General features: G+C 40.3%; 5 protein-coding genes and 1 long non-coding RNA gene across 10 annotated transcripts in view; 2 read left to right on the plus strand and 4 right to left on the minus strand.

Annotated features, from left to right (window-relative positions):
• The first annotated feature begins 21,717 nt into the window (after positions 1–21,717).
• On the plus strand, positions 21,718–40,365 carry LOC130570123 (zinc finger and BTB domain-containing protein 7C). 2 transcript variants are annotated; one of them, XM_057360272.1, is made up of 3 exons: positions 21,718–21,874; positions 35,871–37,182; positions 38,008–40,365. In XM_057360272.1, exons 2-3 carry the CDS (start codon positions 35,885–35,887, stop codon positions 38,579–38,581), a joined length of 1,872 nt encoding a protein of 623 aa, XP_057216255.1. In that variant the 5' UTR covers positions 21,718–21,874; positions 35,871–35,884; the 3' UTR covers positions 38,582–40,365. The 2 variants fall into 2 exon arrangements, with proteins under 2 accessions (XP_057216255.1, XP_057216256.1); XM_057360273.1 differs by lacking the exon at positions 21,718–21,874 and adding an exon at positions 30,527–30,992.
• A 1,964-nt stretch (positions 40,366–42,329) lies between these two features.
• Positions 42,330–45,863, minus strand: hnrnpabb (heterogeneous nuclear ribonucleoprotein A/Bb). 4 transcript variants are annotated; one of them, XM_057360277.1, is made up of 9 exons: positions 45,779–45,863; positions 45,175–45,351; positions 44,484–44,652; positions 44,245–44,403; positions 44,037–44,168; positions 43,828–43,921; positions 43,518–43,682; positions 43,352–43,437; positions 42,330–43,266 (listed from the first exon to the last, which is right to left on the minus strand). In XM_057360277.1, exons 2-8 carry the CDS (start codon positions 45,330–45,332, stop codon positions 43,367–43,369), a joined length of 948 nt encoding a protein of 315 aa, XP_057216260.1. In that variant the 5' UTR covers positions 45,333–45,351; positions 45,779–45,863; the 3' UTR covers positions 42,330–43,266; positions 43,352–43,366. The 4 variants fall into 4 exon arrangements, with proteins under 4 accessions (XP_057216260.1, XP_057216263.1, XP_057216259.1 ...); XM_057360280.1 differs by having other exon boundaries at positions 43,518–43,675; positions 43,827–43,921; XM_057360276.1 differs by having other exon boundaries at positions 44,034–44,168.
• Positions 45,864–47,165: 1,302 nt separating this feature from the next.
• LOC130570126 (guanine nucleotide-binding protein subunit beta-2-like 1) lies at positions 47,166–51,057 on the minus strand. Its single transcript, XM_057360275.1, has 8 exons — positions 50,832–51,057; positions 48,757–48,928; positions 48,519–48,666; positions 48,340–48,435; positions 48,133–48,243; positions 47,894–48,034; positions 47,480–47,590; positions 47,166–47,305 (listed from the first exon to the last, which is right to left on the minus strand). The coding sequence occupies exons 1-8, from the start codon at positions 50,938–50,940 to the stop codon at positions 47,240–47,242; spliced, it is 954 nt and encodes a 317-aa protein (XP_057216258.1). The 5' UTR covers positions 50,941–51,057; the 3' UTR covers positions 47,166–47,239.
• Positions 51,058–55,595: 4,538 nt separating this feature from the next.
• On the minus strand, positions 55,596–60,361 carry LOC130570129 (uncharacterized). Its single transcript, XR_008964928.1, has 4 exons — positions 60,250–60,361; positions 59,577–59,665; positions 57,258–57,362; positions 55,596–56,900 (listed from the first exon to the last, which is right to left on the minus strand). It is a non-coding gene; the product is annotated as an uncharacterized LOC130570129 (long non-coding RNA).
• LOC130570124 (sphingosine 1-phosphate receptor 3) lies at positions 60,205–64,195 on the plus strand. The gene is made up of 2 exons (XM_057360274.1): positions 60,205–60,556; positions 61,483–64,195. The coding sequence occupies exon 2, from the start codon at positions 61,631–61,633 to the stop codon at positions 62,675–62,677; it is 1,047 nt and encodes a 348-aa protein (XP_057216257.1). The 5' UTR covers positions 60,205–60,556; positions 61,483–61,630; the 3' UTR covers positions 62,678–64,195.
• A 760-nt stretch (positions 64,196–64,955) lies between these two features.
• shc3 (SHC (Src homology 2 domain containing) transforming protein 3) overlaps positions 64,956–71,627 on the minus strand; it is a 16,676-nt gene continuing 10,004 nt past the window's right edge. The window contains 9 exon segments of the mRNA XM_057360271.1: positions 64,956–66,059; positions 66,183–66,493; positions 67,110–67,304; positions 67,393–67,447; positions 68,056–68,203; positions 68,326–68,455; positions 69,950–70,001; positions 70,817–70,870; positions 70,960–71,079. Coding sequence (XP_057216254.1) covers positions 65,931–66,059; positions 66,183–66,493; positions 67,110–67,304; positions 67,393–67,447; positions 68,056–68,203; positions 68,326–68,455; positions 69,950–70,001; positions 70,817–70,870; positions 70,960–71,079 — 1,194 coding nt within the window. The 3' untranslated portion in view covers positions 64,956–65,930.

Raw genomic sequence — 71,627 nt, forward strand, 5'->3', positions numbered from 1 at the left:
AATATGCAGATGCTCCCACTGCGTGTGTGAACACGTCCCTCCAATGTCACGTGTCTTTTGGTTATGAGATCGCTTCGAAATGTTGCTCAAGTCCTGACACCGGCGTGTGGCGCACTTAAAAACACGCTCGTTTTATCAAGTGAGGAAGAGACATTTGCCGATAAATGTTATTTGGCTTTTTGGATGAGAGAGGAATATGAGCGAGATTATAGTGTTTGAGCGAGGTGATTCAGAATGGACAACCACACCGGCCACGCTGACTCATACAACACAAACACACACGGACATGACCCACATCATTCACAAATAAAAACTTGAATATCTCAAGTGTTTCTCCTATATGGAAGTGAGAGTAAACGGAGAGCAAACTTTAGCCAAAATCTCCAATTTATATGGAGACTTATATTTTGTGAAGCAATGTGTCTGATTTTTTATCAGACTCTCCGAAAACCCCTGATCTGTAAATGAGCAACCTCAGAGCAACACGATATTTGTTTGAGTATTTGTAAAACACAATGCTGTGGGCACTCAGGACCACTCAAAATCTTCTTAAAGTGACGGTTCACCCAAAAATGATAATTGTTTCCTCATTTACTCACTCTTTTGTCATTTCAACCCTGTTTGACTTTCTTTCTTCTGCAGAACACAAAAGAAGATATTTTGAAAAATGTTGTCAACTGGCCCCCGTTAAATTTTACAGACACAAAACCAATGCAAGTTCATCCAGTTAACAACACTGTTAGACTTTGCTGTAATTTTTACAGTTACTTACTACAAAATGCCCAGTAAAAATACTATAATATTTTACTGTTAATTACTGTAATATGCATTGCATTATGGGTATTTTATGAGGTAACATTGTAATTTACAGTGACATACTGTATTGTATTTGGGAATTTTAGTGTAAAAACCGCGGAGCTGGCAATCCTGGCCTGAGAACTGCTAAAGAACGTGTTTTCTGTAAAATACCTAGCGAAACGTTAATACCCCTTTTAACTGTTTCTCTTAAATAGAAATTACTTGCAATATCTGATAGGCTTTACTTTTTGGGTTTGCAGCCAACATCCACCAAGATGCCTGAAGTGAGAACACAGACCAAGTTATCATGCTAGGTATGAAAAAAAGTTAGTGACTACTGGTAATGTGATAGCATGTTCATTTTCATGGTGTATTTTGATGTCTGCAACCTACAGGATGGTCAGCGTTGAGGGCTAGGTCTTCTATGAAGCTATCCATCTGTATGTCTTCGTCAGTGCTTTTGCTGTCGTTTTGTCTCCTTTTGTGTTACTCGTATCAGCATGCACTATGCGGGTGATGGTACAGAGGTGAGTAATTCAACGCATAATATATTTTATAGGTAATGGTACATATAAAATATACACACATTGACTAATAAAGAGACAACATTTTGAGTAAAGTGTATTGCACAAGTCTCCTATGGCGTCCATATCAAGTGTCACATGCAAAACCTGCCGTTAACATTTTGGCACTTCTGGTTCCATGGCCCCAAATTCAAGGTTTTTTTAATGGGGTAAATGAAATAAGGTATGTGGTTAACAAAACCTGTAAATATTTTCACATCTTACTATACGGCATACAACACACCAGCTCGCAATTGTTTAAAGCTTTACCTTACTTACTTATCAGGGAACAGGTTATTTTTGGTATAGTCTGTTTATGGGTAGTTGGCAAATTAATATGCAAATGTGTCCTATGGAGTGATGGCAAAAATTAAGAAAAATTTAGAATTTATTAAATCTAACAGTATTCATGTAAAACTAATCATAGAGATTTTGTACTGCTAGTGGCACATATTGTAAAATAATATGAAATACAATTATTGTAAAATTATTTTAAAGGAATGCATTTTACAATACTATTTAGCAAGTTATAATTGCAGTAAAGTTACTGTAGAGTTATGAAGATAAAAAAGTGGTAAGGGTTTCATACTGTACAATGACATTACAGTATGGATATTATACTGTAAAAAGAAGTTGCAGTACAGTCATATTACTGTAAGGTACATTTACAGTTAAGCTGCTGTAAGGGGGAACTTACAGTAAGTCACCGGCAATAGTGCTGCCAGTGACTTACCGCAAAAATACAATGAAGTCTAACAGCGCACATTTTTCAAAATATCTTCTTTTGTGTTGTGCGGAAGAAAGTCATATAGGTTTGAAATGACAAAAGGGTGAGTAAATTATGAAATAATTTTCATCACTTCAAAGCCTCCCGCTACCAGGCCGAAGGATTTCCAATGAAGAATATGCTTGACGGTGCACTGAATGAAGGATTTAACAAACGTCTGGGAATGTTCCAGACGGTCACATCTCAAAGACGCTGTGAGGAATGAATAAATAAATAAATGAATTAATGACAACAAACACGCACACACCCTTCCCGTCACTCTTTCTAATCGCAATCTATTTATTACATATGCATTGTGTTGTCGTACAAAGAAACTGAATCCATCTCCGTCACCTCTTCCACAACTATGTATGTCAGGGAAGATTTGCGTTTACCTCAACACAAGTGACACAGAGTCACAATACGCTGCCATAGTGTCGCCGGTGAGTATTAGTCCAGAACAATAGCGAGAGATTCAAAACAGGGAGGGTGTCTCACTCCGCCCTGGCTGAAATATGCAAGTGTCTCTTCATGGCTCATCTTTCTCGTTGGGTGACCGGGCCCTTGAGATGTCTGTTGTCTGTCGTCCCCCCACACCCTCCCTTTCTCTGGGGATGAAGGAAAGGAGGCGCGAGACGCCTCCCACCTTCTTTAATTTTCACCTCGGTTACTGCGACGACACCATGGCAACTGAAGGGTGGTGACCTCGTGTATCCGGACGCAGCCGTTACCCTTCGATGCCCGCGTCCTGAGAACCCATGACCACTCTGGGCCGACGGGGGGCCCAGGCGCTATCGAGACCCCAAAGTTGTGCCAAATATAGTTCTTGTAAAAGCTTAAGGAGAAGTACGAGAATGACGACGGTTATATATATTTGCAGTGTTTTGAAGATCAGGCAGTATGTTTAATATTCGCATAATCAGTATGCTCATTTTCTGAATTCATAGGATACTTTGAAATACACATTACAGATCTAAAAAGACTTACAATTCATCATACACATCGGACAAGTCTTTAATCTTGGCTTCACAAACGTTTACATTCTCTTGGTTCCTCTACACAGTACTCACACCTAACAAATCTGGTGGCACTTGTCCAGCGTATTTTATGTATGCTAGTTAGTGTACGAGTGCTGGCTATCATGCCACAACATGAACGGGTCCTGTTTCTATGACAATGTCTCTGTGTGAGTGTGTGTGTGTGTTAACTGAGACTGGCTAATCAGCTGATGAGCTGTTTACAGACCCCCGTCGCCTGGAGGGGCCCTAGTGAGCATTCAGACATGTCTTACACACACACACGCAACTATACACAAGACATGCATGACATCGTGCACACACACAGACAGAAAGTATGGAGGTCTCATTACCCTGACAGTCATTTGCGACGCCGCATGCAGAATTAGGCTCTAGTAGTTGGTGAATCTGCTCTGTAATGGCTGCTGCCGGCTGGATGGGCCACTTTTCAGATAAAAGAATTCTGGGTCAAATCAGGTCCCCTTACAGTATGCAGAAATCCATGCCATGAATATCTAATGAAGCAAGTATGAAGAATCTAGAGAAGCAGACCATTGTCTGCACTGTAAAAAAATCCAACTTAAAGATGTTCTCCTAACAAAATCAATTAAGTATTGTGAACAAAGATTTTTTTAGTAGGAGTCAATTGATTATTTTATGTACTGTATACTGCACAAATTTAGACTAAAATGGTTACTGGACTTAGATAACCTAAAAAACTGTGTAATCTGAACAAACAGAAAGTTCCCAGAATGCATTGTGGCATGTTTAATTCGTTTTTTAATCAGTCTCTTAAAAATATTACTGTTTTATTGTTTGCAAACATTATTTATGCTGCTGTTGTTGCCTGATGTATATAGATTTCTTTTTAATAAATGGTGTTTTTTTTATGGTCACCATGATCGAGGTTTGTGTGTTCAGTGTTGAGGGATAAGTGCTGCTACCGCTAAAAGTGGCTTCAACACAACAGTTTGAGCAGTTACTTGACTGATGTTCTGGTCTGTTTTGAGTAAAGTGTTAACATAATGTACTAAAATAATAAAAGAAAGTTAAATGAAAACTTAATCTTCTGAGATGGGTTGACTTAAAGTTGTATAGTTGAGAGAACTTAAAAAACTGCTTGTTGCCTAATTAATTTGGATCAACTATTTTTTTCTTTTTTGTAGTTACTCAGTAAATTTAGGTCACATAAACTGCTTGCCATAAAGTAAACACAATTTTTTTAGCGGAAATTAGTACTAAGATTTTTGTTGTTGTGAAGGCTTCATAAAAACAAATGAATTTCTGCGTGTGTTTGAATTCTGCAGAACAATCAAAATATGGATAGCTGATAAGTAGCCAAAAACCTTTTTATAACATCAAGAATTGATGTGTTTTAAAATCTTGTGTATAGTGAATGCGATTAGTCTACTGTAAATATGTGGCTAACGAAGATTTTGTTAACTGCTTGCCCAACTTGACAAACTGTAACCTAAAAAAATTACATTCAATAATTGATTTAAATTTTCTAATTTAAGTTAAATAAACACTTTTTGAGTGTATTATGATGCTAATAATCAGTGACTGGTGCTAAAAGAATCTCTATGATCATCCTTGACATGACTTGGGTCCAACTTTTAATAAATGTCTACAGTATTTACTTTTACTTTTAGTTGCCTTTTGCCATGCTTGCCTAAGCACACCTCACTTAAACCTTTTCAAAAATGATAAAATGCTAAATAAAATAGTTTAGAAGTCACACTAAAGGATACTGGTGTCACATGACCCACTGACTGTGTGTTTGGAGTGATCATATATTAGTGTGAGTTAACACCTGAGTCTATTTCCAGCTGTAGTCAGACAAAGACACAGCGCTATAAATAACTGTAGTTTTCTCCCTGAGGTCATCTGGAAGGTCACATGGCAGGCCCTGATTCCCACACCATCAGAATGAGAGGATGGAAAGAGGACACATGAGAGCGGATCGGCCACCGCGTGCCCAGCAAACTTATCGTCCAGCTCTCTGAAGTTCAACCAGGAAGTCAAAGAGGAAGTGAGTCACCGCGGCGATAACCTCAATTCCTGCTGCTATCAAACTCTGAATCAATAACACACACACACACGCACGCACACACACGGTTTAGTGAAGAAGAAAAAGTATAGTTTTCTCAAAATAGGAATGATACAACAAGAGACACAAAAGATAAAAGTGAAAATATCTAAATAGTATGTTCGTGTATTTTGTGTGTGTTTTCTAAGAGTGAATATGTGAGACTTTAAGTGTTGTGATTCAAAATGTTGAATCTCACGTATGCTGAACTCCTCAAATGAAACAAACAAATCACAAATAATGTCAAATAAACATTTGCTGAGAAAAGCACAAAGGACAGCTCAATTTGATTATCACTAAAAAATACATTTGTCAAACTGTTTACATTACAGTGTTTTGTACAGTCTGCAATTATTTTTTTTATATTTTTCACCTTTTTTACTATACACATGCAGATTGACGTCTTTGGCCATTTTGTATACAATTTGATCAAACTGAGGATCATTACAATCATTTACGTTTTTCTTTAAAATTCTGTTACCGCCAAATGAATCATATTCATGTGATTTTAACCCCATGTTATGAAAAAAACAGACCATTTGTTTTGCAGAAACAAAAAAGCACAATAAACAAAGCACGTATGTGTTACAATTTTGCTATAGTCACACAATGTTTTCTGTTCCAAGAAACAGAAGTTTGGAAAGACTGTACATGCACAGATTTGTTCTGTAATTTACGTGTTGTTTACGTTTTCAAACACAACCTCGTTACTGAGAAAACACTACTTACACTGTTTGTAAATGTGGATTCGCAGAAGTGAGGTGGCAGAAAGTCTTTATATTTATATTTGTCATGTATGTTGCATATGAGCAAAAGCAAATTGGTTGCAAAGGTCTCCATCTGAGACCACAAATTACAATCCCGCCGCTCACAAAAACCAAAGCTGAAAACAAAAATGTAGAAGAGTGCTCACGTTTGAACATTAAGACCTGTTAAAATAAAACTGACCGCAGTGGTTGCAAAGAAAGCCTGAAAAACCAAAGTGATTAAATACAGGACCCCCCACAACAATCAAATAAAATATAGAAACAAAGAAAAGAAAAGAAAAGAAAAGAACGGTATTTCAAACTCCAGCCCAGACTTCGGTATTATAAATTATTCGGTTTCAATATCAGAGAGAAATTTATTTTTGGTCATCGGCTCCATAATATAGTATATGGACACTTAAATTCCAAATATATACATAAAAAAGGTTTATAAATATCTGAATGTCATTGTATGAAATAAAATCTTTGCTAATACTTTTTCTCTTAATTTTAAACAGTTTTACTACTAAATTATTTTTACATAATTAAAATGTAATGCAAAGATATTCAGACATTGATAAGTAAAGCTTTGACACATTTGGAACATTCACATAAATATGTGTGCAGTAAGATTATCTAAAGAGGTCATCACCCCATGTTTCTCTTGTATCAGGACAGGAGGAAGTTTTAGGGGTCAGAAAGAGATATAACAGTGAAACATCCCACGGTCGTTTCTCATCACAGACCGAACTCACAAACCGACTCCTCTTGTCAGGAGTTGAACATGCAGGAAATTCCAGCATTAAGCGCTACTATATCATTTCTCTTAGGCGAGTAAATTTGACTAACTTTCCAAATTTGAGGGTTTTATCTTTCCACAACAGACTGATTCAAAAAATTGATAGACAAACTGCTTGAGGCAAACACATTCGTTTTATCAGCGTTCACCTTCCTGTCTGTGGTAAATGCTCTGAGAAATACGTGAAAAAAGCTCAGGGAATCTGACACTAATCTATAGGGTTCAGGTCATGTCTGAAGAGTTAGCCCGTGTTCCCCTGACTGATAAAATCTGACCTGGTTGCCGTGCCGACAGTGATGTCTGAGTCAAACGGCCGGTGATGAAGGGTTAGATGTAATGACAGCGTTAAGACTTAAACCGTCACACTTACTGTGCACAAAACAACAACATCAAATCAACCTCTTCCTCTGTCCTTCATCTCAGATGTGTCACTTTTTGACAGATTAGAAATCTATTAAACATTCTCTTTACACGGTGACATTTGTGACTGCAATATGAATGTTCCAGCTAGAACCAAAGAGAGAAACCAGCGTCAGCGTCAAATACATATGTGAGATTACACATTGATGGGCTGTCCATCCCTCAGTGATCGCAGGTAAACAGGCCGAGGCATTGGTCATTATTGTCTTAAAAATGAGAGAAAAAAGCCAGACAGACTGAAAGACAAGTAAAATTATGTTGGTGGTCCCAGAGCATGCTTTTCGCCTTTGGGCAGAGCAGAAATGCCCTCGAACCCGAGATGATCACTGTCACCTCAGCAGCCAATACATTAAATACACTGTTCTATTCAACATTAACTGGAACCAGTGAAAACACACACACACTATAGTGCTAAAGACAATTTGGTGAATTTTATTTTCTATACGTCTGTTGTGCACATCAGCTCGATATAAATGCATAAAGATTATACAACTGAATATAAATTGCATGTATTAATTACAGCTGTTGGGATTTAACGAAGCGGTATTGTTTTTATTGTTGTATACAGGCTGATATGTGCACATTAGCAGCTCATTAAAGACGGAGGATCATCAGGCGTCTCACCTCTACAGGCTAATGAGAGAAAACTTCACGTCAAACCTCCGGGCACTCGGACCCTCCTCCACAATCCTCCTCACTGGAACCCTGGAGCTGTGCTGCGATCAATTCAATGATATCAATGCACATGTGCAGCTCTGTTCTTCAGCAGGGAGATGAACGCTAATGACATCCTGACCCATCAAGGGTCAAAAACCCTCCTACTCTTGACAAACACACACACAGCATGAACATTTTTTTTATATTATAGAAAAAACACAGTTTTCTATACCATGGCAAATTATACTGGTAATCAAAAGTCAATATTTCATATAAAGAAAAAAAAAATTCAGATAACTTTACAGTATCTCTAAAATCAATATTCATTTTACATGTCCACTCTTCATGTATCTTTTATTTTAATTTTCCCTATGTTTAGGATAAGCATGTAACGCTTAAAATGATAATACTTTAATGAAACATAACCGAGAACTCTATCAAATCTCCTAAACCATAATAGAGCAACCTCTGAGAAATATAGCCTAACATTATTTCATTGGGAGTGAACATAAACATAAAAAACGCAAAAATTCCTGTGACAGTCTATTTAGTAAAATAAGCATTTACTGTCTTATTTGTTTTAACGAGTATAAAAAAGTAAAGCTTTTTTAGCTTTGGCTTATCAAATTCGGTTCATAAACACTATCGTCGAATCAAACTTTTTTTGCGCTTGATGACCACACGCAAAGCAGTCAAACGCAGCGCGAAACGTCACTGCTGCGCAGCGTCGATGCTTTGTGGGAGTTGTAGTTCATTTTTCGGTCTCGCCGTTAAGTGCTGTTGCAAATACTGTCTGTGTACGAATAACCAAGGCCAAGACACTTTTTAGATAACAGGTGTAGCCATAGCGATTGTGATTAAAGTAAATATAAATATGAGTTTCATGATATATGACACAAAGTTATTTATGAAACTAGTCAAATTCAGACGCCAGTTTATTAGTCAATCCTTAACAGCTCGACTGAAACACGGATCGCGACCAGACCACCAAACTGACTGGATCTAAAACCACACACAAACACACAGCTTGTGTAAGTTACCAAAACATAACAACACACACAGTTATGTTTATTTGACAGCCAGCTGTTAGGTTCATAGGGCTGTTTTTTTAGGTTTGCAGGTAAATTGTGAGGTGTCAGTAACGTACAACCGTATTTTGTTGTTGTTGTTGTTGTTGTTGTGTAAACGTACGTCTTCAGATACCCAACTCTATTTGGTCTGCTTCGTAAAAGGAACAATTTTCATTTTTGTACAAATAAAATACTCACCGTCGTTTCGTTTCAAACTCGCGTGGTTTTCTACGTCATTCTCTTTATGACTCACGTGTCTCCTTTGTAACAAAAACTTTATTAAAGAAAGAAATCGATTTTTGTGTAAATTGCATGTTTATTTCAGGTTTTTAGGAATTTTAAAAAGCAGCAAAAACTAAATAGAGCAGCCAGAGTGAGAACGTTTTCAGGATTTGATTTAATGAAACATTGATATAACAAAGGGGTAAACTTTGAAGTCTGTTTGAATAAACAGTGTTCATTGTTAATGAATTATAGAATATATTCAATTATTATCTTAAAGCAAAGAGCACAAAAATAACTGAGGATATAAGAGGTAGCGAGAGAGAGAGGTGGTTTCTGTAAGGTCATCTGTAGTGGGTGTATGTGGTGTGGGCAGACAGCCGTTAGCTAACTCACCAACACTAACTACACTCACTAATGTTCGATTAAAAACATTCATCAAGATCACAAGCCCTCGGTTCACTCAAGCTCTCAACACAAGTGTGAAAACACTTCTATCTGGCCAATATATCTCTTCAGATGAATTAAAGGTAACCTCTCATCTGCTTCCTTATCAGGCTTTTTTTACCCGATTCCAATAAAAGATCCCCACCAGCTGCAAAATTCTTTTCACGACACAAATTCGGTTTACTCCTCATCATGTTCTTTTAGGAACATACTTATGTATTAGATTTAAAATCCCAGAGGAAAGTTTGTTTAGTAGTAGTCAGGAGATTCATGTTCTTACGAAGGCGTTCTTAGGTTTTACTTTACGTTTTAAACTTTATCAACTTTGTCTCGGATGTTTTTAAAAAGACCAAAAACAATTGTTGAAATGCTGGTAAGAGAAATGAGCTAAAAGAAATTGAACGTCCTATTTGAGATCATTTGATTTTGGAATAATTCTTTGAGGAAATATTTGAGTTCATATTAAGATATCTCAGATTTTACTTTATGATTGTGGCAAATCCGAGCACAGTTTAAGACAATGACCACGTTTACATGGACATCAGTAATCAAATTATTTGCCTTATTCTGAGTAAGCTAATATTACGATTAAGGTGTTTACATGAGTTGCTTTAAGAATATACCTTTCATGTTCCCGTTTTACATGTTACACTACATAGCTCGATTAATGGCATGCGTCATTACGTCCCTAAGCGACGCCGTTCGACGTTCCCTCCATCATTTCATGTATCAACAAACAGTTCGTCTTCGCCATGGTACCACATACAGTTTTTGGTGTTTCATTTATTTTCTAGAATTGTTGGCATCTTTCTTGTATCCCGTTCGGACCAAAAATGTGCTTTCTTGCTTGAAGCCATGTTGTTTGCCGTAAAACGAAACGGCTGTCCACTGCCGTGCGTGTGTGTAACCTGTCGCAAAGTGCCGCGAAAGTTCCTACGCGCCGGTAATAGTGCGATTAAGGTGTGTACATGTCTATACCGCACTTCGATAATGCGACTAAAATAGGAGTACTCCACTAGTCTTAATTCCATTTGTGTTTACTACGATTATGAGTTTAGATGGATTCTAATCAAAAAGCTCTGTTTACATGGTCCATTCTTAATCAGAGTATTGTCTTAATCGTGATAATATCGGATTATTGTTATCCATGTAAACGTGGTCATTGACTATGTTTACATGCGCACCAATAATGCGATTATTTCCAATAATCAGAGCAAGGACTTAATCGCAGTAACATGTTTACATGACATGAGAGCACCTCTTTGCTCCCGTTAACATGAGTTTTATTACTCTGATTATTGCTATAATACACAGCACAAACGATGGTCTCAGATACTGTAGGTATTTGTTACTTGCTATAGTTTTAATATATTCGTGTCAAATGCAAAACCGCATTATGTTGACGTATATTATGGTTATTCGGTGCCGTTATGAATATAAAAATATGATGGAAAATGCCTCCGCAACGGTGTACGCTGTCATCGCGTTTGCGCTGTTTCTGTATGAAGGTAAGGAGCAGAGACTGCTGACAGCGAATTGTGTTGACGGTAAAACTTGTTTACCATCAATTTGCGCTTACGATGCATGACAGAAGCACATGCGCACCTTGATTAGAGCAGCATAAATGCGACTAAGGTATTTACATGCCTTCATATTGCGATTAAAACCGGCGTACGCCACATATGTTACTTCGATTATGCTTACTGCGATTATGAGCTTAATCGCATTATTTAGATCAAATTATTGCGTTTATGTGAGTTAATCGCAATATTGCCAAAATCCTATTTTAATCGCATTATGAGGGTGCATGCAAACGTAGTCAGTGACAGACAGACCACGTTTACATGGACAACAATATTCCGATATCAACACGATTAAGACAATACTCTGATTAAGAATGTACAGTACAATGTAAACAGAGCTTTTTGATTACCTTAATCCGTCTAAATTCATAATCTTAGTAAACACAAATCGAATTAAGACGTGTGTAGTATTCCTATTTTAGTCACATTGTCGAAGTGCAGTATAGACATGTACACATCTTAATCGCATTATTACCGGCTTTTCGCGGCACTTTGCAACAGGATACCCACACAGCAGTGGTCCATCGTTTGACGGCAAACAAAAGAGCATGGCTTCAAAGCTTGTTTTCCGATCAGGAAACAAGGATAATGTTAACAATTCTTAAAGAAATTGATATTACGAAGTGCCTTGAATGCCGTAAGAGCAGGAATGGGCTCTGGAGGGAACGTTAGGGACTTAAAATGACGTATGCCGTATAATCAATCTATGTACTATAACATGTAAAACAGGAACATGAAAGGTATATTCTTAAAAGGGTCATATGACACGGCTAAAAGGAATATTATGGTTTGTTTTAGATGTAATGCAATGTGTATTCACGATTTAAGGTTCATAAACGCTGTATTTTCCACACACCGTGCATGTTTGTTTCTCCTCTTTGCTCCGCCTCTCTGAAACGCGCAGATTTTTTACAAAGCTCATGGCTCTGAAAAGTGAGGTGTGCTATGATTGGCCAGTTAACCAGTGCATAGTGATTGGTGGAATACTGCAAGTGTGTGAGGGAAATGTAACGCCTCTGACCATATTTGGAACATCAGGTTCCTCTTCAATTGTACTGACAGGTACGCCCACCTTACTTGTGTATACATTTGGGCGGTCTTAGTCAAATCAGACCACCAACTGACGTAGATTTGTGGGGGTGTGGCTACACGAGGCGTTTCAGGCAGGTCTGGGTGAGCATTCGCTTTTACATAGAATGCATCTTTTGTTCCCACACTTTCATTTCTGCAATTTTATGTGTCTAATACATGCATGGGCTACTTATAACACACCAAAGACACAGAAAAACACGTGTTCGCACCATATGACCCCTTTAAAGCAACTCATGTAAACACCTTAATCATGAAATTGTCTTACTCAGAATAAGGCAAATAATTCGATTACTGATGTCCATGTAACCGTAGTCAGTGACAGACAGAGAGATCGTTCACATACAGTATGTAGTGTATTATTCGTTGCTGTGAGTTGGCTGTGGGATGGCTGGTGTGGGATGGTCCAGTCGTGTGTGTTGTATATTTAGGTGGATTCTGCCCGTGGGTTGGCGTGTTGTGGGAGGGTCTGATGGCGTAGCCCATCTGCAGGCCTGAATTGCAGGTTGCGTCTGAGCGCAGCGACTCAAACTAAGATAAATAATGAGAGTGAAGCCGACTGAAATAGCCTCCCCCGTCGCCTCTGCGGTTCTGTCCTGCTCACAGAGCGTCCAGACCCGACTGCCTCGGTATACTCCTCTCTGGTTAGCATCCTGGCTAAATTTGTTTGCTGTGCTCCTGTAATTAAGCGTATGTGTGAGTGCCAGAGTTTAGATACACGCTGGCAGCTGGCTTCACTTCACCACTAGTTTCTTCCCTCAGGAGACTAAATAGTCCCAATAGCAAGTGCTTTAAGGTGGATGTTTGTATTACTGAACACAGTCAGTTCGGCAGATTGTCGGAGCCGATAGCCTTGTGGTTATCGCTCCGACATATGGCGCTGTTGCGCTCCGGGCGACCCGAGTTCGAGTCCGGCCCGTGGTCCTTTCCCTATCCCACCCCTCTCTCCCCCACTTCGCTTTCTGTCCTCTCACTGTTGCTTTACATATTAAGGCACTCTTAAATTTAAAAAAAAAACTAATTTTGGCAAATTTATGTATCTGTTTCTTTGACACACACAACAGACCAATAAGACAATGATACTGTTTACAAACATGGTCAACCCACAGAAATAAAAATGGACCTAGACAACAGTGAGAATGAAAGAAGAGGAAACTGAGTCTTTCGCTAAAGATTCTAGTCATCAGATTTAAAGGAAATCTCAACGATGTCTTAAACTGCTCTGATTTGCCAAAGTCCACAATCTAAAGTCAGCCGTAAATGACATCTTCATATAAACTCAAACATTTCACAACAATTTCTTCCAATGCCAAGTGCTATGAGGGCCCTGTTTTTTTTATTTATCGTAATACTCTTATTTGCTTTCTAAAGCTCAAGCTTGACTCTTTAATGTGTCTCGAGGAAATCAGAGATCTTTCCGAGAAGAGAATTCTGATCAAACTAGTTTTGTCAATGACTCTTTATTTCCAGCCCGTCCTCTCTCCTGTGTGTGGGGGGCGGCTTTCAAAGATGCAGTGACTTAGTTTCACATATTTAAAGTGAGAGAACAAGCAGTCACCCCCATCTACTCACCCGAGAGAGGGTCAAATCATAGCAACCACCCAAACTCCAGCGGCCCGCTCACACTTCTGAATCATGCATTACATAAGACACACACACACACGACATGGAGATCACACGAGCATTTTCCTAATGTTCTCATCTGATATTCACATGTTTGTGCTTAAGAAAAGAAATCTTCATGTCTGAAATGTTCTTCAATGGTCCCTCTTTAGGGTTCTATGTGGTTCTTTAGACCAGTGGTTCTCAAACTTTTTCGTTGTAAGGCCCCCTTTGTGTTAAGTGCATCGCTTTGCGGCCCCCCATATAAAGACGTATAATCTTAAATTTAGATAATTTTAATTAAACTAAAACATTCAGTTATACAATGCTGGAACCTCAATTATTTTGGTTGGTGGTGTCATTTTTCTGATGTTTGATTGCATAAAATCTATGATAAATTTCTATATTACATAAAATGCCAAAAAATCTGTGGTCCCCCTGGATCCATCTTGGGGCCCCCCCAGGGGGCCACGGTCCCCAGTTTGAGAACCACTGCTTTAGAATAGAAAAGTGCTTCGTTTCAATTTAGGTTCATCAGATAAACGCATTGGCTCTATGTGTGATTTACATTAATTGCTTTTCTAAATAATCATTTTTCCTTTTTTTAAGATCACATTGGTATGATGAACATTGTTGTTTTCTCTCTGTCAGCGTATTTTCTTTTGAGTCACTCTTTCTCTCTTCAAAAGCAAGTAGGTTTTGGTTTGACACATGACAAGATTTGGTTGGTTGGTTAGTTAGTTAGTAATGTATGGGCCTGCTGGTAAATGCCATAACTATTTCACTAATTTCTCTATGGTTGGCTCTTCAAAAGTACCCTATTGCATGCTTACCAAACGTTTTTTGTTTTGTTATTGTAGACGTTTCATTGGATTGAATTATTTTCCCCTGTCTGCTGGCTTTGATGTCACAGATAAGAATGTGACATCGACCAATCAGTGTTGTCATAATGTTGATTTCCTGCGATTAGTCACACGGTACATGTGGACTGCAGTGTGTCCAAACAATGGCAGACGAGTACTGTATACACGATACAGATAAATATAAATACCAGTCGAAGTTTGGACACAGCTGACCTGATTTATATTTTTTATTATTAAACCTTATAAACCTTAAAGCTCGTACACCTGGACGATAATCTCACGCGTTTATCGCCAGCGTTTTTCGAGATGTTTTTCAGCATTCATACCCAAACGATTTTCACTGGCGATGAGCCGAGGGAACGTGCAAATTCACTCCCTGACATAGATGGTGCATAATGAAAAACAGAAATACCCCGGTACATAAGGTGGCGCTGCGCAACTTCATGCTTCTGACATTCGCTTGTCACACAGAAGAAGAATTCATCATGCTTCCTCTTCGTCAATGTGTGCTCGGCAAGACTGTTTTGTGCTTGAGCGCCACCAAGTCGTGTTTTGCTGTAACTTCAGCAGCTCCAGCCACGTGAACAAAAGTGGCGATCTCATTGGTCGGCCAGTTTTTAACACGGCGCGTCAAACAAGCAAAAAATGTTTTTTTAAAATGACGCTTTTACGCCTGCCGTTTTGCGCGTCGGTGTGCACACTCACATTAGCGCCCTTTGTTTAGTCACGAGACGTTAAACGTAGACGATAAACGCGCGCGATTATCGCCCCGATGTGGTCAAGCTTTTACGATGTAATGGTACATGTGTAATATGAAGAAATACTTTGTATATACATTTAAAATTGTAATTAACATTTTTTGTTTACAAAAATAATGAAAATGGATTGCAGCTAACAGCTCTATGTTATTTGTTTTTCTCATACTTCCATTTTTTACTTAATTGTTATTCTAAAATTAGTCAGTTTTCTTAAATATTGTGTCCAACCGTTTGACTAGTGTTCTGCATGTTGCACAGGTAGTATTTTTACGGCACAGATAGTCTTTTAAGAGCACACCACACAGATTCAAAAAGCTTGTAAAGTAGAAGAACAGTTGTGGATTGCGAACATGCAATTTCTCTCTTGAATGACATACACACCCCAACCCAACACGGGTCTCCTGTCCCAACCCCGCCACATTACGGCCGATCTTTCATTGTGGTGATCAGATAAAAGAGTGAAGGCAACTACAGGTCAGCCCTTTCTGTCGGCGGTCGCTTAAACCAGTGTTGCCAGCATCCAGCAGCCGTGCCCGAGTGTCCAGCGAGCAGCCACCCCGCCTCACTGTCTCCCACCACACTGAAACAAGCACGTCTATTTTAACAACTCGCCACTGAGATGGCTTTACCCATAATCCCCTGCTGACCAGCTACGCCTTCCTGCCCCGCTGGGGTTTCGATAGTTAGCTGGAGTGATTACTACTGTAACTGTCTTTAAATTCCACTAAGCAACATGTGGTCACCCTTAGACTAGTCTCAACCTCAGATGCCCACAGTCCGCTCGCTGACCGTCTGATAGATTTCAGTGCTAAGAAACATATTACACATCTTTAAAATTGATTCTTATGTAAAGGAATACTTATTGTTTTTTCAGACAAAAAATTGTCATTACGCTCTCACCTTCTCCATCTCTAAACATTTGAGATTTTGATTATTGTTTTTCTGACAATATTTCACGTTTCTGTTGTGGCCCAAAACAAGGTCACGGAACATGTATAATTTCTCATCACACGGAAAGGTAAAACCATTTTTAAACATATGCGTACTGCTCACAAAACATAGGACATATCAGATTTGCTTTATTTATTTTCTAAATGTCTGCACTGTTTTTTTTGGGGGGGGGGGTAAATCTGCAGAATGAATGTTATAGAGTACTTTTAATTATTATTTTGAACTATTAATTAAAGGGATAGTTCACCCAAAAATAAAAATTCTGTCATCATTGACTCACCTCTGAGTTCCAGTCCAAATCTGCAGAAATGTCTTTGTTCTGATAAACACAGAAAGATATTTGGAAGAATGCTTGTAACCAAACACTTCTTGGACCACATTGACTACCATAGTAGGAAAAAAATACTTTATAATATTATTTGTTCTTTTGAACTCAAAAGAAGATATTTTGAAGAATGTAGGAGAGCAAACAGTTCTGGGGCACTTTTGACTACCATTCAAATGTACCACTACTACTATGATAGTCAATGGGGTCCAAGGACTGTTTGGTTACAAGCATTCGTCCAATCTTTCTCTGTTCAACTAAACAAAAAAATGTATACAGGTTTGGAACAAATAGAGAGTGAGTAATTCATGACAGAATTTTCATGTGTGGCTGTGAACCATCTCTTTAAACAAGACAAATGGTACCCAACTGTATGATGAGAGAACGATTTCATGGATGTTTTCCAGAGTTAATCTAGTTTGATAATATGGTGAACTTCCTGCCTAACAAACCACAAGAAGAAGAGACGGGCTATAAAAGCTTTGTAACCTTTCACGCTTCCTGTCTCTTAAATAACAGAAACTCAAACCAAATCTGAAATGTGAAGTGACGTGATGAATGTTTCACATCTTACAGGAGCAAGTTATGTTGCATTAACACACATTTATATTAAACAGTGTTTTCCTGATGGAAACGTGTGTGTGCAAACTGCTTGACAAGCACGTAAAACTTTATTAATAATTCGTCACATTGTTTAAAATGAAAGTGTGTGATTTGAGGCTTTCAGTCTTAGTGGGGTCCGACATCAATACGAGCTGACGTGGTCCAGGGGAGTTTTTCTGACTTCAGTACTTCTATCAATAAGCAAATTATTGTGTCTGTCTGACATTACGTGTTTATCAGCAACATTGTTTATTATATTGAGGAATGTTCAGACAAGATGCTCAAATGATGCTGAGAGTGGCAAAATGATCTTGGCTGTGTATACAATAAATCTGAATTAAAAATCGTTGGTCTGTAACAAGTGTCTGGTACATGTGACGCCAATGCAAGGTGTGGCATAAAGTTAATTTTGGACCCTGAGTGAGAGAGAAACATACTTCAACAGGCAGGTTTAAACACGAGAGCGAGCGAGTTCACAGTGAGGGGGTTTACCATGGTACAGCTCTACTAAACTAGACCCACTCACCCTGAGAGAGAGAGAGAGAGAGAGAGAGGATGGGATAAAAGTGAGAGGAGAGGGATGTGTGTGTGTGTAAAGTGTGTAGGAGAGGCTAAGAAAAACATTCCGGACTGGCAGCAATATCTCGGGAGAGGGCGAGAGAGAGAGAGAGAGAGGGTGAGGTAATATGTATGAATGTGTGGTTGGATAACATTCCTTTCCTTGTCCTCTCATGCAGTGGGTTGCGAGACCAGAGAGAGAGAGAGAGAGAGAGCGAGCGAGCGAGGGGTGGTTGGCGTGAACCAGTCAGACCACTCCAGGGGTGTAGCTTCCAGTGACAACCACTAACAGAGCATTGTATTTCTCTGACACACACACACACTTTCTTGGAATTACTAGTATTACTCTACTATACCCCTTAAGACTAAATTCGACACATTTACTTAAAAAAATAATTGTAAGAATTTAAAGTCCCCGTGAACCGGAAGTTGCGGTCGGTTCTGTATTCTGACGCATTTTCGAGTGAAAAGGAATTTCATAGGAGAAAATGATTGGCCGTGGCTTGCGTTTTTCACTGCGATTTGATTGTATGTATAAAAACAGCCGTTGCATTTTGTAATGAAACTTGCAGCAGACTGACAGCTGAAGGGGAGGAGTTAACGGATGCTCCGCCCAAGCCGTCTAACTTACATCATTTGAGATGTATCGTCAATTCAGGGCGGAAGTGCATTTTCAGATTTTAACTTAAGATTATGAGGGTACATGAATTTTAAAAAGATAATGACCCACGTTGATAAGCTATTTACTATAAACGCTGCAATATTTCATTAAGAAATAAGAATCGTCATTTTTTATTTCACTGGGACTTTAATCAAAATGTTCCTGCGTTGCATGTTTAAAAAAAAATCCTATCTGTCTCGCACAGCCCTGATCTCACTACATGAACGCAGGACAGGCATTTTAGGCCTCTTAAAAATATAAAGTATACAGTTTAAATATCTGAGAACACTGGTAAAATGTTGTTTTTTATTTTTTTACAATATGCATGACAGTCATTGCATTTTGAGTACTGTTGAGACTGTGCAGTACCTTAAGGTCCATGTTATCTCGGTGTGATCTCACAGCGTTCTAGAGAACTCCTGGTGTGCTTCAATGGCAACGAGAACATGTGACCTTGTGTACAAAGAACTTAACATGTTCAATATATTTATATATATTTTTTAAAGATATGTATTTGGCGTTTTGCCAAATTATTTGTACAGTTTTAGTGAGAGAGAGGACAGGAAGCGAAGTGGAAGAGAGAAGGGGGTGGGATCGGGAAAGGACCACGAGACGGGAATCGAACCCGGGTCGCCCGATGCACAACCACGCCACGTGTCGGAGCACTGCCCACGAGGCTATCGGCTCCAACAAACATGTTCAACATTTTAACAAAAGTCTGATTATAACCGAGAAATACTTCTGTAAATTTTGTGGTGTTTTAAACTTGATCTCCATGTTAAAACACAGTTTTTGAATCTTAGATTTCCAGTGTGATCTCACTCTCCACTGTGCACGCATTCCTTTTTTTAAGCAGAAAGCTTGAATTCGTGGGAAAGTTGGGTGGGTGGGTCTGAGTGCATGTGTGAGTGTGTCAGGGTGTGTCTACACCAGTGGTTCTCAAACTGGGGGGCCCCAAGATGGATCCAGGGGGGCCACAGATGTTGTGGCATTTTATGAAATATAGAAATTTATCATAGATTTTATGCAATCAAACATCAGAAAAATGACACCACCAACCAAAAGAATTGAGGTTCCAGCATTGTATAACTGAATGTTTTTGGTTTAATTAAAATTCTAAGTTTAAGATTACACGTCTTTATATGGGGGCCCGCAAAGCGATGCACTTAAAACAAAGGGGGCCTTACAACGAAAAAGTTTGAGAACCACTGGTCTACACTGTACAGAATCTTTACACATTTGCAGGAGGTTGACCCTTAACCATAACCACACACACACACACACACACACACACACGTGTTTTACCTCAGTGATTTTGAGATATGACTTTGATTATTGTCTCATGAAACGTCCTGTAGTGACCTGCAGTGTGACATTACTTACTTCATCTAAATATAGTTTAAACTTTTTTTTAATAATCTCGTAAAATGGTTATACGTGCCGTTTTGTGACCTCATAGTAACTGAGGTCAATTATTGAGATCTTCTGTAGATGAGCTAAAACAATACATTTGAACTCTAACATCCAATGACATTTGAACCTGAAGTGTGTTTGTGTACTGGTATTCATCACTGAGTGGGGACCTAATGTCCCCACAATGATAGTAAGACCAGTAGATTTTGACAGTGTGTCCCCATAAGGGAAAACAGCTTATAAATCATACAGAATATTACTTATTGAAAATTAAAAAATGCAGAAAGGTTTGTGTGATTATTAGGTTTAGGTGTTGGGATAAGGTTAGGGGGTAGAATATATCATAAGCCTGATATAAAATCAATGCAAGCCTATGGAATGTCCCCATAAAACATGTGTGTGTGTGTGTGTGTGTGTGTGTGTGTGTGTGTGTGTGCGCGCGTGTGCCTGCGTGCGTGTGTGTGTGTGTGTGTGACCAGGATGAAGGTGTTTGCCACATACGTATTGCAGAGGGAAAGACACACACACACACACACACACACACACACTGCAGGAAGTGGTTGGTGTTTGCAGTTTCAGCTGACACCATGAGATCTCATCTATGGCTCGGTCTCATTTCTGACATTCTGTGATCTCAAAGAGAGAACAGACAGAGGAACGACCTCGACTCGTGTGCGTCACTCACTTCTGAAGCATTAGAACCAACATCAGTGAAAGACAGACGGAAATATTTCTTGATCTCATATGAATGAATTATTTCAAACGTATTCAACATAAGTTGCGTACAGCTGTATTTAACAGTGTGTATATATACTGTGTGAAACGAACTTACGTTAGTGTGTTATTTTGACATTCGTGACAATGGATTCCATCAGCCCCTCTTTATCAAACCCACGTAACCGATTTCGATTCGCTTTTATTCAAAAGACCACGACATCTCTTGATTAATGAATCCGTGAATTAAAACCCAGCTATCGAAGTGCATAGGAACGCATTGAGCCGGGCAAACAAGTATTAATCTTGATGTGTAAATGATGGCGATTACACAGCGCCAATGACACGGTAAAGCGCTCGGCTCTGTTTGCCCGATGCATTGTGTCATTATCTGTGCGGCGCACGCCTGCGTTCACAAACACCTTACTCATGAGACTTACAGAAACATGCCCACTCCCTTCTTTAGGTGGGTATTAATGGAGCTCGAACCCCTCCCTGGGTTTAATACGATAGCAGCGCGGATAGTGAATGCTGGGAACTCGGCCACGATAAGAATTAAAAGACTTCTTTCATGTCTCAGTCAAACGCATTAGCTTTATCGACGCTAATTCACGTACAGCATGCATGAACACACACACGGTTTCTAAAGGACTGTGATTAATGATATATTAAATATAGATTTAGCATTGAGAGCTATACAAGAAGCAGGCTACAACGGGAAATGCATGTGTGTGTGTGTGTACAAAACAAGCGTGTGTGATGAGTGTTTTCTGCATATTTAGGATTTACATTGCAAAACAAGTGTTTAAGAGCATGTTGATATAAGTGCATGACATGCCTATACACTCAGGTACGCCGCAAGGGTGTGTGTGTGAGAGAGAGGTGCACGTCAGGTGGACACGTGCGGCCGGCTGCCAAATACTTCTGGTTTGGAGGGAGGGGTGGGTGGGTGTGAACTGTTGTTTAGTCTCTCTCCCTCTTGCTCTCTCTCTGATTCACGACACACCTTGTGTGCAAAACTCCTCTCCTTATCTTTCTCCCCGTCGCTCGCACTCTCTCTCTCGTCTGCGTTCACTTTCACATGTTTGAGCTGGAGGATAGCAGTTTCCTGACTCGACGAGACTTCTGTCTGAGACGCGGCTCCCTCTGCAACACCTAAAGGTCAGAAACCACGACTGTCTCTCTCGCTCTCTGTCACTGTCTGTCTGTCTTACTGCTCCATCACCGCTTGCGTGAGTGGAAACGGTTTCTTTTGGCACGTCTGTGCCTCTGAATACTTCTTGAAAACTGTGGGACCCCCCCACCTCCTCATTCTCAGCGTCTCTTTAATTAGAAAGTCTAATGGAGTAAAATGAGATGACAGGTCAGGGACGGGGGTCTGATGCTATCGCTGCATCGCCCCAGTGTTTCCCTGCAACCCAACACGCATTTAAGAGAAATCGGGCTGCAGGTAAGACCAGCGAATCCTGCGGCCAACTTTATGAATTAGGAAGCTACTTTAGAAAAAAAACGAGTACAATTTTAGGGGAAGAATGTAAAATTAGTTTGCAAAATATATTCGTGCTTGTTTTTAGTTGTCTGTGATGCTCCGGACTAAATAACGTGAATTGACATTTGCTTTTTTTCATAGGTCATGTCGCAAAATAGTTTATAAAAAAGTTTATCGTTCCGTGTCTATGTGCATCAAAAAATCTATTTCTTTACAATAAATCTTACTATATCACAATCTTTTAAAAAATATATATTTGAGATTAAAACTGAATTTGTATTCTGTTAATTGTCATTTGTAAGTCAGTTTTGAGAAAAGCGTCGGCTGAATGAACAGATGTAAATGTTTACACTAAATAAGATTTTTAGATTTTATTATAATACGAAAGACTCTTTATCACTTTATCTGAGTGGAGAATGAATCCAGACGTCATGAATGATAAAATATTAAACTGTGGAAAAAAATTGCGCGTGTAAATACAGTATACACTTTTCATTAAAAGAGAGAGAGAGAGAGAGAGAGAGGTTTGCTCGGAGTGGTCAGGGACACCATATATCAGGTGAATGGGCAGATGACCGTCACCATTAATTATTCATTGGTTTTAATTGCGGCCCTGACATTCCATGAGGCGACCAGATTTCCTTTCAATGCCAAGCAACTTCTTTCAAATCTATGGGATGTGCTTGACCTGTGCGAGATGACACACAAACTCATGTCACTCTTTTACACTTGAAGGAGAACGCAACGAGAGCGAGTGGGGTTATGCTGGGATACGTGCCACGCCTTTGTCTGTTGAGTCACCGGCACAAGGTTTATCAATGTTGAACCTGATCCGAAGCGCTCTTTTGTTACACCGTGGATACTTTTACATTGGCGTGTTCTCAAACATTTGAGAGTGAGCTGCACACCGCGGGCTCTCCGCAGGAGGGTGTGGGAACCGGGTGAAGAGGACAATGATCGGGTTCTCCGTGCAGTTCTAGATCATTGCTGCAGATTTACTGAAAACATACACAATTTCGTGTGTACAAGGAACTTTTATTGCATTTTGTAGTTATGTAGTTGAATGTAGATACGTTTGGTTAGTTGCTACGTACTTTTGTGCAGCAGACGAACGGTAGATGTTTGGCTTGAGGAGGGGTGTTTGCAGTGCTCGGATTGGCTGGATTAATTTTTTACTTTACTTTATTAATGCATTTGGCAGACGATCTTATTCAAAGTGATTTACTGTGCATTCAAGCTACTGTATACATTCGATCAGAATGCACGTTCCCTGGAAATCAAACCCGTGACCTTTTGAGCTACTGTTAAAAATACAACTAGCTGCTCTATTTCATGATTAGACAAAGGTTATAAAATTCTTGTTACTTCAAATTCGGATCCATTTACTTATTTTTTTTGTAAAATAATTTAACCTTAATTTTAAAACAATACATGTGTTTATATTAATTTAACTCATTTATTCAGATATTTTTAAGACGATTTAAAAAAAAAGCTAAATAAAATATAGCACTTTTGTGAGGTATTTTAAGAGAAGTCTTCATTTTTTTTATTCCAAAATGGGCATCAGAAGAAACAATTTAACTCAGTTTCACAGTTGGCAAGACTGTCAGTTGTTTACCAGTTTTAACTTTTTGGTTTTACCTGGACAAACTAAACGATGTTTATTAAAAAATTAAGGGATTAAATATACAGTTTGTACAGTGTAAAAGTCATTATATGTATATCGTGTGTGTGTGTGTGTGTGTGTGTGTGTGTGTGCGTGTGCGATGAAGCAATCATATTTTAAGAGTTGTTCACATCACAAAAAGAAAGTTTAAGGATTCACACACATTGTCCCTCAATGCTCTTCCCGTTCCTCTAATCTTCATAAAAGCATCCGTGGGTTGGTGAAGAAAGTTTGTGTGTGTGTGTATTGGTCTAGGGGTGTGTGTGCTGAAGACAGACGTGTGTGTGTGTGTGTGTGTTGGTCGAGGGGTGTGTGTGATAATTTAGGTAAATCTCATCTGTCAAGCCCCTATAGAATGTCCTTACCTCACCTTCACCGGTAAAGAGAGAAAGTGAACGAGTTTAACTCTCCCTGGTAACCCGTGATTATCTCTCTTCTGCTGAAGACATGAAATGTGTTTTCTGAGGTCAGCATCTCTGAACAAAACACCTTAAACTCTCTCTTAATAGATGAATGCTTAACGCTGTATGTTCACCCAATTACGTGTCTGTGAAGACCATATCACGTGCAAATGTTTAATAGCAATTCACCAGGTCACATGTCATTTAATAAAGTTATAATGTTCATCACTATAGTCACAGCGAGTGAGCTAAACTACTATTTATATCCTCTCCGGTCGAAAGAATTCAACAAGTGTTTTTTTAACCCTCTCCCACTTCTGGTCACATGATTAATCGCCCTCAGAAACAAGAAATTAATCAGTCAAAGCTTTCACTGTTTATTTCATCTAACTTTTGATGTATTTATTTTTGGCTTTTTCTACATCCCAAATCTGTTACACTGAAACTCAACCAAATATGTTTAATCCTTTCTAATGGTCATCTATAATCCAACTTTAACACACTTTAATTAACACACTTAAAGGGACAGTTCACCCAAAAATGACAATTCTTTCATCATTTACTCATCCTCATTTCATGTCGAAACCCTGTATGATTTACTACTAGTGCGGAACACAAAAGTTGATATTTTGGAAAATGTTGATAATCACACAACACTGAACACCGTTGACTTCCATTGTATAAACATAAAACCACTGAGACATTTCTCAAAATATCTTCTTTTTGTGTTCCACAGATTTTAAGCAACATGAGGACAAATAAATGACAGAATTTTATTTTTGGGTGAACTATCCCTGAAAAACTATATTATATACTATTGCAAAACTTTACAAGGTTATTTTAGTCTACAAGCGAATATTACTGGATATTCTCTCGTGAACTATATTATATACCTACAGTACTGTTTATACACCATAACTGTAGTAAACTGTTTTAAACTGTAAACTTTACAAGACTCTGTTGTTGTGTAACTTTACTGTATTACACTATGACTGTGTGTCTTTGTACTGCCTACCACAGAGTTTCTCATTCGACTCTTCTCTGGTTTACTCGTTAAACCCTGAGCTGTGTTAGATTTCAGCCCAACGCTCTGCGGCTCGCTGGTTTGACTTTAAATGATTTTCGCTGGTTTACTGTATGAAAAGTGAGTGTGTTATGAGAGCAGCTGATTGGGGAACATCTAAACTCCTGTAGGTGTTTCCTGTGTGAGAACCGTCACTGTAACCAGTGGCAACTCCCCGACTCTCTCTCTCTCTCTTTATGGGTAAATAACTGAAACTGAAGAACAGACATGTTCAAGAAGAATTGCAACGATCACACACGTTATTGAGGGCGACACCACAACACACGTATAAACATCAATGAAGCACACGTAAGGAAAGCGGCCGTTTTGTAATGTTACTGTAAGATTTTGGTTTTGAAACTGGGTCCACCCACTGATGTGAGAGGAGAGGCACAGGGGGTGTAGGGAGAGAAAGACAGAAAGAGAAACATGAGTGTGTGGGCATTCATTCCCTCACTCTCTCCGTTTTAAATAAGGACACATTGATCCACCCACCCCAGCCCTACATCACACATCCTAAACCCTTCATCACACACACACACACACACACACACACACACACACACGCACACACACACACACACACACACACGCACACACACACACACGCACACACACACACACACATGTCTGGTTTACTATCTCCGTGGGGACAGTCCATAGGCGTAATGTTGTTATACTGTACAAACTGTATATTCTATCCCCTATCCCTAACCCTAAAGATCATAGAACACTTTTTGCATTTTTAGATTTTTTAAAAATATTGTTCTGTACAATTTATTAGCTTTTGTGCCCATGAGGACCTCAATTTTGGTCCCCACAGTGACACAAATCCACATGTGTTGGTGTGCATTCAGGTTTAGGTCCCCACCGGGATATACAAACATGAACACACACACACACACACAGACACCTGAGCCCTTTATCACACACACACACACGAGCCCTACATCACACACACACACCCCGGCCCCAAGTTTGTTCCAATATATTAACGAGGTCATTTCATAGACTTTCACACTTGAGCAGATAAGTGAGGGATAATGCACAAACTACCTGTCATGATTGAAAAACAAACCCGGACAGGTGATCAGGTCTTGCATCACACTGAAGGAATTTTTGAAAGCATGAAGCACACGAGAGCCAGTCAGTGATTTTACCACCGTAAACTGGTGTGTCTGGCCTTAAAATACCCTGGCTTATTACTTCTAAAAAATTGCAATAAAATAAACAATGATCATTAATTAGTTCACTCTCACAATGGTTTTAAGTAGATTTTATCATCACAATGACGTTTTATATCATTTGTGACTGACTGTACAAAAAAAACAACTGTAGAATAATTGTGAGTAAACTTTATCAGACCAATCAGAGTCTGTTATACCAGAGAGGTGTTAATAAGAGTTAAGACAGAATTAAACTCCAGAGAGCCGAGAGGTGCTATTACATGTGTCTTAAAGTTTGACCACACGTGTGTGTATCACAAACATGCACATATACAGTATCACAGTGTGTAAGTGATCAGTAAGATAACCTGTGTGTGTGTGTGTGTTTGACAGACATGTGTCTCCTGTGCCCTGCAGCCTGGTTGGTTTTAATTAGGTAGAGCCAGAGGGCCCGAGGGCAGACAGAGGCTAGTCATAATCACACACACACACACACACACACACACGCACGCACACACACACACACACACACACACACACTCACGCACACACGGCCAGCCTCCCCCTCACAATCCTCCACACACAGGAGCAGCATCTCAAAAACACACACCCTTACACACACACACACACACACTCCATCTGTCACAAACACGTGTGTTTTATGCACCATTAGTTATTTGTATGAATGACATACAAATGAGGGACGTGCATTGTGGTCACTCCTTCACCGATTCGTCGCCTTCATACCGCATCAGAATGATCGATTTTTAAAATAAGTGCAGACTCTATTTGATATTGATTATCACAAGAACTTATCATAAAAGTTCATTCAGAATTCTGTGATGGGTTTTTCTGAAAAACTATTTTTTATTACATTACGATAAATGCGCAAGTTTTTGGCTCTGCATCTTGTGTTTTTAAGTCAGTGCATAGAATAAAAATACTGCAAAACTTTTAAAGTTTCACTCTGTCTTGCTGTCTCGGTCGTCATGCACAGGTCCTCGTCTTCACTGTAACCAGTCGGGCAGCAAAACACCATCCAAACCGCAACAGTCACTAACACTCGATTCAAAACGACGGCCTGTTTTTGGCACATTTACATTTCTCCATCTCTATTAGGGCCGAAGTTGTAGAGATGCTTTCTTCTCGCTGAAAGAATGTGAATCACGTGGGTGAGTTTTGTCGTTTTTAAACTAGTTCAGATTGTTCAAACTTTGAACACACCGTAGCATATTATCTAGAAAGTTATGGCTTTTTTCTTTATTATAGTTCAGCCCTTATCAGTATTAGTATTAGTTTTTCTAGTGCAAATAACTGAAGAAATGTATGCAAAATGAAGTAAGAAAGACGTATACTGTTTGGTTTTAATATAATGTGTTTAGATACGTTCCACTGGAAAACGAGACAAAAGTACTGATCAAGACTGAAATATAGTTGTGTTGAGATGAATTCTCATAATGAATGAATCACATTTGAGACTCCAGAGATCTGGAGCTTCGGTACTGATGGTCGTCCCTCATTTGTATTACACAGACCAAGACAAAAACACAGGTGTGTGTGTGTGTGTGACCTTGTTTTTATCGGTGGGGACATAAACCTGAATGCACACCAACACATGGGGACTCATGTCGTCCAAAAAAGCTTATTTTTTACAAATCTAAAAATGCAAAAAGTGTTCTATGATCTTTAGGGTTAGGGATAGGGTTAGGGGATAGAATATACAGTTTGTACAGTATAAAAACATTACGCCTATGGACTGTCCCCACGGAGATAATAAACCAGACATGTGTGTGTGTGTGTATGAATGTCCTTGGACAACCGATTCCCACCCTAGTCGGTGGGCTTGTCTGCAAGTGGGCAGAGATGACACAATGTTTTCCCACAAGCCCACACCCTGGAGCAGTACATCCCCCACACCCAGAATGCATCTGTGCGGCGCGTCCCAAATCACAGACAAGAGCCCTTTCACAGAGAATGAGATGATTTTACAAAGCAGAGCCTGTAAAACCCCCAGAAATTATTTCATCAAGAACCAGTTTGAGGTCCAGACGTTATTACTCTCTAGTCATTTAAAATCCATCAATGTTCAAGTGTTTTAAAGAAAGCAGAAAACATCAGAAATCTGATCTCAAGAACATCACCGATAAAGATTCTTTACCGATTCAAACATGACATTCAGTGACACAGACTCTGTGTTTAATGTGACTAATATAAGAATCTGTTTTAAGGGACCTGTGGAGTTACCTGTCTGAGGTTTCTATGACAACTGACTGAGAAGAATACCTATAACTAATAAGATGTAAGTGTGTGAGAGAGTGTGTGTGTGTGTGGAAAGGGTAAACCCTACGGTATGGGGACAAAATGTCCCCACAAAGATGGCAATATCCAAAACCCTTGTCCTTGTGGGGACATCTTTTTGTCCCCATGAGGAAACAAGCTTATAAATCATACAGAATGAACTTTTGTGAAAATGTAAAAGAGCAGACAGTTGTGTGTGATTGTTAGGGTTAGGGGTAGGGAATATGAGATACAGTTTGTACAGTATAAAAACCATTGTGTCTATGGAATGTCCCCATAAAACATGGAAACCCAACATGTGTGTGTGTGCGCGTGTGTGTGTGCGCGGGTGTGTGTTAATCTTAACAGTAGACAACTGTGTTCATAATAAATTTTCCCACCTCTCAAACTTTTTGTTTTCACCTTAAAGCTTGTTTAACTGCTGTGAATGGATGTATTTTACCCGTCTTAGTAGAACGGTGCTGTTGGAAAGAAGGTCACCATGAATCTGTGATGAATTACATAACTAGGTGGATTCTTCATGTAATTTAGGAAATCCTGTCCATGTTTGCGGCTCCGTTAAAAGCGTCGAGTCATGATTTAAAGAGACAGACACAGTGGGAAAATGTAACGGAGCCAACAAACACAAACCAGAGAGAGAGTTTGAGTTTGACTTTAACACGACACGTTTAAAGCAAACACGCTCCCTCGCTCTCTTTTTACACACACACAGAGCCCTAAGTAGTGTGTGCTAATATTGCCATCGATCGGTACGCATGTTAAATCATAAAACATGTTCCTTAAAGGCCAACTGATCGTACGTTTAAGCATTTGATCTCTCGGAGGTGATTTTCATTTTTCGCATTCATTATTTTTGTGTACAGCATACAGAAAACTAAACGGCATCTTATGGCTGGAACACACTACAAGACTTTTAAAATATGAACAGATTTTTTTTAACTAGACATCATACACTTGCAGACTTTTTGAAAGTTTCAGATAGAAACACACTAATTGATCTAATCTGCAGACTTGCACAGACTTTCTGCAACAAGACCAGACTGGGCAAAATCTGAGCAGAAGTCTTGTAGTGTATTTCAGCCTTTACTCAACTGATCTTGTGTTTTTCTTATTTGCTCCTGTAAAGCTGCTTTGGAACAATGCACATTGTGAAAATAAATAAATATATTTATATTGTAAGTGAAACTGTAATGCACCGTTTTATCACATTACCTCATTGTGTTGCATGTTTAAGGCATCTTGTTATCATCATGGAAATAAAAATGGTTTCTGCAGCCGTTATTTTTTGATTAAATGTTTTGGTAAAAATGTTTCAACACTGTGATGGAGTAAAATAAAGTCAAGTGCATTGCAATGTTAAGATGTTAACTTGATGTCACACTCATAATGAGGTCGTGTGTCAAATATAATCACAGCTACAATGTTTATACAATGTAACAAAACGCTTGAAACATTTACTTAACGTTTACCATTTAAAGTGTCTGAACATATTGTACACTAAATGTAACATAAACATCAAAATACATTTTCATGAAAAGTTTGCGTTTACATTTTTAGGCCGCATTTATGATAAACATCAACACAGATGTCTTATTGTTAGTATGCTCGTATGTGAACAAAACCGACGTCTCCAACTGGACTTCTGAATTCAGCTGCACACACATAAATAGCGCCGGTACTTTACTCTCTATTTAAATTACCTCTCCGGCCATTTGTCCCTAAGTTGAAGTTGCAAATCCTTCACGAATAAAACTAAAAATTCATTTAGTCTGACCCCAAATCAGAGGGTTTGTGCACCATGGGCTTTATTACATACTGAGCTTAAACTGTGTTGTGGAGGAGGATGGGTATTATTATCCCGAGCTTCCCACCCAGCTATAAAAACTACATCTCTGTACGGTTGCTCTAGAGTAGATCCACCTCCTCTCTCTCTCTCTCTCTCTCTCTCTCTCTCTCTCCCCCTTCCTGTCAGTTTCCACACAAACCTCTCAGTCTCCCCTCGTGTGCCGCTGTTTTGGACTTGTAGTTGGATGCTCGGCTGTGTGTGTGTGTTTTTGTGAATGGAGAGGACAGACTCGGGCAGACAGCATGGACAGACGTCTCAATGTCCCTCAAACTGACGAGACAGACTCGGATTTGAGACGACACTTGGAATAAATCACGCACACACTAACACACACCTGAGGATCCGGACGGGTGAGTGCATTAAAGTGGAACTCATTGAGAAAGTGTGCAGGACGCACGGTTGTCTGCGTGTGTGTATGTTAGAGTCCAGGCGTGAAGTGTAGATCACGTCCGACTGTTTCTAATGTTTATTTGCGGCGGTCTGTGTTTGTTTGTTTGTGTGTCAGGTATAGAACAGCACGTCTGTGGGCAGTCATTTGATGACTCATGTAATTATTTGGGCCGTTCTTTACATGTCGTCTCCAGAAAATGAGTTTTGGCCCAAACTAACACAAACAATTTATGACAATACAAATGAGACTAGATAATAACGTCTCTTCTGTGCGTGAAACCAGAACGTGTAAATGTGGGATTTCAAAACATTGCGAGTTTAAAAAAAAGATTTTTCTTCTTTTACTTTTGTGAACTGTACAGTGACGCTGAAAATCAAAGCACCCAGTTTTCTACTTAAATCCTGTTTTTGGTAATTCTTTTTTTCTGTATACTCCTAAACTAAGTTCTAAACAACAAATATCGCATTATGTATATATATATATTTTAGTATTTATTTACTTATTTAAGCATTTATTTTATTCACAACAGCTTTATGTTGTGTAACGTTGAACTTGCAGTTTTAAAACTATTCATTTACATAAAGCAGTAACATTTTAACCCGACTCGATATAATCGTGTTTTATTTGATTTTGTAAATCTCTATATATTTACAAACGGCTTTGCATCTTTGTGTGATACTTTATATAACGGAAATCACGGAAAAGTTGATGATTCTCACCAAGGTTAATTAAGGTCACAAAGTCAAAAAATCTTGAATTACTGTACGACCCAATTTCACGAAAAAAGAACCGATTTGTAATCGATTTGTTTCCACGTGGAATAAATCATTCAATGTGATTTGTGCGTTCACGTTTTCACAGGCCTACATAATGCACAACTGCGTCACGTGTGAAATGGGAAACAAAACTTGCGTTGCCTACGTGAGTACTAAAAGTTGGGATGAATATTTCATAGAACCGTTTCAGAGAGCAACACGGTAAGAGAGGTGTGGGTTTTAAAACACCGTCATAAAGACAGGTTCGTTGGTGTGTGTTGGTGTGTGTTTAAAGGGGCTGAACGCAGATTAAAAACAGGTGTAAATTACTGTTTGTAACAGGTGAAGCATGCGATGCAGGTGTCTGTACATCTTGCTTCATATATTTAGCAAACAGAGGCATTACGACAGACGTTACACAACCGTGTGTGCGATTCTAACGAGTCTGTTAAAGCAACATTGACGTTTATGGTATTCTGTTGTTGTGTGAATCAGCGTATGAGCGGAAAGCAGCAAATATTTGGGTCAGAATTACTGTAGATGAACTTTAAAATGAACATTTTCCAGACACACTGGTTTTATTTTCCTGTTAACTGACTGCAGACCACAGACTTGGACCAGTGAATTTTTAATTTGTGATTAAGATGCTGTGACTGCTCAGCGTCTCTTAGTCTAAACATTCCCTGTAATCTCAAATCATTTTCTATTAAGTATTATAATTATGAGAAATTGACAAAATGCTGTTTCTACAGTAAATCGTCACTTGTTATGTCTTATAAATAAATCGGCTGTGTCATCTTTTTTCTCCTCCGCTATAAGACAGAAAGGAAGCGTATTGAAATTCAGAGCTTTCTATTGGTGGATGATCAGGCCGTCGCTGAGGGAGGCAGGTCTGACTGTAAACCGTCTCGGCGAAGCACTAATAGAGTAAAACCTACAGGTGCCCCTGCAGGTGAGGCCGCTAAATGATCTCCCTCAGGACCCGCCAACCCACCACTGGATTTAGCCAATTTACCAGCAGTCTGAGTGGCCGTGAGTCGTTTCGCCCTGACGCTCGCTCCTGTCTTGGACTCTAACCCTGCCTCCCTAAAGAGGCCATGATGAAATAACGTTTTAGTGTTTATCGAGAGTTGGTCATCTTTGCATCAGTGCAAGACGGCGGAGAATGAAACGCGTGCGTTCTCTCCTCCTTGGTAGCTTTAGATTTGAGAATAAAGGCCATCGCACATTGAGTCCGAAATTTCCGCACGTTAAAAAATAATCATTCACATTTACACAATGCCTCCGATATTTTCGTCCGTGGTAAAAGATTCGGACCGGGTTCGGTTTCCTGCGTTTTTCGCATCCGTAGCAAGCATTTAGAGAGGCGTTTTGACAATCCAGAGACACCGTACAAACCAGCACCAAATACGAAAAAACGCATACGAAAATTTCGGACTGTATGTGCAAAGACCTTAAGTAATCTTTGTTCCAGTTCTGAGGTTCATCAAAGCGTATCTGTGTGTGTATGGATTTAGGTTAAAGACCATAGGTGTGTGTTATTTGAAAAGATCAAAGAAGCGAGGGGGTAGTTTGGGTTTTTACTTTGTGTCATTTATGTTTTGAAACATGACACATTGTGATTGATGTCGAACTCAGATCTAGCAATGTATGAAGAGGCAGGAAAAATATCAAACAAGGTTATTCTCAAACACATTTAACGGGAGATTTCACCCACTGATTTTTGTTCATTCATTTACGTTTTCCTAGTCTCATACAAATGTACGTTTTTCAAAAGATTTTGTAAAAAGATTCGACTTATTCAGACTCAAGTCCAATGAACGGCAAATGCGTTATTTGTTTGTGACGCAAAGAGCCTGTTGGACTGTTCATTTTGGCAGTCAGTAAGAACAAGTCTCTTAGATTTTATTTCTGTGGTGCTTTGGTTAACGTGCACGTTTTTCAAAGCAACTTCAAGAAAACGAAAATATTGCATGAAATAAATTCTACACGCGTTGGAAATACACGTATCTCTCTGATGAAATGAGTGTCGGGCAAAAGGGCAAAAACTTGTGCGTGGGTATTTCATACGACGGTTAGACGCTTCTTTCCACTAACTGTGTAGATTAGTGCAGACATCAGAACAAAAGCTGAACGCTGTTCTCAGATCCTCCGATTATCTCACAGCATCCTTCAACCTCAAACAGGACATTTGAAACGGCCGTCGGAGAGTTCACACGCAACAACACCCTGCCGATGAACGTCCCTAAAAACACAAATAGATGCTTAAATAATCTAGAAAAATGTCTGTAATTTGTCTAAATGAGGTTTTCTGGTGTCTAGCGTATATGGACACACGCACAATGTAATTATAGGAGTGAGTGTTTGTGGGTGGGTGGGAGATCTCTCCGTCTCTCTCTCTCTTCCTTCTTTTCCTCTCTCTCTCTCCCTCTCTCTCTCTCTCCCTCTGCTGTTGTTTTTAGCTCCAAGCGTCTATTTAACTTGGCTGGCTTTCCCAGGGTGGGGCGCGACCTGTCAGGGAACTTCTGCGGACGAGATCTCATCCTGCGCTCTTCATTTTTCTTTTTTGTCCACACTGTGCTCCAATTTTTCAATTAAACCATTAACCGTTTGTGTGTTAGCAACACGTGGACGACGAATGTTTGATGTTTTCCTCTGGTCAATTTCCTCTCTTTAGGTGATGGAATTATTCGTTATATTTATATAGTTTAGTTCATGCGGTTCTTCATTTAAAGATGCGCTTCACGTTACTAGGCTATACGTTCAGGCGGTAATTATAGCAACCGTCTCCTAGCAACAGCGGACATTAAAATGTTGATTGGTGAGCTCAATATTATAATAGATGAAGAAAGACGACGTACGAAATAAATGATACATTTTAAATGTTTGTGGAAATACCGGTAGTTTTATTTGGACCATTGGAAGCCGGTCAACAGCTCCAGCGGTAGCGAGACATATGAAAGCATCTCTCCACATTTGACCACGAGGATGAGAAACACTGAGATTAAACTCTATTCATAGCCATGAATGAAGGACAGTGCTGCCAAAATGCCTCTTAAAAAGGTCACTGTAAACATTACATTTCAGGGAATCCGCAGGTACATTTCAGTCTCATTCACGTAGGCCTGTAGTTAAAACCCTCTGAATGAAGAGTGGCTGTCCACACCTACAGAAAAATGCAGCTTTTCAAATTTATCATCGTTTTAGGAAGAGAGGAAAGTGAGTCTCAACCACTTCAAACTAAACTTCAAACTACAACCTAAAATGACTCCACGCCATTAAATACAAGTAAACTAATGGTTGAAATCTCTCACGCAGCACTGGAGGCGGTGGGTTACGCTTGCTCAGGCCCTGGTGCTTTTTTCCCCCGCCGAGAGCAGAAACTAGAGCCTGACCCCTTTTGTCTTCCTGTCTTGTCTTCTTTCCGAACGTGACAAAGATAAGCGTCAGCTTTTCTCACAATGCAAAAGATCAGATTTTATTCACTATCTCTCAAAGCCACGACACAAACGGGCTGGCAACGATCGGTGTTTGCCACGGGAAGCAGAAATCAGTGGAGCGGCTGTCTGATAATAATCAGAAAGAGTCACATCGAGAGACCGTCCTTGCATGCTCTGTAGGAGTCATTAATTATCTGATTGACCGCAGAATGCAAACACATATTCGTGTACGTGGAAAAACACTTTCGCAAAACTACATCCTGCGTGAAATGGTAATGAGAAACAGTTCACGAAATATGAAGATTCTCTCATAATTAAACCTCATGCCATCCCAGAACACAAACAAAAATTGGGCTAAAATACTGTAACGGCCTAAAACAACGGCATTTTAAGTTGTTTGTTTGTGTTTGACTGAAGAAACAAAGTCATTTACATTTGAGATGGCATTAGGGGGAATAGATTTTCATATTTGGGTGAACTACTCCTTTAAAACTATTTAATTGTGTTCATGACTTTATAAAAAGTGAAAAAGACAGGAGACTAAAGGGTTAATTTCATCAAAATTCAAACCCACTCTATGCATTTACAGGACTCACTGTCCCGCATCTCTGACAGATTTTTCACCTGTCTTTCTTTCCACAGATTTCTCAGAGAGCATGGCACACACAGACGAGGACCTGATCGGAATCCCTTTCCCAAACCACAGCAATGACGTCCTGTGCAGTCTCAACGAGCAGCGACGAGACGGGTTGCTCTGTGATGTCATCCTAGTCGTCAGAGACCAAGAGTACCGCACCCATCGCTCCGTCCTGGCCGCCTGCAGCCAGTACTTCAAAAAACTCTTTACCGTGGCCACCGGTACCGGCAGGGACTCGAACCAACACGCCGTCTACGAACTGGACTTCGTGGCTCCAGAATCGCTGACGGCCATTTTAGAGTTCGCTTACACGTCCACGCTGACGGTGACGGCTTCGAACGTCAAGGAGATCCTAGGCGCTGCGAGGCTGCTGGAAATCCCCTGCATCATAAACGTCTGTCTGGAAATCATGGACACGGGAGGAGGCGGAGGGGACGCGGCCGCAGAGGGAGAGATGGACGGGGAGGAGTTCGAGGGGGATGATGAGGAAGACGAGGACGAAGAGGAGGAAGTGGAGAATGAGTCGAAAGACGGCGACCACAACAGCGAGAAATCCCCACAGGAGAGCTTGTCCAAAAACCAGGATGGTTGGGAAGAGAGGACAGGAGCCAGCCCACCCTGCAGTTCGCAAAAGGGGGTAAACCTAGATCAGGACGACCACGAACCTCATCACAGGAACACCCCAGAGTCCCAACAGGCTGAAAAACCCAGAGTGCCGGAGGGATTAGAGAGCCGGGCACTGAAGGACTTCTCGATCGAGTCCCTGCTCCAGGAGGGTCTCTACCCGAAAGTGCCAGGCCTTGAGAGAGGGGCTGGCTTCTCACCTCTCCTTCCAGGCTTCTACCCTCCCATGTGGGCCGCAGAATTCCCAAGCTACTCTCAGCTGGTGGAACCACGGAATCCCCCTCACCCGTTCCCTAGTGCCTCGCTGGAAAACGGGCCGTTGGACCTCGCCTTCAAGAAAGAAGTCATCAAGGAAGAGCAGAAGGACGAGCCTCTAAATCCGGCCATTCACAGAGACTTCTTTAAAGACTTCATGAGTCCAGGACTGGGCGTGACCTCTGACCCTGCCCTCGGTCAGATCAAAGACGGCGCAGACCTACGGTCCTACCTGAGTTTTCTCTCTGCCTCCCACTTGGGAACGCTGTTTCCACCGTGGCAGCTGGAGGAGGAGAGAAAGATGAAGCCCAAGGCGTCACAGCAGTGCCCGATCTGTAACAAGGTCATACAAGGAGCGGGAAAGCTACCACGACACATGAGAACGCACACGGGAGAGAAACCCTACATGTGTACCATCTGCGAGGTCCGCTTCACCAGGTGAGTCGGGTTGAGTTGAGTGTCGCAAACTTCATGCTTTAGGGTCAGGGGGTGTACTTCTTACATTTAGGCTAATTTCAATATGACGAGGGTTGCAAGTTTCGCAAAACAAACTCAAATAACACCTGCATGCTTAAAGTGCTGAAGTGGTCATCTCTCATAGAAAAGAAATTGATGAAAGGCTAAGATTGTTTTAATGACAGATTTATGAGGTTGTGTGAAGCATCGGTGTTGTCATAGAAAACGGCAAACTTTCCTCAAGCTTATTTCTAGAATGATTCAACTCTTTGAAGCTGCACAAAAAAATTACAACATTGAAAACTAGAGCAGCATCATAAGGTCGAAGCCGCTGCGAAACACATTCTGCATCACTGCGGTCGAAGCCCGCATGAGGTTACCACACTGTAAGAAAAGCCAACGTGCAGTAATGTTAATATAAGACCTACATTTCGCTTCTGGCCTCCAACGCTCTGTAGAGGAATGAAATTTCAATGAGCGAGAAACAGAACAAAAGGCTTCTGGATAACTCATCTGGATACCACATAACAGAACTGCTCGATCCTGAAAAACTCCCTTTTGTTCGTTTCGATTTTCATTGTTTTTCTTGCTACCGTTCTGTCGTCTACAGTTGAGCAAGCTGCAGCGGTTTGCTTTTCAAGTTCGAAAGCGTGCACCTGTGTGTGTTTCTGCTTGCATGTACGACTGGAGAAGACGTGTGTGTGTGTGTTTTGAGGTTTTACAGGGATTTTCTCGTGTGAGAAATGCTGGCAAGTCTTATCTGTGGACCAACCTCAAACCCCATGTTTAATCTCTTTTCTTTTCCAGGCAAGACAAGCTGAAGATTCACATGCGCAAGCACACGGGCGAGAGGCCTTACATCTGCCTGCACTGTAACTCAAAGTTCGTTCACAACTATGACCTGAAGAACCACCTGCGCATTCATACAGGCGTGCGGCCGTATCAATGCGAGCACTGCTACAAGAGCTTCACGCGCTCCGACCACCTGCACAGACACATCAAACGCCAGAGCTGCCGCGTCTCGCGCCCGCGACGTGGCCGAAAACCCTCCGCCTGGCGCTCCACCAACTTCCTCTTCCCTCCAGACCCCAATGCCCTTCAGGGGGACAGGACCATGCGGGTCCCCCCGTTGCTGGCTGAACGACAGAACCCACCGGGCGGGCAAGCGATGGAGGATGTAGATGGCAGCGGTAACAGCCGGGAGAGTTTGACGGACAGGAAGTTCATCTCAGAGGATGTGGACAGGAAACGGGGGATTTTCGCTTTCGCCGTGGCAACCGAGGACGTTCTGCCTCACCCACCCTTCTACAGCGCCACCTCTGACCCCTGGGCCGTGAGACTGGACCGCCGCGCCCCGCCCATTCCTGAAGCTGCGAAGTGACTTTGTAGAGCTGGCCGTTAACACCCGAGCTCTGATTGGCTCTCGGGTTAAAGGACGGCAGGAACACTGTCTGCCTCACGCGACACAGCTGCCCGCGTTGGATGTTACGAATCTTTACAAACTTTCTCGGACGGAGAAAACGGTGTGATGTTTAAAATAAGAGACTTATTTTTGTTTCGGATGTCAGCTTCCAATGGGATGACAGGGATTTTAAATACTTTTTACGATTTGTTAATATCTTGGATGTGTTTGATGCTTCACCGTTTTGCTAAGAAATGAAAATGAAACCAAGTGTGATGCGCTCATTGACTGTTGCGTGCAAACCGTGCGTGAAACTTAAATGCAAGAATGGACAGGTGTTAAATCAGGTATTGAAGAGAAAAATAAGTCCTGCTGAAATAAGCTACGAGCTCTTAGGTTTGCATCCGAACTACTTTTATTTAAGATCAGAGTAAATCTGTTCCCGCTATTTGATTCTAAAAAAGGAAATTACAACACTTTGTTGATCCTCTATGCAAAATACACGAAAAAGCAAGTTACCATGAACAAAAAAGAATTTGTTAATCTGAAAACAAAATCTCAGGCAAAATGATGTGCATTAAGTTTTTTAAAGCCAAACATGAGATGTCAAATCCACCTGCAGTTGATATTACAACGAAAATAAAATATTTTTATTTTCATGATTTTATTTATATGACATGAAAATACTGCTGTTTAACTTTAAGCATCAGGACCTGAAATTGGCCATTGATTAAAATCAAGCAATGAAAATAAATGGTCTTTTAAAATCCTACGATGGAAGAGTTCATTGTCGTAATTATTCAATCGTAAAACACCCAAAGATGTGTCAAACTTGAAAGACTTTTTGACCCTTTTCATCTTTGTGTCTTTTACACATATAAGATGTCATTTTAAAGAGGTGCTTCATGCTTGTGTACAGGAAGTTGAAACGGGAAAAAATGTTCACCACTTTGATAAAAGCGTTTGTGAATGGCTATTGTAATTCAGCGTTGTTTAAACTGAAACAAGAAAATATTTTCGTGCTATTTATGCATATTTAAATAAGCCTTGGCTATATTTTACTAAGATGTTTTATAAAGACACTAACACATTTGTGTTGTGGTTTATCAGAGAGAGGATGTGTTTTCAAAAGGGAGAATGTGTCAATGCAGTATCGTGTAGAAATCAATCCTATTGCATTTAAAATCATTTCATAATCAAACGGTTTTTGGGAGAGAAATCCCATATTTTCCCCCGAAGAACTGTGACTTACTTTTAAAGCGATCAGCAGTTCTCGTTTTTACTTTTAAAGCACCCACGAGCAAAATATCAGTCTAACAATTTTCTAAGAAAATAAGAGGTGATGTATTGTAAATGTTAGGGGTAAATAAAGATAAACCGATGCTGCACTTGACAAGACATTTTACATTGTTATGTTGGTGTGCAAAATGCAAAGACATGTTTCAATAGCCGTGTACAATAAAGGTGCTTAAAGGTTTGTGTGTACATATATATGAAGCCCTTCTGTGGCTACTGGTTGGAATTTACTTGCACTATTTGTTCGTCGATGTTTTATTGATCAATATTGATTACGATGTATTGATATCTGGTAAAGATTTAAAACACATACTAAAAATTACAGAACATGTCTGAGATATGCACTTTACGCTTTAAGAACAATTTCAGTGAAAAGTCATTTTTATAAATGTGTGTGGTATTTGTATATTACATGAATCCCTGGAAACTGAATCAAATTCATTCAAGGATTGGAATACAATAAAAAAATAAGCTTATTTCTAAAAACATTTGTTGTTTGCTTTTCTGACCTTTCTTTGAGTTTTATTTTGTTTTGTAAATCTAAAAAAAAAGCCAACTGTGATTTACAAAGCTGGGTCACTTATAAGCTTTTATCTTCTACAGTGATCAGTTAAGTTACGTTTTCATGGTGATGACAAATACTGCGAGGTCACGTTCATACACAATCTCTTCAAAATATCTCAAGGTTAGGTGTCATCTCAAGGGTACGGTGATGGTAGAGAAAGATTCGTTCCTCGTGTGTTTTTACATGGATAACAAATGTGCATAGAAAATTTCCAGCTGATCAAACCTGTGCTTTAGGCTTTACTGCGAAATGAAACTCTTAACTGGCTGAGTTAGCCCGTGCTTAACAAAACCAGCTTGTCCTCCCAGCTGTCGTTGCCTATTGAAATCTGGCTTGCAAAGAATCTTTCAGAATGCTCTTGATGACATATAGAGGCGTACCCTGTGCATCCGTGAGTGTGGTGGTGCTCATGGGTTGTCGATGTGAGACGGGTGAGTAGGCTGGGGGGAAATCAGAGTATACTCACTACAAAAAACTAGACTACACCACAGAAGCATGTGGTAGTTTGTTATGACACAAGGCGGTACGGATCCAACAGACAGGCCTCTCTGGTGCTGTGAGTAATCTTAACCCACACATTCAGTACCAGCCAACTAAAGCCTGTCCTGAGTTATAAACAATGTTCAAGAAGGGGAACTATTAAGTTAGCCAGAATTAATTTTCTGAAGTTATTTCATTTATTTATTTCTATAGTGTGTTTAGTGCCTATTTTCTGCCGGATCAGCTTCTCGAATTGACCTTTGGTTAAAATCTAAGGAAGCTCTCTCTAAAAATGCATGCCCTGGTTTCACAGACTAGGCGTAAAACTAGTCCCAGACTAAAATGATTTTTGAGCTATCTAAACTGAAAATAACTGACATATCTTAAAATCTTAAAATATTTCAGTGCCATTGTTTTGTCTCAAGATGCACATCAGTAATGGTTTCTTCTAAGGCATTTTAATAAAAGCGACTTAAATAGCCTAAATTAACTAAGGCATAGTCCTGGTTTAGGCTAAGCCTAGTCTATGAAACCGGGCCTAGATGTTTTGAACATTGCAAAATATCCAAGGATTGTTGTTAAAGAACAAGCACAATTTTAGGCAAATTACATCTTAACTTTTTAACCCTACTGTGTTACATTAGGACCCATTACAAGTTTTAGGCTTTGTCTCAATATTATTCTGAAGGTTATGCAGTACACGTGTGGGTCATTTTGAATTACCACTAAAACAGGCCTAAAATTAAACCCAGGTTTATTTAACCGGTGCTGACTATTGAGATATAATATTGGTGATTAATGTTTGATGTATTTTCACTATGCGCACTTTTTGTTATCTGTCGCCCTCTGCTGACGGTTACGAGATAGAACACAACACGTGAACACATTTGAATCCACACCGACATTTGACGTTTCAGAAACACGTTTGAAAAGGTTTGTCGTACGAAATTTAGAAACAATGACGTTGAATCGTTTCTTTTTTTATTCACCTGAACCAACCCAATAAAATGTTCGTGTTTTTAAGCAACATTACGCATTGTAGTTCAATGCGTGTCATTTTGACGGGCTAAATGTTCGATAAACTCACCTCTTTTTTGATAAAGATGTCCATAATGATCGGTTCATGTTTTTCATTTGTTGTTGTTTTGTAGCCTGAGCGCGTGCATTGCACTCACACGAGTTTAGTTTCTCCACACGTGAAGTGAATCAACATCACGATGCTTTAATGACCCGAACGAACCGATTTGCCGCATCGGTTCATCGAGTCTTAAAGCTACACACGTCTAATAAACCTTTTTTTAGGAAAAACCCTGAACTGAATAATTCGTTTCCACCAAAATGTAATAAAAAGTTGCTTATATTATTAAATAGGAACATTAAGCCACCTTCACACAACACAGAAGTGAAGTTTATTTGCAAAAACAAAAATAAGTTTTTAAAAATCATGTTTTAATTGTGTTTGTTAGCTGTATACTTTGTTATCACTACTTTTAGCAATCCAACGCAGTTTGACATCAATTAGAATGCACAAAACATTTTAAAGTTCCTTTTCTGCAAAATTTGTCTAGTTGGCATTTTAATATCGCCAATACCAACAGACATTTTATCAAAACTACAATTGCAATCCTTTCTGTACTTTAACAAATACAGAGGTACCAAGTTAAAACAGACCTTTAGTGAGTTTTACTGTTGTAAGATGGTATTTTACTGCAGCTATGGTATTTGCTGTCGCGTTGCTAAATCACTTAAATAAAAAGAACAAAATCACTAACAGCCAATAAACAGAACACTTAACTTACAAAAAAACATTTATTTCTACCAAATATCTCTAGTCAACAAAAAGCTTGAGCATCTCTCATTAAGCAAGTTAAAACTAGTTCATTCAAGCAGACATTGAAAATTCAAACATTCACAGGACTCTGATAGATGATCTCTCATTTGCAGGTTTGTTTGGAGCTATACGACAGAAAGCAACATGGGTGTAGTAAACATCTGCAAACACTGGAAGTTACTCAAAATTGTTTTATTTCAAAAGCTCTGGCAGCTCCCGAACCTCATGTGGTAAATCCAGTAGACATGTAAAATACAACCATACAATACATTATTCAAAAAAGGTACCAAAAAGTACAGTAAAAATTACACTTCCATCCCTGGAAATGTGGACAAAGGAAAATAAAATTAAAATAAAAAACGTGGAAGTGTGACTTTGCCTTCCCTATTCATCGGTTCTGTACAAATGGATCATGATCTTGTCTGTAGAAGGGAAGAGTCCTTGAACTGTTGTCGTCGTGTCACGGACTCTTGGTTGGAGAATACTTCAGTCCTGGAACAAGACGGAGAACATGTTTCAGTCAACACGCTAATGTTCATTGTGCAAACTTAACTCAATTTAACACGGCATAGGCTACCTGTTGTACATGTGATCAGTATGGCTTGTAGCTACTCTGGTGACCTCCGCGTCTTGGCGTTTTGCCGTAGCTTGTATTGCCCTGGTCTGAAAAAATTTTAATAAGGTGACTCGCGACAAAAAAGGTCGATTTTAATAACAGGAGCGTTTGAAATGTAGACACTGACCGTATTCATAGCCTGCACCGTAGCCATAGTAGTCATAGTTGCCATAACCACCATAGCCACCATATCCGCCATAACCCTGCTGGCCTCCATATCCGCCATAATCCTGATTCCCGTAACCCTGGTTCCAGTAGCTGTTATATCCCTGGTTCCAGTTCGGGTTCTGGCCTGGAGGACACAATAGGAATCATTACGAGTAACCTTAAAGAGGGCTTATTAAAATCAAACACTGATTTCAAGAAAGCAAGCTGCCATTCGCCATCAGTCGATCGTTAGGTTTCATAAAACACTCTTAAAAACATGGCTGTCTTACCTCCGCGCCCCCTGCCGCGACCTCCATAGCCTCCACGATTCCCATACTGCTGCTGCTGGTAGATTTCCTTGGGCTGGGCAATTTTGATCTCGCACTAAAACAAGTGATGGGAGAGAAGAGAGGCAGGTGAACATCAACAGGCTCAAAAAAAAAACAGATCTTGAAAACAAGACGACGCATATATGGAGCACGGTATACAAACGGACTACCTTGCTTCCGCTAACATTATGATATTTCTTCTCAAGAACTTGTTTGACAGAGGATTCGTCCTTGAACGTGATGAAAACAAATCCCCTTCTTTTGTTTGTTTTTGGATCATTTGGAAGTTCAATCGTTTCCATCTGCAAGCCATAACCGAAGAGTTAACACTGGAAAAACTAGAATAAAACCTGGCAACGTGCACTCGACAAAACTCACCTCGCCAAACGCTCCAAAATATTCGCGGATCTTCTCTTCGGTAGTCTCAGGGTTAAGGCCGCCAACGAAGATCTTCTTGACTGGCTCCTTCTTCATGGCCATGGCTTTCTTGGGATCGATCTGACGCCCGTCTAGTCTGTGTTCCTTTTGCACCAACACCTTTAAGACGACAAGGTCATTATATCACCACCCACCACAAAACAACGCTTCAAGAAAGACGACGAGCAGCGTTTCCATACCTTCTCCACACTTTCTGCCTCTTTAAAGAGAATGAAGCCGAACCCTCGCGACCGGCCGGTGTTCGAATCCATTTTGATGGTGCAGTCAGTCACCTCTCCAAACTTGGAGAAATAGTCCTTTAGGTCTTTCTTACTGGTGTCCCAGCTGAGACCTCCGACAAACATTTTTCTATAGGAGAGAAGAGAGAAAATCAGCACGAAGAAAGCCTTAATACTGCAAAACCGTCCTACATTAAAAAAGACAGTAAAACACACTCGATTGAATGGCATTCTCTTTCAAAACATTTGTACTCTATACATTTTATTTAAGGTAAAGACTTCATAATTGTTGCCTAGAAACCGTAACAGCCAATGGCTACTACTGAAATACATCACATTTCATGACAAAGGCTACTTTCTTATGATGCATATACAACCATTATTTAAAGTATATTAAATACAATTGCTGTTGGTCCCGTTCAATAAAATTAACTTTAAGGCTTCAGGGCGAGACTCAAACCCGAGCCACCCTGATGAAGCCACATCACCCCACAACAATGGGCACAATAACCGGGCAAGATCACCCGAACCGGTGTCCTCGTCCCATCCCCCTCCTATAGCACGGATCACAGGTCGCCAACGACGACCAAAATGAAACAAAATGCTTGCTGCAAAAAGAACAGGAAATAGTTTAAGATCCAAAGATTCTTACCCGGCATCTTCCTCGCCCTTGCTCGCGTCGATCTGGGATCCTTCGCCGGTTCCGTTATCGTCCTCCGCCGCGGCCTCCTCTGCGATCTCCGCACCGTTCAAGTCCTCCTCGTTCCCGTTCTCGGACGTCTCCATGAACTGATTCTCCGCGTCGGCCATTACGGTCGTTTTTGATAACCTTAAAATAATAAATGATGAAAATATAAGCGGTGATGCTAGAACAATAACAGCGGGATGGATTAACCCCCACAGCACCTCAATGCAACCATTTCGTTAAACCATAGCCGTGTGTTCTAATGCTTTAGAAAATAAGTCGCATAAATGCATTTTAAATGTGAAGAAAGTCGTTTTTTAAAGTCGAATATCAATTTGAATAGTTAATTCACTACGTCGATTACCGAAAGCTAAAGCAACGGTAGCAGCACGCAAAGCTAAACTGGCTTACGAGCGTGTTTAACATTTGCGTTATTTCTAAACGCACCGGTAAACTTACACAAACGGGAATTTTAGAGCAAAAAAGACGATCGCGCATATGCGCACGTATTAGAACGGTTCAGACGAAATTAGTAAATAGGCAAAATAAGTTAAAAAATTGACCGGCTTACTGTAAAATATAGGCGCTAAAAAAAAGGCCACACTCCAAAATGGACTCTCGCGTACAGTGCCAACTCGTGGTCACTTTTATAGCGCCGGATGAAGTCAGGGATATAAAACGTGTTCTGATTGGATGAATGCGAGAGACCCCGCATTGATCGCGTCCTGTGATTGGCCGAGGAAGGCAAACGCCCCGCCCTCTTTGCGGTTTCCTGCTGCGCACTTCAAATGCTGCAGCTCTAGCTACTAGTAGCTAGTGCTTTTAAACGCGACCGAGCAGCTTATTACACACATGGTTGAGTCCAACAAATCAAAACACTGCGAAAAATCTTATATGAGCATGTTTAATATCTGTTGTTTTTTTAACCAAGGATAAAACTCTTCTGGACACATTTTAATACATACGGGCCCATTTCATAAATAATACTTAGCCTGAGCCAGGACTATGCCTTAGTTAATTTATGCTATTTACGTCGCTTTTATTAAAACGCAGTAGAAAAAAACAATACTGGTGTGCATCTTGAAACAAAACAATGGCACTGACATATTTTCAGGTCAAGTTATTTTCAGGTATACAGCTCAAAATTCATTTTAAGCCTCGTGTATGAAACCAGGGCAATGCACACACAATATGTCATTTCTACGCACGTGCAAACTTGTATTTCAATGACATTTTTTTAGTGTTAATTACTTTTAATGACTTATAACGGGACAAGAAAGTCCATTACATAGATTCCACTAAATTACTGGAGTGCTGAGTTTTATATTACTGTTAATTTTTGCTGTGTGAGGATGCACTTTAGATACTGAAGTGTGTAGTGAGAATATAATGTTTATTTCTAGATAAACGGGCTTTTTTAAAGCTCTTCACTCCCACAGTGACTCGAACAGTTTACTAAAGATGTATTCATGTGAAGCTCTTAACCTAAATTTATTCCATTATCATTTACAACCAGTTTGCTGCCCAGAAAAAGTTAACTTACTACACAACACTGAAAACGAGACAGTCCAAAACCTCACACGTTGAAACTTTAGGTTTATTTGGTCAAAATGTATATTAATATTGGGGCGTTTAAATGTGAAATCCACATCTGGTGATACTACTGAACAATAGTATATAAACATAGACTTACTCAAATATTTCACCCAAAAGAAAACCGGTGCCATGTTCGTGAGAAATAACTGTCAGAACAGGTATACACACACACAACAGGATTCACAGAATCCAGCCTTGCATTTCTTTCTAACGTCTCACGTTTTTGCTGGTTATAGCCCACATTTGGACATTCGTAAACATCAAATAGATCATTACAAAGTCAAACAAACCTTTAGCTTCACTAGATAAAAATATATATAATGATCAAACCTTCGAAAAGAAAAACACTAACCAGCACAAGATTTGCACATCTTATTTTCAATATTTATTTTTTATTGAACTTTTATTCATTGCGTTCTGCTTTTGAAATCTGACTTTAGCGGGTTCCGATGGTCACCTGCCAAACTCTGATCAGGTTGTCTGTGTAACCAGCAAAGAGAGTCTGAGAAAAACAAATAAATAATTAATACAGATCTTTCTGTATGTCCATTCAGTTTATATTTAACATTATCTACTGTACTAACACACGTCTTCCACCAATCACTCAGACATTTACCATCCAGCGGACAAAAAGCCTCATCACACACAGCTGACATTTGCCCGGGGGGCTTCTTACCTGTCCGTCAGCGGACCAGGCCAGAGACGTGCACTGAGGCGGCTCGGCCTTGCTGTTAGTGGTGATGACTTCCTGTTTGAGCTCATCAACAATGATCTTTCCCTCCAGATCCTGCGGAGAGAGACACGTGTGAGAGGTGCAGTGACAGCAGGGCAGGGTGCAGACAAAACCAAATCTATATATCTGTCTGGAGATTTTTTTTAACCCACACAACTACTATGCATCATAAATAAACAGAACTTTATTCCTGTGTTCGTGTAGTAGATTTAAATCTTAAGTAAACGGCAACAAATATGAAACACTATAAACAACAGAAATACAAACATGAAATGCACAACGCTGTTGAAATGGAATGAAACGCACACACACAGCGTTTAATTCGGATCAGTGATGAAACGTGATGGCAGCTCATACCCAGATCTTGATGCTGGGCCCCGTAGCGGCACACAGCCAGTATCTGTTTGGACTGAAGCAGAGAGCGTTGATGACATCACCACTGTCCAGCGTGTACAAGTGCTTTCCTTCATTCAGATCCCACAGCATGGCCTGTCCATCCTGAACACAGAGACACGGGCAACATCTCACATCCATACCAACCAGAATACAAACCAGAGTCCAAAAACCCAGACCAGAGCTGCAAGTGGGAAACTGACCTTTCCACCAGAAGCACAGAGGGAGCCGTCAGGAGAGACGGTCACAGTGTTCACATAACCCGTGTGTCCGATGTGGTTGGTTTTCAGCTTGCAGTTGGCCAGATTCCACACCTGACAAAACAAAACACGACACACTTGACACTGTAGTATTCACAAATGTCATTAAAATATCAGGTACACGCGACTTCACATCCTGTCGTCTCTCACCTTCACTAGTTTGTCCCAGCCGCAGGAGACGATGATGGGGTTACTGCTGTTTGGGGAGAAACGGACGCAGGAAACCCACTCAGAGTGACTTTCATCCTGAGGAACGATACAAAACACAGACGCATGAACATGACATATAAAACACCAACATGACGCCCGTGTGTCAGAGGTGATCTCACCTGAATGGTGTACTTGCACACGCCCAACGTGTTCCACAGTTTGATGGTTTTATCCCGAGAGCCAGACACGATCTGACGGTTATCAGCAGAGAAGGCCACGCTCAACACGTCTTTGGTGTGACCCACAAAACGACGGGTCGTGGTTCCACTACAAAAAAAACATACGTAACGGTCAAAAAGTGAGTGACACAATGAGTTCAGCTTAAATGATGTTGTTGGTTAAACTCATTTCACTTACGTGGTGAGGTCCCACAGACGCAGGGTGCCGTCCCAGGATCCAGAGAGAGCAAACTGACCATCAGATGAGACGACCACATCGCTCACGAAGTGCGAGTGTCCACGCATAGCTCTCTGAGGAATGCCGTAGTTGGTTTCATCACGGGTCAATTTCCACATGATTATGGTCTTATCTAGAGAAACACAAACACATTTTACTGTTATATGACATAATTATAAGACTACTGATCTTGGGTCTTACACAAACTACTAGCTTGTAGTTTAGATGTTGTCTATGACATTCCTATGTTTAAAAAATATTGGACTTCGCATATACAGACCAAACTAAAAGAAGCATTTTGTAGAATTCTCAAAAGCGGTCAACACTGTTTTGGTGGTCATATCGAGTTGTCAAGTATTGGAACCAATATTATTCTAACGAATATTGGTTTATTTTAGGTGAGTTATGCCAGGTATGTCTACGTCTTTGATCTCAGGTCTTCTTTGCCCAGGGAATTTTCCAAATCCATAGATGCGTCCCAATTCCCCCTAAATAGTATTCAAAAATAGAACTCACAACTCACCGCGAGAGGGCGGAGTTTGGTTGACGCTACATTGCATTAATGAAATGAAATAAAAGATGCTTCGCTAAATGAATAAATGTGAGTATACAGTAAACATTACGTACGAAATAATGAACGAATAAATACTTAAACGCAAGGAAGAGGTGTATTTTGATGTTCGTGACAGTTCATGATAACAGAAACACTTCCGTTTCGCCTTAGTATGTCCCAGTGCGTGCAAGCAGCTTCTTCCCCCAGGCAATCTCCCTCCTAAACAGATAACTGCTCCTTAAGAGCAATATTCCACTTCCACTACTCCTATAGTGTGCACTACNCATAGCTGCGTCCCAATTCCCCCTAAATAGTATTCAAAAATAGAACTCACCGCGAGAGGGCGGAGTTTGGTTGACGCTACATTGCATTAATGAAATGAAATAAAAGATGCTTCGCTAAATGAATAAATGCGAGTATACAGTAAACATTACATACGAAATAATGAACGAATAAATACTTAAACGCAAGGAAGAGGTGTTTTGATGTTCGTGACAGTTCATGATAACAGAAACACTTCCGTTTCACCTTAGTATGTCCCAGTGCGTGCATAAAGTTTTGCTACGCAATGAAATGTATATGATTTTACATAATCGTACATACTTTATAATATAAGTAGGCGAATTGGGACGTAGTAGCACATGACTTCGCTATTATCGGGAAAACAGTGGTATTTTGATTACATATAGACGGTTTCATCTCGACAACAAAAACAAACGGTACTGCGCATGCGCACTTTTGTGACCCCACCTTAACTTCCGGTACACATTCACAAACAATAGAGTGCCTTTTGATTATTTCTGATAACAATCAAAAGAAACCGAGATTAACCGTTACTTGGCTAAACTTGTCTCTCCAACATTTTGAATATAGACTCCGATACCAAGCTCATCCGCTAGATGTCAGTGTACCGTATGGTTTGTTTAAATGCGACCAAACTGCAGGACCCATTCAACAAATTATTTATTTGAATAAAATGAACATAAAAACAAAAATCAAAACAGTTATTGTAAAGTAAAATAATAATACAAATTAATATGAACATAAATGAAAAAAAAAGATTTATATTATTAGCCAAACACAAACCGGAAGTTAACTGGTGGTCAGGCGCGCGCGTGCACGGTCTATACCTGGTACAATGATTACCACATCTACATACTTCTTAAGAGTATACCATGGTATTGTTAGGTATTCCTATTTGACCAAAAACATCGATTTACATTAAAAGGCCACGAAATACTACTTGATTTCTATTCCAAGAGTCCAGTGATAGTAATGGACACGAACCACAGTAACGTTAGTTGTTTAACCAAGTTACCAAGGTTTAGACTTTAGTACAAAAGTACACATCAGTACCATAGTACTATCACTGAACCACGGTACTTCCACAGTACTCGCCACAGACACCCGTGAGCTGTAATATGTGTTCAGAGAGACAGACAGCTGTGTTCTAACAGGCACAAACAGGCAGCCAGTCTGATACCTCTGGACGCGGACAAGATCATGTCCGGAAACTGCGGCGTCGTGGCGATTTGCGTCACCCATCCGCTGTGTCCCTTCAGGGTTCCTCTCACGGTCATCTGCTCGCTCATCTTGGTAGCTTTGATTCGGTCTGGTACCGGTGGATGTTGCTGGATGGAGCTGGATTGAGTCGGACGGACTAAAAACCCGCTTCCTCCAACTTCACAGCACAAGAAAAGGAGGGGCTCTTCTTCGCCTCCGTGCTATGACGGTTCATCCATTGCCTCATATCCGCCACCTACCGGGACGGAGCAGCATAGACGCCGTCATACTGGACCGGGCAAGATTGTCCTAAACGCTTCTAAACCAATGCTCTACCGACTGAGACACAGAAACACTCGGAGATTACTCGTAGATCGTTTAAATTGCTTACAAATTGTACACAATATTGCGTTACTTGGTCACGATGTGTGTCTCTCCCTGTCTAATATGGCGGACTGATTGACGTATCGTAGCAACAGGCAAAAGCGCTCAATGCGAAATGAAGCGAAAGGTTTTATTTCTGGACTTTTTCACTGTCATATGCAATGCAATAGAACACCCCAGTATGGCGCACTTCTACAAGTTTTGTATAAGTTCACATTTAATCTTTTACCAGACGCTTTTATTCAGAACAGAAAAAGTGAGGAAAGCAATGAGGTGATTTATATGGGAAGTGATAACCACTACACTACGGAAACCTGCAGGGGACGCTTCCCAGACTGCGTTGCTTTAAGCTGTGGTCGTGTAGCGTCCTCATGCGGTGGTCATTGTCCACTACATGTCCGGATTTGAGTTTAAAATGTATAGCATTAGATTGGATTACAAAATATAAAACCAAATTACATGTTTTCAAATCACACTTACGATTAAACAATACTATACACGCGAGGTCAAACTTCAACCAAACGTCAATTAGTAAAACATGTCCACAAGAGGGAGCACAGCATCTGTGTTCTACCTCTGTATAAAATACAAGCAGCAAAATTATAGTGCATCTTTACCACAAACACAACCTTTTTAATCTCCCGGGGAAAGTCTTCATGAGCTTGTATTTTACAGATAAACACACTGAGATCTGTTGTCAACAGGCCTACGCTGTTGTGATGGAATCATTTTTTTTAAAACTCACGTTGACTTAACAAGTCACGCAATTCATCCGTAAGTGCAGATCACAAGCCCTAACTTTACTTTTTATATACAGCAGGCCAGGCCCTGACATAAATATACTTGTTTGTGAACGCTTTTGTCTTTCCCACATAACAAAGCAGTCTGCCTTTAAGAGGCAACACATCTGCGTTGCCGTTTAGATGGAGAGTTTGGGTCTCTTTACCCCTGTGCATTCAAACCACATCCCTTTCATGATGAAAGTGCGTCCTCTGACTCCAGGCCTCTGCTCCGGGTGGCTCCTGGTCTGAGACCGACCACATTTCTAATATACAGCGGCCTTCTGCTGACAGAGATGTTACCCGCCTCTTCCTGCCGTTCTATTTTCATTCAGACCAGAAAAACTCAAAGGCGGACTGGGTTTCACCTCAAACTCTAACTGCTCCATCTGGAGACACGCTTAGACGAATTCTTCGCTTATGTTGCCATGAACGCAGTTGTTTGTAAACAGTTGATTCAGTTAAAGTAAACGTGTTAAATGGCGATACGAGCACTGTTATTGTTAGTTGTGCATCTAGAATATAGCCAGAATGTTTTATTAGCACACGAGAGACAAAAAAACGTGTGGAAGTTTCAAGTCTGTGGAAATCTTCGTGTGGGCCCTCTTTATGACCATAGCGAGGGGTTGTGTGTCGGAAGGGATGTACACAAACTAAAAGGAAACCGACAGTACGGTCTTCCAGAGTGCAGGTGACGTTGATGTTCCTGTTGCCTCCACCCATATGAGAGACCACACAGACGAGAGCGTTTGTACCACAGAGAAAAGTGCACACCCTTCAGAGGAGAAATATTTGAGACACAGGAGTCTGAAGTAAAAGTTGAAATTCACCGAGGATTTCATCCTCAGAGGAAACGGAAGAAATAATAGCTCTCTCTGGGCGCAGACCCATTGTGACATCATCACGCTGGGAGGCTGTCGTCCTGGCGATGGTTTAAAGAGCGCCACACAGGAAACTCCATCACAATGACTTTTGTGGTCTTGTCAAATACACTTAGACCTTGAATCGTGAGCTTTTTCAAGTTTGATCCCCGAGTCTTTTGGAGCGGGAACAGGCGGATGTGAAGATCCCTGTGGGGTCAATTATGGGTTCGGATCCGTCCAGAGCCTGACGGCACGTTTCCTGAGGCCACTCAGGATAGAAAAAATTCAACACCCTCTATTGTTTCACAACATGATGATAACAAATCAGTCACGTGGGTCCTCATTCAAGAACACGGAGGTTCACACGGGACCTTGGAGCTCAGGGATGCTGCGGCTGATGTGTCAACCCGGAGTGTGAAAATATACATCAGTCACTACCAAATGAAAACGGTAAGGAAGAAATGAGGTGAAAGAAGCAAGAGATCAGGTGTGCTAATACAGTTTAACAGAAAATCAAACATTGTTTTTGCTTTGGTCTTCCACACACTGAAACATCAGAGGGAATTTGTTTACGTTTGTCTTTTGATTTTGGTGTGAAATGTAATGTGGACATGTATTTGAAAGCTTTCCCTCTGTATCCCAATGTGCTTAACAGCTTAACTCGGCTTCTCGTTTCATAACTTCTCATTTTAACAGTTGAGATCAGCGTTCTCTTAGGGACTTTAAAATGCATTATTGCAGGTCTATATGCAGCAGCACTTAAAGGACCAGCATCATTTTAGACGACTCTGTCTGGGACATATACTGTACAGGCAGTCACCTGCTCTTACATCATCAAACCCATTACATCTGTTTCAGACTTCATGTCTGATGCACTTCTGATGAAAAGATAAAACACACAAATAAACATGTACAGCGCCATAATATTTTTAAGAAATGTGCTTTATTTTAACCTCAAAAAACGATGCGGTCTAATCTGTTAAAGTTAAAAGATAAAGTGAATAAATTGAGCACTTTTAGAAACACCAATCACTTACTGTACAGAGATGCTACTAAGTGAACTAACAAAAAACTATCAAAAAACAAGTATACTTTAAAGTTCCTGTGAACCGGAAGTTGCGATAGTTTTTATTTCCGTGTTTTGATGCATTTCCGAGTGAAATGGGATTTCTAATGAGAAAAATTGTGGGCGTGGCTTTCGTCTTTGTCTGCGATTTGATTGGATGTATAAAAACAGCCGTTGCATTTTGAAATGAAACTAGCAGCAGACTGACAGGTGAAGGGGAGGAGTTAATGGATGCTCCACCCAAGCCGTCAAACATTCGTCATTTAAGATGGATAGTCATTACATTTCAGATTTTAACTAAAGATTATGAGGGCACATGGATTTTGAAAAGAGAATGACCCACATTGATAAACTATTTACAATAAACGCTGCAAAATTTCAGGACAAAATAGGCATTGTCATTTTTTATTTCACTGGGACTTTAAGTTCATTTTTATGCAAAGTAGTAGTGTTAGTATACGAGTGTGTAAGTGTAATTTCAAATCTGCTTGGGACTAAATTGGCTTACTGCATTATTTTAAGTGTGCTTTAAGTGTTACCGTAGTAAACTTTAAAGGAGTAGATGAGATCACTTTGACAGAAAAATTTGACTTTCCGTAGTAGGAATAAAAATTGGAAAGTGAACTACTCCTTTAAGCACACAACTAGATTACAGCACTATTTCTGAGAAGGACATAAAGTGTATTTCTGAGAAGTAGAGTACATAAAAAGTAGACTTTTATATTTTTATATGCGAAGAAATACACTAACAGCACGTTTGAATAAACTTCTTTGTAAGGGTTATTTCTGTCAGAGCAAAGAGAGCTCAACTGTTGCTCAATTTGTGTCAAAGCAAATATGGTTTAGTATAGGGAGTTTCATCGGACATACACGGCACGCCTGGCCTGAAGTTAACTTCCTGTCTGTGTTTGGTTATAATAATACAATTTATTTGATATTTAATTTATATCAACATTATTTTGTATTCATATTTCATTGGATATTACTTGTAATAAATTACACTAAAGTCACTCAACAGTTGTTCATTCTTTGCGGATGGAACTTAAGTTTGGGCCGCATAACGTTTGTTGTTGCTGCTGAAACCGTCTATTGTTCCTTTAGGATGGGACATAGTCTGGTCTAGGATATAGCTTCCTTTAGGAAATAGGATGCAGAAAGCTTTTGAATATGAAATTACTTAGATTTTGGTGTATAGTTTAAATGACAATTGTGACAAAAGTCTACAGGATTTTTTTCACAAGTCTAATTGCTTTAGGAAATGACAAAACATCTCAACGCCACACAGGAAACGTGTCTCTGAAAAAGGTCAACAAAGCATGGAGACGAGTTTGTGATGTGACCTGCTGAGCTGTGCACATCACCTCATGTCTGAAACACAGATGAACACATGTGCATACATCAAGTTTCTTTCAGCATCCCCACAAGGTCGTGTAAATGAACTCTGGCTCCATCTCAAGGACATGCACATTAGAGGGAGAGAGAGACCATTAACCAAAGACCTCTGATGTTACTGCTGGATTTCGACCACAACTCTGTTCTACCTACCGTAAAACACGGACACATTATTCACTGGTATTATGAAGGTGGCCTTTGACATCATAAGGCGTAAAGCACATGACTCATTCACACAGGAAGTTGAGACATGAGAGGATTGATCAATGTGTATTTGCAGGCCATTAAACATCTGCAGATGAGCGATACATACATGTTTAAAAGCTATTTATATATAACCTGCATCAGCACACACATCACTGCATAAACATGATCATCAGCTCATCTTAGGAAGCCCAGATGTATATCCGAAGGAAATGCGGTTGTCAATTATGTGTTAAGGGCCATCTAGGCTGTGTGTTTGTGTTCTAATGTGCAACCCCCAAAAAATGCTTTCTATTTTAAAATGATATCTTTCGTATTGCAAGCACTTGATGAAGCGGAAGACGCCTTCAGAAACTGTTAAGTGTACACAAGGTGCAAGCAGGAAAGGGTTATGATCCTGCAAAACTGTTTAGAATTGAATCTTTTGTGTTTGTTTGTATTGCAATTCTATAATTACATTGAAACATTTTTTAGTTCCTCTTTCTCAATGTTCTGTCCACACATCAAACACAGTTTGTCTGCATTGCAGCTCCAGACGTCTGTGTTCTCAAATTCTTACAAATAGCTCGACCAAAAATAATTTATTCATCCTCATGCCATTCCAAACCCTCAGAACACAAAAGAATATATACCAAACTGCCCCCCATTCCATTGCATGAACACAAAACCATCGAGACATTTCTCAAACTATCTTCTTTTTGTGTTCCTGTTTTGCTTTAGTAAAGGTTCAGTAAAGCATCTTCTCGTTCAAATCAGAACATACAATTTGTATCTTCAGAGAATTAATAAAGTTCCTTGTTTTCGTCAGAAGTGTTTTAGATTCGTGTTTAGGTTTCTCTGACGTTCCTCTGAAGGCTGGAGAAAAGTTCTTTGTGGTATCTAAATGACATCAGTCAGGGAAACCATTTTGGGGTTTTACCGGAACGTCTGCTGAAGAGTCGACTCCTTTCAGACGTTCTTCATCTGCAGCGGGTCAAATCTATACATCCAACTCACACTGTCTGACTGCTCAATAATATCAATAATAGATGTCTTTCAGACAGGAGACGGTCACCGCCACAATCTGATCCATTATCAACCAAAGGGAACAGAAGTTTGGAGACCATGAGACGTTTACAGCATGATGTGTAACAAACTCTCACATGCCCTTGTTAGTCGCCAGTGCTCAGGTTTGTGGCAACAAATAACGAAGAAATAAAAGACCAGCGAGTGGAAAAACGGTCCAGTGTGACGTGGCAGAGTCTGAAGAGCAGAGCATGAAAGAGCCACGCTGCCGTTTCCCTGAGAAAACTCTTTCAGAGCTCAGGAGATTTGATGGAGTTCTCTGTTGGCTTTCATTCGAGTATCAACTTCTAAAACTGCTATAGGAGAAATAAAAGCAGAAACAAATGAGACTGAAATTGTTCAAACACATGAAGACATTTGGTGTAAATTTGATGAGAAATTTTAGAGTTCATATTTGAGATCTTCAGTAATATTGACTTTTGATTGCAGACTTGACAAATCTGAGCTCAGTTTGACACATTGTTGACGTCTCTTCTCAAACTCTAATGACAGACACTTCTGCCTCTCATGTGAAATATCTTAGTCACAGACTTAAGCAAAAGTTCTCACTGATGTCTATATGAGAAATAATTGAGATGTTAAAGAAATGTGTGGGTTTTTTTCAGCAGAGAGAGATATGATCATTATAAATTATTTTTTAGAGTCTTACTGACCTTGACACACAGTTTCACACATGAGGGTCTGCGGGGTCTAGTCTGTGACATCACTTCCTGATGTCTGGATACATGACAAGACGGCTTTTTGCATGCGCTACACCACTGAATCATGGGGAATAAAAGTCAATCAAATATTAATAATAAAAGAAATAATAAGGAAAGATTATGAGACCTTCTTCCTTTCCTATCATAACAGTAGAAAACACTTGCTTGGGGCAACACGCACACACACGCACACGCACACGCACACACGCACGCACACGCGCACGCACGCACGCACGCACGCACACACACACACACACACACACATAAACGAGCACGCATGTTGGGTTTCCATGTTTTATGGGGACATTCCATAGACACAATGGTTTTTATACTGTACAAACTGTGTATCATATTCCCTACCCCTAACCCTAACAATCACACACAACTGTCTGCTCTTTTACATTTTCACAAAAGTTCATTCTGTATGATTTATAAGCTTGTTTCCTCATGGGGACAAAAAAATGTCCCCACAAGGACAAGGGTTTTGGATATTGCCATCTTTGTGGGGACATTTTGTCCCCATACCGTAGGGTTTACCCTTCCAACACACACACACACATGCACGCGCAAACACACACGGTAAATGAAAGGCTGTGGTTTATTGTAATCATGAGTTTTTTCCTCCAGGCGCAGCAGTTACAGTAATAAAGGGTTTCCAGCTAAACTTCTCCAGATCTAGATTTTTTGTCTGCCGTCAAGTGGCCAAAAATGTTTGGCACAGAGACTCAGTCATAAGAAAAAGATTATGTCTGAACATGCATTTCTGCTGTATAAACCCTGAATATCACATCAGAAGAAAAATCGATTTTTCTTTAAAGCTCGGGCGACACGTTTCAATTAGGGTTCAACATTACCAACAAAACTCAACAAGAATTCTTTCAAATATTAAAGTCAGTTGTTGGTAATAGTACAGAACTATAGAATGAATGTGGATCACAGAGGTCAGGTTTGTGATTCAATTCAATATTTTTTGAACATAAGACTTCCTGGACTAGCCTTCTTCAGTAAAATAAAACTGTGAATCATAATTCCTGAAAATACATCTGATATAATTCCTGAAAATACATCTGATATAATTCCTGAAAATACATCTGATATAATTCCTGAAAATACATCTGATATATCTTATATCACAATCTCAATAACTTGGCCGCAGGCTGGTCACACATTTCTCAAGAAACCTAAAGCCATTCTTGCGTGGGCAAGTTAGGACCCATTTAAGAAAAAAGTCAAAAATTTGATTTCTTTAATATTCCAATTTAACAAGCGAAAGAAAGAAATCTTAACTAATTGATGTAAATGTAAGTGAACTTAAACCTTTATCATCAAATCATTCAGGACAAATAATCTGAATGATGTCATGTATTGTACATTACAGTATTTTCTTTGGGTTAGTCTGATGGAGGAGTTTTCATTTGCTGGCAGCACGGTAGAGCCACATCAACAATCCATGATGATTCTGTACAAATACACCTGCTGTCCAGGTGGAAACATACAAACAGAATCAAAGTCCTTGTGCTCACGGTCAGTCCGTGCAACCCGTGTGTGTGTGTCAGTCCTTGTCTCTCTTACACTCTTACACAAACACAAACTTTTACAGTACTGACACACAGCTTCACATTTACACATTTGGCAGACGCTTTTATCCAAAGCGACCTACATTGCATTTTTGTTTCTCACTGTGTGCAATCCCCGGGGATCGAACCCTTGACCTTGCTAGCGCCATGCTCTAACCACTGAGCCACAGGAAAGCCATACTTGCACACTCACATACATCCACACGCACACGCATACACACTCACAGACGTCAGCAGTACAGTAGAACTCTCCGTCAGGCCGTTACCACAGAGCTCAAGCAAAACTTCTCATTTTAATGTCACTTCACTGGATGTTTATTGCTCTTGTCTGCTGGCTAGTCGTGCCAGTGAAACGCCTCATATCTGAGACGGCCTTTTCCTCCACACTGTTCCATTACTCAACTCAAAATCTGCTGCTGAGAGAAAAACTGCTCTTACATCCATCTAAACCAGGGGTTCTCAACCTTTTTGACTCCAAGGCTCCCCATTGTATTCAACAATATTCAGAGGCCTCCCTTCCACTCACAAAACCTTCAAATTTCTACCCAATAAACTATTTTAGAGCTTGACGTCAACTGGAAAAACCATTATTAACTATAAAAATGGCCAAATAATAAAAAATATCTTGGGTTTTTTTTCTCACTTTTGATGTATTTCAATGCTTATTTTGTCTAAATTTTTAAATTTTGGTTACCTTGAGGCCCCCTTGGAAGTCAGCTGGGGCCCCCTTGTTGTCCCCGGCCCCCTGTTGAGAACCGCTGATGTAAACCCGCATCTTACCTTCTTCGAAACAACACAAAATAAATCAGAAAGATTACACAATCTGCAAACAACGAAAGTGAACTGTGATTCTTATATTTCATTCGACAAGGAGAAAACATATATATGCCCTTTATGAAACTTTGTACAAGGATCAGATAAGAAGTTAGAGTCATTCAAATAAGTTGCACACCTTTAATTCAAATCTAATGTGGCTTTGTGATAAGATGGAGATTTGATCTCGCATCATAGCAGCCTGAATGACCACAGTGGTTAAATTCTGTATTGTGGTTCAATAGTAAATCATGTTGTTCCTTTCAGTTTCTGTTTTTTTTACAATGCTGCCAAATATTTAGAAACCACTTCTGTCACCCAGAAACAGCAAAATTTCTCACAGAAAGAGACTCCTTCTGTGTCAAACCCATGTTTACATAACCTGCCAACAGGTTACTTACAGAACAGCTTTTCTAGACCTGCCTGTAATAGCTAACATGAAATAACAACGAATAATAATTAAACAGCATTTCTTCATCTCGTTACAATGTTTAGACAATTAGACGAACAGAATGGAATAAACGCAATGTGGGATGCTAAAGGTAAAGGTTTACCTCTCGTGATGTAGATGGAGTTGTGTTAGAGTTCATGAGGGGGAGGTTCGACTCTGTGAGGAGATGCGCCACTGACTTTCTTCCATTACGCGCCGTCAATGCGCAGCTCTTTTTCACGCGCAAAGCGCACCATCACTTTCCCGTCCTGTATGATCTGACACTGTTCTGTATGTACTGTACTGATGTGTCTGAACGTCTGGACACCAGGACATGCGAGAATAATCATGGAAACGTAGGAGCTCTTGCTTTAAAAACAAGACACGAATGGGGTACTGTGAAGACAGACTGCGGTTCAAGATATCTGATGGTAAGTAACCAAACAAAATCAGACTAAAAACATCACTCACTAAATTAGCAGAAAAGATCGTTTTTTGACTTAATGACAGTGCTTGACAATATTTTAGTTATTTTTTGCGACAGAGTTTGGAGAATGATATAACAATCAAATGTTTTTTATAGTATTACAGTATTATGATTTCAAGTTTCCTCTGCATTGATCATTCAGTGGTGATGTTCATTTCATCGGTTTATTCTTGTGCCGCGTCTGTAAAATAAAAGAATAACAAATGATTTACATCAGACTTTGTGATGCGCATAAAGTTCAAACATGTAGACATGCACAACCAATGTGTTTTTATGTACCATAATATTCTTCGCAACACATTCGAGGATCATAAATGTATTTTACATGAATATGACAATCATGAATTGCATAAGACGAGATGAAATGTAAAAGAGGAAGAATTTTATCCGCCAAGAATTGATTGGATGTGAAATGTGGGCGTATCATAGCAGAGCGAAGCCCGCCGACTGGAGGAGAGAAACGGGTGATGTCAGCTAAAAAGTCAAATATTTTTAAGGCAAGTTATAACATCTTGATGACAGATGATGGAACAACTTTTGTTCTTTGCATGCATTTAGGAACACCAGAAAGTTCCCCTAAAGGCATAATTCACCCCAAAATAAAAAATCTGTGTTTGTAAACCTGTGAGTCTTTCTTCTGTGGAACACAAAAGAAGACATTTTGAGGAATGTCATAGTGGTTTTGTCTTCATACAATGGAAGTCAATGGGATTCAGTGTTAGGTGTTAGATTATCGACATTCTTCAAAATTTCTTCTTTTGTGTTCTGCAGAAGAAAGAAACTCATATACAGTAGGTTTGACAAGACATGAGGATGAATGAATGACGAATGAAAGCAGTTCGTGTTTAATTTGATCGATTGATTCTTCAGGGAGATGTGTGCCACCAGCAAGACCGTCTTGACCAGTGACCGTTAAGACTACCAGTACATCCACTCACCCATCTGAAGTTCACCCACGGCCCTCGACTCACCCGTCCAGCTTCTCTTTCGCATCATCTCCCTCACAAGAGTCGCTAGAATGACAAATTCACACATCTTCACCCATTACAATTACACCGGCAGGCTGAACCATCGCAACACCGCCAAAGACGGGAGTCCTACGGACCCAAAGACGGCTGTGTTTTTGGTCATCTGCAGCCTTATTGTTTTGGAGAACCTGATCGTTTTGGTGGCCATTTGGAAGAACCATAAATTTCATAACCGCATGTATTTTTTCATCGCTAACCTGGCTCTGTGCGACCTGCTGGCCGGTGTGGCCTACATAGTCAATCTTCTGATGTCAGGCCAGTGGACGCTGCACCTGTCGCTGACCAAGTGGTTTATGCGTGAAGGGAGCATGTTCGTAGCTCTGGGCGCCTCCATCTTCAGCCTCTTGGCCATCGCTATCGAGCGACACCTCACCATGATTAAAATGAGGCCGTACGACGCCAACAAACACTACAGGGTGTTTCTGTTGATAGGTACGTGTTGGTTGATCGCCATCACCCTGGGAGCTCTGCCCATTTTGGGCTGGAACTGTCTGGGGAACCTTCCGGAGTGCTCCACCATCTTACCGCTCTACAGCAGAAAGTATGTGGCGTTCTGCATCACCGTTTTCATTTCTCTGCTGTTGGCCATCTCTGTGCTGTACGCCCGGATTTACATCCTGGTCAAGAGCAGCAGCCGCAAAGTCACCAAGCACAGCAACTCGGAGCGCTCCATGGCCCTCCTCCGAACCGTGTGCATCGTGGTGGGCGTCTTCATCGCCTGCTGGACGCCCGTCTTCACGCTCCTCCTCATCGACGTGGCATGCGGACACAAGAGTTGCCCCATCCTCCTGGAAGCCGATTGGTTCATTGCCCTGGCCGCTCTGAATTCCGCCATGAATCCGGTGATTTACACGCTAGCCAGTAGAGAAATGCGTCGGGCGTTTTATAAGCTGGTGTGCGGCTGTGTGGTGGACGACGGGGTGGCGGGGTGTAAACAGAACACGGACCCCAGCCGAAGCAAGACCAGTTCAAACTGCCAAAGAGCGGCTGAACCCGACGAGCCGGAAAACCAACCCGTCAGCGCCAACAAGAGTTAAAGACTCAATAAAGTGCGCACTGCAGCATTAGTGCATTCTATAGTATGCGCTTTAGAAAGTGCACATTAAAAACATTAATGCATGCTAAAGTGAACGGGGCTGTAAGCCGTTTGAGTGATGGACTTGTGATGTGAGAAGATCTTTACGACGTCACATGCCTAACAAAAGTTTATGAGGAGATAAATCAATACCGCATGAGTGTTATAGAAATTCATTTCTCTTTTTAGATCACAATTCACAGGCGAAATGAACCTGGAATGAGCAAATGAGATGAAAACCATTGAAGTTCGTTACCAACCAAACTGTCCAGATGTAAGAATTGTGCAAAAACAGTTTGACTTGTATTTGTGTACTGCTAAGTTTAATATCTCTTTTGCCAAGTGTGGATGCAGTATGCTAGCATGCATTACATTTTAGTCTGTCTGATACGCTGCACAGCAAAATCGCCAGTGTTAAAAAAGGTCAAATTAACTCTCACGGTGTATATATAATCCACACTTTGAGGGTGTGGATTATATATACACGGAGTGTTCATTTGACCTTTTTAACACTGGCGTTTTTACTGTATGTATATAGATTGTTGATTTATGTTAGATATGTAACTTAATTGTAACATATCAAAGGACAGAAAAGAGTTTGGGTATTTAAATGAGATCTATCTGTCTGTACGGAGTCATTATGGGCTGCTGTAGATGTGTTATAAGATTAAATTCCTAATGCTTAATACAAATGCTGTTTACAGGTCCGTTTAAGTGTTTCACTGGCGCCTCCTGCTGGGCACACGTGTGAAACACCATCTTAAATTGAAATATAAGATATTGTTTGATTTGGCTTTGATTTACGCAGAATATATGAAGTGGTGTAGAAGAGAGCAGCAAAAAATAAAAATAATCTAAAAACAAAACCGTTAAAAAAGAGTAGACGGTGTTCTCTGTAAACTTCAGGTTTGAGTAACCAACAATCCATACACACATCTGCTGTTTTATTGCCACTATTTATAAATAATAAGTATAAAACGCATAGAAGCAAACGGTGAATCTGTGAGTGTGGTTTGGAGCGTCTTGTGTCTGGAGGCGTTTGACCTTCATCACATCAGAGGCAGAAGCTCAAAGCTGAACAGCCGTCAGATCAGACGTCCTGTGAGCAGAGAACAACACACCAGCATAAATAAAAACTATTTAAAACATATTTTGGAACGACAGATTTAAACTGTGAATTAATTTCAAACATTATGGGGTGGTTTCTCAGACAGGGACTAAAATAAAGAGAGCCGTCCAAACTGAAAACTTTATCTCTTTATCTGTCGGAGAAAGGGATGAAGATACCATTATTTTTAAATGATCTTTATAGAGTATGATTATAATATGATTGTACAAGTAATATGTTTGGTGGAAACCTGCTATAATTTAACTTTAACTATATAAACTGAAAACAATCCAACTAGAGAAACTAAAATTCTTTGATTTTACAGACTAGACAATCAATCTTGTTCTTGTCAAATTTAGGGTGAAACTTGTTTTAACAAAATGTATTAATGTTGAATATTGAAATATGAAATTGAAAAACAACTCACCAGTATTTAAATAGTTGAAATATCAGATTCTTGTTTATTTTTTTTCTCGTCTGGCGTGATGTTACACCGATGACATGAACACAACACACTTCATGACATAATTTAGATAATATTACAGTAATGTGAAAAAATAAAAGCTCTCATTATTTAATGGGAAAAAACATTGTTGGCTTTTTATGTAATAACAAGATCTTGGTTCTAATTTCTTGGATCTGAATCAGAATCGAATAAAAAACATGAAATAGCTGCGGGAATAATTAAGAGACCATTTAAAAATGATTTTCACTTTTTCTGAATTCTCTATGTAAAATGATCATTTTTGTTTCATTCTGTGAACTACTAACAACATTTCCCCCAAATTTCAAATTAAAGTATTTGCATTTATTTGCAGAAAATGAAAACTGGAGAAACAGGTGAAAATAACAGAAAAGATGCGGCGTATTTTTTTCAGACCTCAAATACAGCAAAGAAAACAAGTTCAGATTCACTTCAAGCAATACAACAGAAATACTTGTACATGTATTTAGAAACATCTCAAAAAGATTTTTTATGTGATAATCTGGATTTTTTTCATGTGTCTTTTCATGCTGTCAGGCTTTCATGTTGCTGTTGGATGACTTTTTCCCAGTAAGAAGCATTCAGTGCGTGTTAATGATGCAATTTCAGAAAACACTGACTCTTATTGATCACACACAAAAGCCTTGCTTGTGCCATTCATGTATAATCCTTTAATGTCAAAGAATAATCCAAAGAATAAGCGTAATAATATCACTGTTTGTTTGTGAAGCCCACAGTCAAACCATGAAAATCATACGACCGATAGAAACATCCTCGACCCAAGGAATACACACCGTCGACAAGTTTAAAGAAGTAACTCAAGGGAATGAAGAGTGGGAAAGCAGAAGGATTTTACACCGCGAGCAAACACACAAGCACCTCCGCTGGGCTCTGGATGCTACCAACAATGACCACAAGTACAAGTTTACGCTTTTTAAGTCATGCGAGTGCCACAGGTTTCAACGTCATAGAAAAATGTAGGTACTTTAAAGCCGTGTGTGTGTGTGTGTTTGTGTGTACGTGCACCGTGTGATTTGTGTTAAAGCAAACACATTCATGTCCTCCGTCTGAAAAGCATAAAACAGTGATTTGATAGAAGCTACCAGAGTATCTGGCACACTAGCCGCTGCAAAGGACCTCAAATAAACCCATATATAAACAGCTTTATTTTTTTCTCAAACATTTGTTGTTCTTCTAATTTCTTACCACCAAACATGAAAATCCAGTTGTGCTTGATAGACAAAACTAAAACTTTGTTTATTCTAAAATACGTTTTTCTTAATCTAGTTTTCACTTCGACCCTCTTTAAGATCGAGTCGCTTTCTTCTAAACTATATCTACGATTTACGCTTTCAGCTGTCCGAAACCCACCAAAACCGTCAAAAATAGAGATTCTTAACCGGCGCAGTAAAACACACTTCTGCGAATCACGTCTCAGTCCACGAGAGCGCCGCGTCTCATCGTCCGAAACAAATGGTCCATGAGGATCTAAAAAGCGCTGTCCTCCGTCATTCCTGTCACCTCCAAAACGTCACACAGTCATCACGTCTCTTCTCTACGATGAGAAAGTGTGTTTGGTGAAAGAGGGGTGGGGTTACCCGGCCCACGTGATCCGAGGAGTCCTCACTGTTTTCTATCCACCGGCTGCTTCAAACACAGTTCGCTTCCCGCCGAGACGATTGGCAGGTTGTTGTCACGGTGATGGCCAATCAGGTGACTTATGCTCTCAAATATGTGATCTTTTGTCCGAACCTGGAGAAGACAAAGCTGATTTAGTTTCAAAAGTACACACATAAATAACCGAATGCATGTCTGCGCTCAGATCACAGAGCGTCCACGGCCAAGCATGCCGGGAAAAGACTCTCTCTCCCTCACCGTGCCCTCGGGATCCACCAGCAGCAGGTGTTTGGCCAGTCCGTTGTGCATCCCGGTCAGGACGTACGAGCCCGTGTTGGTGGTGCTCTTCCGCACCAGAAAGTCTCCGTCGTGGAGCAGCAGTTTCTCGGCCTGTCGTCGGCTCATCTCTCCGTGATACCAGGCCTGGTCTTCCAGCTCCTCCTGAGCTCTGAGAGCGGCTGCACGCACCAGCAGCGGGCTGCAGTTATCCACGGACGCGGCTTTATGAAGCTCAGCGGCGGGCAGACCTGCGGCTGGACTCTGAGTCATGATCGCGTCTTCAAACGGCTCTGCGCACAAAAGAGGACACGGTTACATTACAACTTAAAATAAACCTAAAACACGGCTACTCTAAAACAGTAGTTCTCAAACTGGGGGCCGTGGCCCCTGGGGGGGCCCCGAGGTGGATCCGGGGGGCCACAGATTTTGTGGCATTTTACGAAATATAGAAATTGATCATAGATTTTATGCAATCAAACATCAGAAAAATAAGACCACCAGACAAAAGAATTGATGTTTCAGCATTGTATAACCGAATATGTTTTTGTTTAAATAAAAATGTTAAATTTAAGATTATAAGTCTTTATATGGGGGGCCGCAAAGCGATGCATTCTACACAAAGGGGGCCTTACAACGAAAAAGTTTGAGAACCACTGCTCTAAAAGACAACCTATATTGCAATATCAAAAGCGTATAAAAATGGCCGCTGTAGTACACAAGAACTATAATTAACGTGACAACTCTGCCCTCAAATTCTCCCATGATCAAATGACCCGAATGATTCTTTCCACGTTTGATAATCCAATAAAGACACAACGTCACATGATGAAAGACAGCGGCGACACAATATGAATAGTTTGGTGAACTTTTTCTTTGAATGGCTGCACATGTATGAGAAACTCTTACTCATGTCAAAAAGATCTTTCCTGGGACTGTCTTTAGCTGCCCCGAATGTGCCCGTATCACACGACGTGTCCGTCTCGCTCTGGAGTGCTGCCAGCACCTGCGTGTCAATGTGTTGTGTGTTCACATACGTAGGGACCTCACCAGGCTTCGAGGTCTGACCTTTGACCTCAGGCAGACTGTATATATCACACGACCCTAAAGGAGAGACATAAACGCAGCAGATATTGGTTTTCATGTAAAGTGTGTGAAAACAAAGGTGAATGTGAGGGAGAGGAAATTGGACCTTGTTGGATGAACATGGGTCGGCCTTGATAGTATGTCTGATCCACTCCAGCGCCCTGTAGAAAACAATGTACGAGACATACATACGTTGACTTTTAATGCTTGTTTCGTCTCGTTCTAAACTATTTTAAGGTCCACTTGGAAGTTTATTAGATTTTTTTTTTTTAGATTTTAGATTCAATTTATTGTCATTGCACATGTACGAAGGTACAAGGCAACGAAATGTGACCTCTGCATTTAACCCATCCAGAGAGTAGTGAACACACGTACCCCCGGAGCAGTGGGCAGCTATCACTGCAGCGCCCGGGGAGCAAGTAGGGGTAAGGTGCCTTGCTCAAGGGCACCTCAGTTGTTACCCGCTGGCCCTGGGAATCGAACCGGCAACCTTCTGGTCACGAGTCCGACTCTCTAACCATTAGGCCACAACTGCCCCGGTGTTTGGCCAGTTAAGGGCCAAGTTAACTTATTTGCTGGAACTGTCACCTTTTCTTCTGGCAGTATGTGACTGATCAATGTGCAAAGATGCATTTTACAATAAAAGACACTCAAAGAACTATTGCTGTAATTCTGTTCACAGTTAATAAAGAAATCAAATGCATGAGATGACTGTATGAATAATGAGACGTCTGGTGTGATAATCAGCACATGGCCGGGGGACGGAGACCTGGCTGTTGTCTTGCGTCTGATTGGACAGTCTAGCATCAATGAAGCCCCCTGGTGGTGGCATCTTGCCGGGAACGCTGTTGTAGTAATGATGATCGGCGGACTCCTCCCCTTCTTCAGTCCACGGAGGTTCATCTGTGCTCATGACCCTACAGAAGACCCACATGAAGAGTTCACCAGGTTAATGTCAAAGCTTCAAAGTTCGTCTCTGTGACCGTATGTAGAAAGAGAAAAGAGTAGGCTTCAGTATTGATGTTGTGTAGAGACTCGCCTGTCGGGCATGGATGAAGGTTTGCTGGATGGACACTGCAGGTAGAGCTGAAAGCGCAGATCAAACGCCTGACCGATCGTACTGATGACGTCCTGAGCCAGACCATCAGAACACTCCAGAATATGACACGCTACTCACACACACAGAGTGAATCACGTGAAACACATCAATAACACGCCAAATCAAAAGAAATCTGTTTAAAGAAAATGTAAAGAACTTTGACCATAGAAGTCAACATATTGTAGTTCCCTTAAAAATAATTAAATGAGCAAACTGCCATAATTGTTTCCGGAAAAAAAGATAATAAATGAATACTGAATCAAGTTAAAAGTTGAATTATATTTTTAGATATTTGTGGTGGTAAAAGAGACAAAAAATCTATTTTTACAGTACAAAATGCATCTATATCTTAATGACTTAAAAAACGGGGTCCTAAACATTTTTATTTCTTTTTGTTTTAGAGTAAAATATGACCTGGACACCATAAATCTGACAAAGAGGTACACACACACACACTCTCATACTCACACACACACATGTTGGGTTTCCATGTTTTATGGGGACATTCCATAGACACAATGGTTTTTATACTGTACAAACTGTATCTCATATTCCCTACCCCTAACCCTAACAATCACACACAACTGTCTGCTCTTTTACATTTTCACAAAAGTTCATTCTGTATGATTTATAAGCTTGTTTCCTCATGGGGACCAAAAAATGTCCCCACAAGGACAAGGGTTTTGGATATTGCCATCTTTGTGGGGACATTTTGTCCCCATACCGTAGGGTTTACCCTTCCCACACACACACACACACACACACACACACGCACAGGCTTTGGTTGACTATCCCCATGGGGACAGTCCATAGGCGTAATGTTTTTATACTGTACAAACTGTATATTCTATCCCCTATCCCTAACCCTATCCCTAAACCTAAAGATCATAGAACACTTTTTGCATTTTTAGATTTGTAAAAAATATTGTTCTGTACAATTTATTAGCTTTTTTGCCCATGAGGACCTCAATTTTGGTCCCCACAGTGACACGAGTCCCCATGTGTTGGTGTGTATTCAGGTTTAGGTCCCCACCGGGATATACAAACATGAACGCACACACACACACACACACACACATACACACGTGCACACACACACACACGTGCACACACACACACACGTTGCAGTATTAAATATCAGCAGATGGCAAAACGGATGGTGATTTGCTGACTCACACCCGTGTAAAGGGTTCTTTACGGGATCGACATCAAAAATGCATTAGAAAATACAGCGCAAGTTTGAAAACGTGACCTCCGGAAGTGCAAAGATCCATGAAATGAAGAGACGGAGAGAAATTGATTTCTTGATGCTAAATGCGTCTGTGGTGAATGAATCAATGGAGGCTGTTTGTGAATGTGGTGTTACAGAGCGAACCGGCGGCGCAGGAGCAGAACTGGTGATCTCATATAAAACTGTGGTGGACCATCAACAGCCATTAAATCAACAGCTCTCAGGGGATCAATGTCAGACCAGTCAGGTTGTCAACCTATGAAGGGCTTACTTATAACTCAAATTATTTTCTACCGAATGACACAAATCAATAAATCAACATGACAGAAATACCTCGACGGTTAACTGGATCCTTCGCCACATAAGCCACATAGTCGGTTGTGTCCTGTTGACAAATGAGAGAGAGAGAATTACACAAACCTAAACTGACATTTCCTTCAGTTTCACATGTTACACATAGAGAACAGTCGAAAGATTTCATTCTTAAAGGGTTTGAAAATGTGTTACATCAGAAGAAGAATTCAGGAAATTACATATGATCATATGAATTACAATCATTGATCACTGATTGTGTGTGTGTGTGTGTGTGTGTGTGTGCGTGTGTGTGTGTGTGTGTGCAAGAGTGTGCGTGTGCGTGTGAGAGAGTGTGTGTGTGTGAGAGTGTGTGTGTGTGTGAGAGTGTGCGTGTGTGAGAGTGTGCGTGTGTGAGAGTGTGCGTGTGCGAGAGTGTGCGTGAGTGTGCGTGTGCGAGAGTGTGAGAGTGTGCGTGTGTGTGTGAGAGTGTGCGTGTGTGTGTGAGAGTGTGCGTGTGTGAGAGTGTGCGTGTGTGTGTGTTTGGGAAGGGTAAACCCTACGGTATGGGGACAAAATGTCCCCACAAAGATGGCAATATCCAAAACCCTTGTCCTTGTGGGGACATGTTTTGGTCCCCATGAGGAAACAAGCTTATACATCATACAGAATGAACTTTTGTGAAAATGTAAAAGAGCAGACAGTTGTGTGTGATTGTTAGGGTTAGGGGTAGGGAATATGAGATACAGTTTGTACAGTATAAAAACCATTGTGTCTATGGAATGTCCACATAAAACATGGAAACCCAACATGTGTGTGTGTGTGCGCGTGTGTGTGCGTGTGTGAGAGTGTGCGTGTGTGTGTGCGTGTGTGAGAGTGTGCGTGTGTGTGTGTGTGTGCGCGTCTTACTGGATCTCCACCAGAAGCAAAAGAGATGGACTGCATGTGATGATTGGCTATTATCTGTGGAAACAGCCAGACAAACATCGTTCATGTGAGTGTGTGTAAAGTGTGTGTGTGTAAGATGTGTGTGTGCGTGTGTGTGTGTGTACCTGTTTGGAGTCAGGTGTCATTAGGTTCAAACTGCTGGTTGAGATGTTGAGATTGATGCTCATACCAGCAAACTGCAGGTTACTCTTGCCCAAGATACTGGACAGAAGTTTAGAGGGAGGCTGAGAGAGAGAGAGAGAGAGATTGGCACAGTCCTTTATGCTTATCAAGAAGTATTTTAATTCCAGTGCTCCCACGCAACTACAGTATGGCTTTAGAAATCATTGGCTATGATGGTTATGTTTGAACTTATTTTGCACTTCTTGTAAATAAAACACCTATACAGCACATTAAACAGAACTGGGCAATTCTGTGAAAATGTCAACCTTCCCATGACAACATAATGTTTTTACCCTAGGTTTATACTATACTTACAGCACAGATATCAACATTTGGTGGTTCAAATACTCATGTGAGGTCTCTCTTCAAGTTTTTAAAGCATTTGTTTTATTTTTAGAGCATGATTTTTCATAGTCAGGTAAGTGCCACTTTCAGGATCTTCACATCCTTAACGGTACATATTCCTCATAAATAAAAAAATAAATAAAGTAACTATTTATTATTCTATAAAGAGGCATCACTTCTCTATTCATTGGGTATTATTTCTTCAGGTTTGTGCATTTTAATTCACAGAAATCCTACAAAGTTTGTTGTCTCCCAAAAAACGTGT

Source organism: Triplophysa rosa, linkage group LG19 (genome assembly GCF_024868665.1).
Source record: "Triplophysa rosa linkage group LG19, Trosa_1v2, whole genome shotgun sequence".
NCBI classification, from domain to species: Eukaryota; Metazoa; Chordata; class Actinopteri; order Cypriniformes; family Nemacheilidae; genus Triplophysa; species Triplophysa rosa.

Excerpts from the sequence above, each read along its gene's own strand:
- LOC130570123 (XM_057360272.1), top strand. The coding sequence starts at position 35,885 with ATGGCACACACAGACGAGGACCTGATCGGAATCCCTTTCCCAAACCAC. Across the intron at positions 37,183-38,007 it reads TGCGAGGTCCGCTTCACCAG|GCAAGACAAGCTGAAGATTC; the intron begins GTGAGTCGGGTT and ends TTTCTTTTCCAG.
- hnrnpabb (XM_057360276.1), bottom strand. The coding sequence starts at position 45,332 with ATGGCCGACGCGGAGAATCAGTTCATGGAGACGTCCGAGAACGGGAAC. Across the intron at positions 44,653-45,174 it reads AAGGGCGAGGAAGATGCCGG|AAAAATGTTTGTCGGAGGTC; the intron begins GTAAGAATCTTT and ends TCTCTCCTATAG. Across the intron at positions 43,438-43,517 it reads CGGTGCAGGCTATGAATACG|ACCAGGGCAATACAAGCTAC; the intron begins GTCAGTGTCTAC and ends AAATTTTTTCAG.
- LOC130570126 (XM_057360275.1), bottom strand. The coding sequence starts at position 50,940 with ATGAGCGAGCAGATGACCGTGAGAGGAACCCTGAAGGGACACAGCGGA. Across the intron at positions 48,244-48,339 it reads GCTGGGACAAACTAGTGAAG|GTGTGGAATCTGGCCAACTG; the intron begins GTGAGAGACGAC and ends TTGTTTTGTCAG. Across the intron at positions 47,591-47,893 it reads GGCCCAGCATCAAGATCTGG|GATCTGGAGGGAAAGATCAT; the intron begins GTATGAGCTGCC and ends CTCTCTCCGCAG.
- LOC130570124 (XM_057360274.1), top strand. The coding sequence starts at position 61,631 with ATGACAAATTCACACATCTTCACCCATTACAATTACACCGGCAGGCTG.